Below are 72,089 nucleotides of genomic sequence, written 5' to 3'. Positions count from 1 at the left end.
TTATATTTAAAATATGGACTTAATTGGATCTAAATTGGATTCAAATTAATTAAGTAATTAATTTAAGTAATGTAGGAAAAAAAACTTGTGGAACATTTTCCACCTTGTGGGCCCATCCTACTTGGCTGAAAACTTCTTATCTTCTTAATATCCAAACTATTGAGAATTCCATCTTGAGTTGGAAGTCAACAGCTTAATATGAACTCTATGGTGAGATGCCCCCTAACTGGGCCCACCTACATGGGAGAGAGTCCATATGGAATGGACTCTACCCTTATGTAAACCACATTCTAAAGGAGGTACGTGGGACATCCCAAACTACCTATTCAAATGAGAAATAAATAAATAATAAAATATATCTATATTAGAATCTTAACAGGTTGAAAATTCTGAATTTGGTTGGGTTTGATAAGCCAACTAGGATTTTCAGAAAAGAGGGAATGAGGGTTTACCTAATTGGTTTGGAAAACCCATTGGGCCTATATAAACCCCTATTTATGCCCCCTTCTTTCTCTTTAATTGCTCTTTCTCTCTGTATATTCTTTTTTATCTTTTTCTCTTTGTGTTATCTTCTTCTTCATAACCCACACCCCCTTTGGAGGAGCCTTAGAGGTCTGAATCAAGGCTGATTAGGCTTCTATAGGAGGTACAAACATCGAGAGTAGGTGTGCAACGAAGAATAAAGGCCCTTCACAGTAGCGAAATCACGTTTTGATGTTCGGTTTCTTGTTTTTCGGCTTTTCAAGGTAGGTACACTTAGCTTGACTTGTATATATGATATTAGGTTGCATGTGTATGTCATGAACAATTCATATATACTCGGCAACATATGAATATCACCCAATCACAATGGTGGGGCTGATATCATAATGTTATTGAAAGAATAAATCTTCAAAAAATCATTTTGAGAAAAATTGGTTTGTGGAGAAATTCATGTCTCTTTCTTGGAATCGGTTTTAGGGTAGATATTAAAGGTATAATGATGCATGTATAATATGTATTTTTATATTAGATCCATGCTTAGATTGAGGTGAATGTTTGATCCAACCTTTAACACATTGTTTTGTGAAAAATGATTTTTAAAATTTTAAATGCTTGCTTTTAGAAAATCATTTTTATGAGATTCTTAAATTTTGGGTGTGAATCATGTGTAAATCACTATTATGAGATTATTTTACGTAATTTCAGCATGCTTAAATGATACATGAATGTATGTAATGAATTTATGATGAATCAAAAAATTATTTAATGCATATATTTATGATTTCTCTTTTTTAATAAGCCTACGTATGGTGCAATCACACACTTGTTTTTGTGCATGTGCATGATGGAAAATTTCAGAGGCTATATTAATGTGTTATCAACCCTTGCTTTATGAATGAACTAATATTCATGTTGTAATTGGAGGTTTCGAAGAACTCTTATTAGTTTTTGACATAAACGATTTTTGGGAAAACCCTATAATTCATTATTATTATTTATGAAAATCATGTTGATGTTTTTATCTTAATTATGATTGTTATATTTGAATGTGATAAGCATGTATGATATTAGAATCATGCTTAATTCAATAATTATGGTACACATTTGATTGATATGCAAAAGAAAAATAAAAGCCTATACATAGAAAATCGATTTGCGAGTTTCAGACTCTTTTTGGAAATAATAAAATTTTATGGGTTTTATGCTATTGTGTTTTATGTTATTGTTCATATACAGTTTGATTGGGATCATATTCTTGTTTAATCTGATAATGGTTTGCATGGCTAAATTAAATATGCATAAATAAGTTCATGTATGTTAATGTTGATTAGGGTTTATGGGAGTCTTTTTTGGAAAAATGATTTATATGGATTTATTTATGTTTGTACCAAATTAAATTATGACCAGCATGTGTTAATATATGTTTAGAATAAGTCTGATATCATATGTACATGACTGATATAACATTTAAAAATAAATTCCAATTGGTGTAATACAAACTTGGTATTTCTAATCCTGGTTTTGGAAAAATGGCATTTATATGATTCAGGATTTATTTTATGAATTAAATTTAGTTATGAATAAAACAAATTGATTATATTTTTTGTTTAAATATATATTAAATGTGTATGAATGAATGAACATCTAAAAATATTTATGAGAAATCATTTTTGGTTTATGAAGGTATTCTTTTGAAAAATCGGACATTCTTTGTCAAATACGGGTAAATTTGGGTGTTGCATTGATATTATGGGCTAAATTTCTTTTTAAACAACATGTGGAAATCCTTAGACTTGAACTTAATATTGTAATTGAGATATTCATAAATCTGGAATTCGATGGATGAATTCCTAAGCTTGCTTGGTGAACCCTTGTGAAGCTATGTGCGGTTTTGGAGAACTTTATCCTGAATGACTCGAAAGAATTAATTATTTCAATCAAACCATAAATCTTAAAAATATAAAAATTTGGAGGTCTGAAATCGATTTCCATGATGCATGGTTGCCTTGTTATTTATATGTGAATTTCAGAAAAATTCAAGTTTTGGGAGAAATTGATTTTGGTGAATATGCATGTGATAATAAATATGTTAATATGTATGCATGCTTATTATCATTTATTATTCAACATGTATTCATGATGGATAGCATGTTTATGATGTGCATATAATGCTATGACATGCAATATGTGTTTATGAGATGCATATAGAGTTACGAATGCACATAATGTTGTGTTGTGCAACATATGGCTATAATATAATCATGTTATAATGTTTACATGAGGCATATAATTTCAATGCCAATACAATAGAGCATGTATGTGTTTATGAATTAAACTGTGAAAACCACAAGTGTGCATATGTTTGCTCGTAATTGCATGTTGAGCAGGGGTTCCAAATGAGAACTAGGACATACTTAATGCAATGAGTTATTCTTGTAAAATAACCGCATTGACTCATAGCATAATAAAGATAACCTTAATTCAGGATTCTATCTATGCCTCATAAGACTATATTGTACCAGAAGACCCAGATCTACCTTGGAGAGGGTAAGTGGTATAAAATCCGTAGATCATTGAATTATTAAAAATGCGTCGAGTGATAATGACTCGGTTGGTCTCCACGTCCTTGGAGTTAGGAGGTCATAACTACTAATATTAGTCCTAGGCGGTATGTCTAGTCCATTTGTAAAAGTGTAGGATCAATCATATTTGGTTTGTGCTATTAGAGGAGCTTCTCTTAGTCATGGACTGCTCCTAGTGGGTTCGACTTAGTTAGTCAATCAAAAAAAAATACATGGTATAATAAACACTCGAGTGGTCTCGTCTGTTTCGTAAGATACCTTTCGAGTACCCGATATGGTTGGTAAAGAAGAAAAATAATGCATTAAATGATTAGGTACACTTTTTTATTATGCAGTTGCATTCATATTATATCTGCATTGGAAGCATGCATTTAATATTATTAATATTTCAGTGATGATATACCTTGATAAACTGTTATCTTAATTTATCTGTTATGATTATCATAATCTTGTTCTGAATTTATGTTGTTTACATGCATGCTTAATATTGCGCATGCATGCTTGGATAATGTATTATCTATTGAGACTTGTTGAAGTATGACCCCCTACTTTTATACAAATACAAATAATGAGTGAACAATTATAGAGTGGTTGTTGGACGTTACAGAGTTGCTGTGTGAACCAATTGTTTGAATCATGGAGATTGTCTTTGATTATTTAGATCTTTAAATTTAAGATTGGATGTATGAATGATCTATTTTTATGATAAATCATTTAATTTAATTTATGGTTTAGTATGATGTGTTTGAATACCTGCAACCCGTCCAAAGTTGTTAACTAAAAGAAAAACAATATTTTTGTTGTTTTATAAAGAGATTTTTTTATGTAACGTATTCAATCAGTTTGATAATGGTGGTTTCGTGCTGGATCTAAGAGGCTAAGACACGCTTGCATTTGAGCTCAAGTGGGTTGTATATTGCTTGGTACAGTTAAAACATAACAATTAGTAAAGTCGTACCATTATATATTAGAGAATTAATGATTTTAAAAAATTTATTTTTGGGGTTAAAATTTTGGAGCATTACAGGCAGTCCCTAGGGTCAGGGTGTAAGCACTTTGAGTTTATGCTGACATGGACAGAGACCATAAGTATTGCAGGCTGAGTGTAATATCGTTCTTTTTCACACTTAGCCAAATTATGTTTTTTAAAAAATTTGGCTGTTTGAGAAAAAAATCGGTTGGACCACGTTATATAGACCAATGTTTTTGAGTTTGAGCCTGGCTCAGGTCTCATTTACAAGGTCGAGACGAGTCAATTGAAGCGTAAGAAAGAGTTTTATTTTGAACCTTTAAATTCAAGCAAAATTCAGGTTAATTTTGGGCAAAATTTGAAATTTGATATTCATGTAATATGTTGTTGGATGCATCTCAGAATTCTGAGCACAACAACATTTTATTTTCCTTGATTCAGGCAACGATTGGTCTGAAAATTGCATTTTTTTTATTTAACAGTTTATTAAAATGGATCCGAAGTTGGATCGGGTTGGATCCAATGTATATGATCCAAATTATTATGGATTTGGATCTTATTTAAGACCTACTTTAATCTGGATTTAATCCAGATCTTGATCTATTTTTGTTTTGGGTATGGGTTTGGATTTTTAGATTTAGATCCAGATCCAAATCCAATGCTCAACGTTTTTACAAGCTTTAAATTCAGCTAGGGGCTTTAAATTGGAGTTAATTATGTATAAAAAGTCTCCCTAGTCAATTTGACTATTTTTTAAAGCTTTTAAATAATTAATAATTAATAAATATAAAAAATTTAATTATTTAATTTTTATTAATTCTGAGTTTGTAATTATGGCTGATTAGGGCTTCCTAAGATGGGTCCTCATACTTACCTAAAAAGAGCTAAGAGGGTTTAAGAAGGACTTTCAAAAAATTTAGAAAGTTTTAGAAAAATCAAAAAAAAAAATTTAGTTTGAAAATTTTAAAAAAGAAGGAAGTTGAGAGAGGGTCCCAAGGGGGGAACCCTCCCTCTCCATCCCATCTAAAGAGGGCTGGAGAAGGGTGGGCGTCACCCTCCTCTCCCTTACTTTATAAAAAAAAAGGGGGAAAAAGAAAGAGAGAGAGAGAGAGAAAGAGAGGAAGGAAGAAGAAAGAAGGAAAAGAAGGAAAAGAGAAAAAGAAGAAGAAGGGTTCACCTTCTTCTCCGATCATCCAACGCCTTTTCACCTCAACTTTTGCTTTGCAAAAAAAAAAAGAGACGAGGGTACGGGTTCCTCTCTTGATTTTGAATAAGAAAAAGAGTTCAGATTTGCTTTTCTTGGAATATTTTAGTGAAATCCAGTGAGTAAAGTGTGAATGTTGATATTCACCCTAAGATCCATAGTCGATGCTAAGTTTTTTTTTCCCTTTCTTCAAAATTCTATAAGATAAATATATATATATAAACTGCATATGTCTGTGTTCATATATGCATTTTCACATATATGTACACATATACATGTCCAAACACCTTAGTGTGCTATTGATACATAGAACTGGACAGATTTGTCATTTGTTTAACGTGAGCAGATCTGGTCCAGATCTTGGGTGTGTGGTGGAATTTGCATGACTTAGGTATTGGTAGCTGGTCACCTGTATTTTTTTTCTACAAATAAATCTTTCTTCATGTGTTTGCTTATATTTGAGTTAATTTTTTCAAACATTGTATTGTTGCTTTTGCAATCAAAATTGTTGCTCAGAAATATATGTGCTTGTTCTTTCTTCTCATGGTGTCTTATAAGATGAAAAAATACGCAGATCTAAAATTACAGGAACAACCTAGTAAGGAAGTTGAGCAATCCTTGTTCATATTTGACTTTTTTGATTAGAATTGGTTTGCCACACTGATCATGTATAATATTTGCATTTTATTAATCATTATTTATGCATGATTCATGTTAAAATAGCTCTAAAAACCTATTTTTATTATTAGTTTTCAGAAGCTGCATTGAATTAAATTTTATCAGAAAATCAGGTTTTTCAAAGCTTTCCCTGCAGTTTTAGTGTTTTTATTAGATTTAGTTTTTTCTTAATTGTAGTTCAATTAGTTTAGGCTTGTATTAGCTAAATTTTAATTAGTTTAGTAAGTTTTGATTTTTAGAAAAACATATTTTTCATAAGAGACCTTGTTTTGGAAATTAGCAAAAATCTTCGGACACAGTTTGAAAAAACCTGATTTAACCTAATTAGATCTTTATAAATACATCTTTTCCAACCATGGAGGCTGTTTTTCCAGCAGCCTCTTGCATCCCCTCCTTCTTGCCTCTCTCTTCTCTCTCTCCCTTGCTTCTCCTCTCTCTTTTACCGATTTCTTTCTCTTCTTGTTCTCCTCTTCTTCTTCTTTTTCCTCTTTTTCTTCAAGCTTCGAACCCTTTTGTCATGGGCAACTTCTTCTTCATCGGAGCAGTGTAGATGCAGTTGGATTGACTGTCTTCTCTTCTTCTCAACCCCTCCATCGAAAGCAAATCACAATTTGTTTCTTTCTCTATCTTTTTCATCGTAGATTTAGGTTTTTCATTACATTAAGCATCACATCATATTTAAATTTCTGTGTTTTCATCACATATAGCATAACGTAAGTTATATTTGTTTTGTTTTCATATCATAAAGTAGTTCGTATGCACCCTTAAAATTTAGTTTCATTCAGTTTTTTATTGTATTTGATCTTCCTTGATTACGCAAGTAGTATAGAATAAAAAGTAGAATCATGTTTTGTTCATCATATAAGCCACACAGTCAAAGATTTGGCTGAGATCCATTGACCCGATCTGCGTGAATATGCAGATTCATTTTAGTTTGAAAGATAAAAAACTCCATTATGATTCAGCATGTTTTTGCTTGCTAGACAAATCTGATCGGAAGTCATCCCCGAAATCAGGTTTGTTATTTTGTTGGGTGTTGCACAATTGTTGGCACTGAATAGGAAACATTGATCTAGAAAAATCCAGGGATTTCCAGTTTATAGCAGGTTGGTTCAATTGAATCTGATCACAAGCATATTAGACATTGATCTGGTTTGTCAAAATCGTCTGCTTGCATGCTGGTCGTTGCAATTAGATCAACGTCTGATCCCCTGATGAACCACCTGCTACATAAAACCACATGATCAATGCAAATTGTAGCATCAATATCTAGATAAAGATCAACAATATATTTATTTATTTATTTTTCTTGATTGAAACTCAGTTCAATGGGGTTGCCGTGTTGCATAGTTAAGTGTGGTTTAGAATAATTCTATTAAGTCGTTAAAAGTAGTCGTTCTTATTTTTATTAGATTTTTATTTTACTAGATTAGTTTCATTAGATGTCTTAATTTTATTAGGTACGGCCATAGCTAGCTTTCTTTGAAGTAGCACAGTGCTGCATTAATTGATTGCCTTTGATGTTAATTATTTCACATCTTACTTATTTCAATAGTTAGTTTACCTTATTCATAGCATATACGTTGTTTTGTTTTATCAGTTTGTCTTCTGTTTCTATGTTTTGTTCACGGTTTGTGTACTTAACGTCACTGCAGTAGTCTTTCTTTAGCATATAAGTAGTAGTTAATCAGCCCATTATACTTTATTTTTTTAGGTTAATAGTATAGAAATTTCTTCATTAGTTAGTTTTTTTACTAGTTTATTTCGCAGCATTGATTCATAAGCATTCTTAAATTTTCTTGCTTATTCTTTTCAACAATTAGGTTGATAGCATTTATTATTTTTTTTAGGTTAAATTAGCTTAATTAGATCTTAGTGTAGTTAGCATAAAAATAGACTTAATCGAGTTAGCTTAACTCTCATGTTTTTCTACGTATTATCGTTTTCTTTCTTATTCTTGATTTGCTTAACATTTCTTATTTGTTTAATTTGTTTCTTTATTAGTTTAATTGTTAGTTCATGAATTGTTAGTCATCAATGTGTTTTCTTTTGTGCTAGTAGTTAGTTATCCATTGCATAATTAGTTTTTTTGTTCATAATTTGTTAGTTAGTTATACTAATTCATCTTTTAGTGGTTTGTTATTAGTTAGTTTAAATCTTAGTTTGTTGATTTTTCAGTGTAGATTGTGTTTAGTGTCGTGGTTCTGTTGTGTTCTTGGTTTTTATTTTTCAGAGAAGCGTTGGAACATGCGGTAGAGCCCTTTTTGTGCCCTCAAGGTACCCTCTGAGGTCCCCTCAAGCCCTCAAAAGTACCCTCAGAAAAGCAGAAGTTCAAGAAAATATGCATTACCTCAAGAAGGGACAAGAAGACTTGAAGCACTGAAGCCTTTTCTTTTAGTTTTAACTTAAAATTTTTAATTCTTTTATTTTATTATTTGGGTCTGTAATAAAACCATTTATTTAGTTTGTTTAAGCCCTCTGCATAGGGTCATACTCCCTTAGTTAGTTATTTATTGAATCAATTCATTTTTTTTGACAATAAAGAGTAGTTTAGCTTGTGTGTTTGAATACAAGTATTCGTTGTTCCCTGAGATCGACCTGGACTCCACCACTACTGCGAGCCAGTTTTTATATTTTTGGTGTCTTGCTTTCACTTAGATTTTATCAAAAATATTGTTTTAAAAAGTGTTTTCATAAAACTCACACCCATTCTGCAAATTGAGTTTGGTCGTTTTGTAGTGAATGATTCTAGGAGTTATGAATATAATGGTTGGTCTTTAGGTGAGTTTGCACGATGGCCATGAATAAATGGTATTGAAATCTTTCAACCTTTACAAAGAAGATCATGGTTATTATGCCCCATCCTCATAACTGCTCTAATTTGAATCTAAGGTTTAGTGTTCTCCAACTGACAAATGGACTATTTGTTAGAGGCTGAGTGTTTAAGGGTTTTCTTAAGAGAGACATTGTTGCATCATTTGATGCAGTCACTTTGTCCTAGACCTTGTATATTCCTGTAGTAGGTTATGACTATGTGTACATAAATCAACAATGATTGAAAGATGTATATGATTTTCAGAAGAAAAAGTTGTGCAGGGTTACTCTGACTCCCAGCTGAGTAGGCTCCACTGGGATTGTGCCTATGGCCCCTAGTCGAGTGGGGCTCGGCTGGGGCTGCACGCAATTGTATAAGATATATATATATATATACACACTAATAATAAATATTTTACATATATAGGTATATGTATACATGTATGTTTAAAAAAAACTGGTAAGAGACTGACACTTCAATTTTTCATTCCATTTTAAGAGAAGATCGAAGTTAGAGAACACTTCAAAGTTCAAACATATGATTCTTTTGTGTTTCATTAATTCTTTTGTTGAGTTGGCACCTGTCACAAAACTGCTTCTCAGCCTGAATGGCAGTAGACTGTGGCAAAAGTGTTGCTTACGGTGAAAGTATGCAATATGCATGCTTCATACTTGACTATACTGCTCATAAGAAAGAAGTTTGTTTGATATACTGATGCAAAATTTAATAAGAGCATGCAATGCCATGTTTATGCAAAATTTAATGAGAACATGTATTGTCATGGTTTCGCAGAATTTAATGAGAATATGCAATTCTATGCTTATGCAGAATTTAATTAGCACATGCATTTGCTAGGTTTATGCAGAAATTCATGAGAACATGTATTGTCATGTTTATGCCGAGTGTAATTAAAACATGCATTGGCTAAGTTTGTGCAGAATGTAATGAAAACATCCATTGATTTTGTGAGGTTATGCTATTGACATGAATATGCACACTTAATGGGAATATGCATTTACAGGAGCACATACATTCAAAGAAAATATGCATTGGCATGGATACATGTATGTAAATGAAAGAATGCACTTGACATAGTTGCATATGAATTAAGTAAATACATGCTTATGAATATTTTTGCTCCATATGTATGACAAAGGTTCGCATATATTAGTGAGCATTGGGAACATGTGGTTTGCGTCATACATGGCATATTGCTATGGTTTTTGCATATGGTGCATCGATGATCTCAGTGAATCATCGCAGGCCTGAAGAGCCTTGAGCATTGAATGTTCTTTCTTTATTTACTGTTAAATGCATCAAAAAAAAATCATATTTATTTTTATTGCATTATATTACACTATTCTATGTGTTTCCACGGGTGGGAGTCCGATGATGGCTCTCGCAGGGGTAGATGTGAGTTGCTGCCATTATTTGTATGCTGAATTGCAAATTAAAGAAATGAGATAATAATAATCTAATAAAAATAAAAGAACAATATAATGTATTTTCTAAGATGTTACATCGAGAGTACGAGACTCTTAGAGATTCAGTTTTGGGAGACCACGAGGATACAAAAACTCTGTGTGCACTATTTGATTATCCTTGAACCCGATATTGAGATTCTTACTCCTAACCACGGTTTTAGGGAGTTTCCGCCACTTTGCCTAGGGGTGGTGTGTAAACACAACTATTGTTTTGGTATGCTAAGAAAAGTGGCACTTGTGGATGGGTGGTCCCTGGTGTCTCTGACATTAGATGAATGGTCTAATATTCCGAAGGTTGTTTCGATCGAGGGTTAAGTTTGGAACCCAATAATAAAATATAAATTATGTGCTAAGCTACTCTGAGAATCTAACTTGACCTCGAAGATTTTACCTGTTTGGAGTATCTGCGGGCAACGATAATTAAAAAGAGAAACTTAAATTATGTGCAATTAATAAGGACATGCATATGAAAAAACAAATTCTAATAAGAGGTAATAATTTACTCATGCATTGCACTGAAGCCATGCATATTCCTGCTATATATTAGATCATGCATATTTACCTGTTTCCTTAACTGTTAAATATTGGTGAATGCATAATGTTGTTACCTAATGCATGTTAAATGATTATATTGCTTAAATTGTGATTCATGTTATATCTTAAATGTTTTCTTATGCTTAATAATTGTTCCCTATTACATGAATGCTTAGTTGAATTATGTATTGGTCATAATTGCATTCTTCTAAGGTATTGCATGAATTCTTATATATATTCTTTATGCTCATTTATTTCATTAGAGGGATTCATACGCAGAATTTCTCAGATTTCTGATACCCTATTTCGGTGGTTTTTCGCAGCTATAGAGGATCAGTAAAGTGACTCACTTCTAGGAGAGCTACGAGTGATACACGTTTGCTAGACCGCTTCACAGATAGACATCGTGACTCTGCTTTTCTTTACTTTTCCTTTACATTCAATTGTTTATGCACTCTGAATTTTCTTATGCAATTGTCTCGAGACCTATCATTAATTATTTAATAAAAGTTTGATTTGGTTTGGATGATAGATCTATTGTGGTTGGTTGGGTTATCCAATGGTGAGTGAAACTGTAAAGACCTCAAGTCTCTGAGAATATTTCTACAATGGTTCTTTTAAAAATAAAAAATCCGCATTTTCAAGAGGTATGAGTTGGGGTCGTTACACTGAGTCAGTGTAGCTAGGTCTCTACGCCTAGAGTGGTTTCTAGGAGTAAAAATAAAAAAAACAATGAGTGGATTGCAGGGAACAAAAGTATAAACCATGATGGTTGGATGTTCATTATCAAGCTCTCTTTGATTAATGTCGAAGGATGTAAATGGTTCAGGGGGATATAACTAGTACCATACTAATTGGATGTTGGCTGAATGGATTCAAATTTGAATGTGCATTTGAATGATGAAGAGTTCACATCAAATATGCTATTTATTCATTCAGACATCTGTCAAATCTGAGTTTTCATTGAATTTAGTAGAAAAAAAATCAAAACCATATCTGCATCGGATTATAATCGCATAGAGTTTTGACTTTCCAAATTCAACTAAGATTTGGTCGGTTGTCAGAAAAAAAATGAGATCCGATGGCATTGCCTACCTATGTCACAATGACAATACATAAGGTCCATGTTTAGAGGTACACAGAATCGAAAGAGCCAACAAGACCAGGACACTTATAGACATTATTTTAAGAACTTTCATAAATTTAAAATAATTTTAATTATAGTTTATATATTAAAATATCATAAAATATTTTTTATCGTCTAAAAAATAAAAATCAATTTTTCAAAAAAGAACCTAAAATTTTGGCATTAATAAAAAAACACATAAATTTTGAAAAAAATTAAAAATGCACCTAAAATATCATGGTTAATTAAAAAAATTCTGGAAGTTTACTACGGTCAAGTTTCCTGTTAAATGCAATGTAAAATTACTAATTTACCCCCAATATCATATTTTTAAAAATGCACCTAAAAAAAGTGGAAAGGAGTTTTTGAAGGGTTAACTAGTAAATTAACTCTCTTAACTCATTTTGAATTAGTTATAACCTTAGTTAATTAGATGACAGATTGTTTTTTATTAACAATGGAAAATTTTAAGTGCCTTTTTAAAATTTCAAAACTTAGGTGTATTTTTTATTAATGCCCAAACTTTAGGTGTGCTTTTGACAATTTTCCAAAATAAAAATCACCTTATCATTTACAAATTCATGAATTCGTGTCACCAGTTGTATTGTACCCATATCTTTGTGACATGAGACATGGGGGTTAACTTCGAAAATTTCAATATAGGAGATCAATGCAAAATAAAAATAAAATAAATATTTTATTATAACTAATTTAAGCTAAACAAACTCAAAACACATAAAAATTCAAAAACAAAGTGAAAATAAATTTACAGCAAAACAAATCTCCAGAAAAAAGTACTTGCAATTTCACTAATTCAAGAAACAAACATAATTAAACCTATAACTAAATTCCACATACAATTTTTCAGATTTAACAAGATAAAAAAAATCAACAAAAAATTAGTAACAACTCCCTCATTTAACTCCAGCAAATTGGCATAAAAAAGTGCATTACTCCTAATTTGATCAAAGACAAACAAAATCCAAACAAAAGTCAAACCAAGATTAAAAATTTCTGACTATACGAATTGCTAGGAGAATTGCATGCACTATCCCCAATTCAAGTAATAAACACGGTTAAAACTGAGATTTGGTCTGATCCTTTATATTTCTCCCCAAAACACTAAACCTAAAACTGCAAAATTGCCCTGAAAATTAAATTACACAATAAAAAAAAATTATTTTTCATTGATCTCCTAAATTTTTATTTTGCATTGTCTCCTTCTTTTGAAACTTCTTTTTTCAAAAGGCTTGATATAGTTTTGATTTCTAGTTTTTTTTTTAATTTGACTAATGTATTGTTAGGGTTTAGGTTTTTGATGTACATTTTTCTTTTTGGAATTACTATGAATGTTTAGTTAGGGTTTCTTTTGTTTTATTTTTCAATTAGCATTAGGCATGAGTAATGAACACTTGATTTTAGATAGAATATTAGGATTTTTTTTCAATTAGCTTAAATCCATGATTTTTTTGGGACTTTGGGTATTGATTAGGGTTTTTCCAAATGACTTGAATATGTATGTAATTAGTGTTTTAGGGTATTTTTGTATTATTTTCTTTTTAATTATCATTAAGCATGATTCCATTAATGAACGCTTCATTTTGGTTATCAAATACCTAAATCTTTGACTTTTTTAAGAATTTAATTTTTTTTATTTTGGTTTGTCAAATGACACAAATATTTAATTTGGTATTTTGCTTTTTCTTAATTAGCATATTTATGAATGATGTTTGATAGGATTTAGGGTTATGATTTGCTGTTTTTATATTGAGATAAACAAATAGTTTATGGTTCTAGGGTTTTTGTGTGTTTTTTAATTACCATTAGGCATGAATGGATGAATATTTTCTGATTTGATTTTGGTTAGAATAATAGACTTTTTTATTAATTAACATAAATCATAATTTTTGATGTTTGTTGGAATTGAGGTTTTGATTTGTTTTTTTAGAATAACATAATATTTGGTTATGATTTTAATTTATGAAGCTTGTATGATTAGAGTTTTGATTTGTTTTTTTTTTAAATATTGTGAATTAGTATAATTTATTAGTAATTATTATTATTTGTTTTTTACTTTGCATTTGTGCCCACCCTAGGTTAGAATCCTGGCTCTATCACTCTGTCGCAGGAAATTATTGGTCTTGTCATTGCCAATAGGGGTGCACAGGGTTTGACCCATTTAAGCTCAACTCGAGCTCGTTGGTGAAAGTAAATGTGTCAAGCTTGTACACAAGTCCAGGCTCAATCTACATAACCGAGCCAAGCTTGATCAAGCCACTAAACTAGATAAAGCTTTATAAACTTGATTAAGCTCCTAAAAATAGTATATATAAAATATGTTTGGAAAACTATAAACAACAGTTAGCGTTTCTCTAACAGGCAAGCTTTGGACTTTTCATCTAAAGGTCATGGTATCAAATTTGCTGTCAGTATAACCTTTCACGTTTTACAATAACCTAACCCGTGTTTTTAGAATATGTATTATTTTTCTGTCATAATAGTAAAACATGGTCTGCCTGGTCTAAGGGTGAGGCATTTGTCCACAATTTTAAGAGGTTGGGATTAGAATCCCACCTCTTAAAAGTGAAAGATACGTTTTTTATTTTTTTTTTAACTCGGATAAAGCTCAGCTCAGCTCGAGCTCGAAACCGAGCCGAGTTTGAACAATGCTCACATGCATTTTGAAACAAGCCAAGTTCGACATGAGGCTCAGCTTGAGCTCGAGCTCGAAACCCGGCCGACTTTGAACAATGCTCACATGCATTTTGAAACAAGCCGAGTTCTACAGGCTCAGCTTGAACTCTGCTAGTGTGCATGCCGACTTGCCAACTTTACATACATCATCAATAGTGAAATCAGATGATGGCCCCACCAACCTTTCCGAACGAGATCTTGATGATGGCGTTGGGGGGATGTGATTGTCACGATGCATGATCATATGGAGCATCCAATGATGCAAGGTGACATGAAACATTCAAGTCAGTAAAAGCTTGGCCACAAAAACCCTACTGCAGGTTTTCCCAGTTTCCATTCACCATGCACCTATTCAATTTGGCTTCATCTCCTGTCCAGCTCATCGGGGACTGGCGGGCCCCACTCACATTATTGCCCATTTTGCACAGTATTTTTTTTTTTTAGCCTTTACCATTATCCTACAGAAAGCAGTAAAACGATCTACCTTTTCTTTTTTACCATATACCTTTTTCTTTTATATATATATATATATATATATATATATATATATATATATATATATATATGTGAAGATAAAAAAAATGGTTTAGGTTGCACCAAAATATAATAATAACAAAGGTTTCTCACGTGTTGGGTGGATAATCCGTCTGCTCCAATCCATTTGAAAATGCATGACCAGGTGAGTTGTCACTCATAATACCGTAGAAATTTGTTTGTGTACCAATCTCATGATCCACTTTAGCCATTTCAGGTAAAGAGTGAAGTTCAGAATTGGGGCCACAGGTTAAAAGGAAAAGTTAATATGTACAGTAAAAAAGATCTGGTACAAAACTTGCAAGTTTTTTTTTTTTTTTTACCTCAACGAATGATTCGTGTCACAATCTAAGGACACGACACCGTTCGAGCCAAGTGTTTGGTCTCATGAGCTTGGTTACATGCTTGGACTCGACTGGGATCTGAAATCTATGCCAAGCCGAGATCAGTTATGGACTTCTTTGAACAAGACCGAGTCTGAACCATGCATGGGCCTGACTAGGCTGCATTGCAAGAGAGGTGACCGGGTCGTGTCCGACTCGTTGGCTATGGGACTACAGGTGAAGTATTATTATGAGTCTTTCGAGAAGAAATGGCTTGTACTTGGCGGACAGTGTCCCATGTCAGCCGGGTTGAAGTCATGTACTTTCTTGCCTTGCCATACCTGTGAGGGTTAGAAAGTAATTCAAGTGGACCTTTGGGGCTTTTCCCAACTCAGCTTATGTACACATAGTATATGATTATATGATTATGTTCATAGTGGATCCCTCCGTGGAGCCCAATATATACCCGTATTAGGGTCCATCTGACATGTCGAATGCTCAAGTCAAGACCATTTGGTGTAATATTAGCTTCCAAAACACCCGCCCAGGTTGCTCGAGTGGCGGCGAGTCTAGAGACAAGGTGCTTGCTCCTACATCCTAGGTTCAACTTTCATCAAGTATGCAGGTGCTTTTAACCGGTGAGTTTCGTAAGAGCTTCGGTATCGATGACGACCGCACCCCGGGTGTATCTCATAGGAGGGCAGGCCCATTAAGTGGCTCTGTCTTTGTGAAGGTCTTTCGTTATAAAAATGAAAAAGAAAAAGAAAATTATGATATTTCTCACCACCACCACCACCACCTTCATTGCTCACAAGCCTCCTATTTGCCCTTGCCATCATCATTATCTTCCCGTGGAGGATACCTATTTAATCCCATGAACCATGCAACCCATCTAGGCTCACTTTCAAGTGCAATCACATTGAATGATGTGAATGTGTTGTTGTTGTTGTAATAATTGTAATTTTTAAATATCAAATAAATTTATTATATAAAAATTAAATTAGATATGAAGTCCAAAAACTTGATCCAATTAATATCTGGATCTAGATCTTCTATCATATCTGGATACTGATCTGAATTCATATTCGTTCTTTTAATGAATCTAAATATTTATCTAGATTCATATTTCAGAGACATGCTTGTAAATATATAAATTATTCAGAGGTAAAAAAGTAATTTTATAATCTAAAGATATATTTTGAGAAATAATTAAATTATACAAGGATAAAACAATAAAATTATCAAGGCCATTGAAATATTAATTAAAATGATTATTTATAAAACTAACCAAGGATAAAAGGTAAAACTAAATAGGATTTATGAAATTAACAAAATAAATAAATAAAATAATAATGAAAAATAAAAAATTTCCACCTTTTTGTAAAACAAGCAAATTTTGATGGTTTTTGTAAATGGTTTTACAAAAACAAGTTCCATAAGAAGGGGGTAAAAAACCTAGTTTTGAGAAAGATTCTTCATAAACTGACACCAGGGGGGGCGACCCCCAAGCCTATAAATACCCCTTGGGGTCTCTTTCTCTTAAGAATCTCTCCTTCCTCTCTCTTTTCAAAACTTCTCCTTCCTCCTCAACCTCTCTCTCTTTCTTGTTTAAGTATCCCAGGCCCTATTGTTTTTTTAATTTGTTCTATTAGAAACCCTTATAAATCTTGTCTCTACCTATTGACGGTCCTTGTTTGGGTGAGTCCTACCCAAACAAATTTGGTCTTCAGAGCTTGTCAATGGAGGTTCAGCCCAATTCGGTGGTAGTTTTGAGACCCTACAGTGAAAGCATTGCCAAAATCGACACATCCAAAGGCGAACTTAAGAACATATTGTAGAAGCGCTACCTGATTTTCACTTATAAAAATAAATAAAGTATATACTCGTAGAGCTTATTTGGACACTTGTATAGATTTATAGGACCTCATAACTCTCTCCTGAACTTTTAGGATTTTTTTACGGATTAAAATACAATGATTATCCCAAAATTCTAGTCCATTTATGATCCTGCATAGGGAAGGTTTTGTCAAAAATTTTAAAATGATCTTTGATTTTTTTTAACTAATATAGAGCAAGTACTGTCGAAATTTCAGAAAATTCAAAGGCAACACTCTAAAATAAAGCAGGTACTGCTAAAAAAATTTAAAATAATTTTTGGATATTATGATATGAAATAGGATAAGAAATGCTCAAATTTTTAAATACTTTGTTGTTATGACCTTCTGAAATAGGGGCATATGTTATCTAATATTTCAAAAAATCTCAAAATAGAAAAAAACCCCAAAATGATTTGTATGAATTTATTTGAATTATTTTAAATTTTAATTTGATATATCATGAAATATGTGAAATAAATAAGTAGGCCTTGCGGTTTGACATTCTTATTTATAGGGACTACAGGTTTAGAGTCCTAATTTAATTAAATAATTTTATAAAATTTATATATAGTATGTATGCTACGATTAACATACATATATAAAATCGAGGTTGAGCCATAAGTGTTAACCTAGACTCTAGGATTATGCAGAGATCCATTCATGATTGAATGATTGAAAATAGATAAATGATGCATTAAATTGTGTTGATACGAATGATGCATCTTTCGAGATAATCATTTTATTTTAAATTATTTGAAATGCATAATGTGTTGCATAATGTTTGAGAAAACAAAATTATGCTTTAAATATGAATCCATGCTATTTTAAAATTATAAGCATGCTGATTTTGAAAATGTATATTGATGCATGAAAAATTTTACGGGTATTGATCCAAAAGTGCAATTATTATAATTTTTTTAGCATGCTATATTTATTTTAAAAATGACATGCATTGAGAATATGATCTCAAAAGGATAAGGAAAGTTTTACTAATGATTTAGAGTTTGTCATAAAAATATAAAATGGTAAACAAGCAAATCAGTCAAATGTGAACCGACATCATGCACCAATCCCGTAGAGTTTTCAGTAATATTTGCGAAGGGATAAATAACAATACTAGGTTGCCTGGATCAATGTGAGGGTAAAAATTCAAGATGAGGATCCTTGTAAAGGTGAAAACTTAAGATCAAAAAAATTGAGGTTGAAAAAGACCTGCCTCTCACCCACAACTAATTAGGGGGACAAATACAACTGTAATGGTTGGTAGTCCAACCATGTATGTGTTTAGCAATTGACTGCGATCGTAGCCAACTGCAAAAATTGTTGACAAAGGTTCCTTGACTCTGGTGTTAGCATCTCTACTAGCCATGGGTAAAATATAAAATAAAATTTATGAAAATACACTCCCTACTAATACTTATCATGTACCGAGATAGTGGTGTCTTAGGTGTTAAATCAAGATTGTTACTTAATTCTGTAAAATATTTGTTAGGATGACATTTAATGCAAAAGTAATCTAACTTGAAAGATAATAATATGATTAATGCATATAGGATAAGCATGTAGAAATATAATTATTTGTTTAATTAGTTACTTAATTTGATTGTGTAAACAATTCTTTATGTTGATTTAGATAGAATTATTTTTGTTATATATGTAAATGAGATTGTGAGAAGCAAACAATTCCTTAGGGTCATTCAATTAATTGTATACAATCATATTTAGTTCATGTAAAGTGAAATGCAAATATGCTTTAATGAAGACATAGTTTATTTGCAATCATGGAATGACACATAATTGAGATGTGTCTTATTGATATGCTTTGTGTGATGTCGTTTATGAGAAGTGTGATATAATTTTGTATGTAATTTCATACATACTAAAAACCTGATAAAGGTCTATTAGTATTTACTTTGACATTAAATTGTCTTATTTGTTTTTATTAAAAAAATTTTAGGTTCACATAAATGAACAGATGAATGATGAAGTGAACCGAAACTTAAAAAAAAAAATGGTACAGATTAAGATAATTTGAACTGTCTTTGAGTTTTATTGTTTTAGTTTGTAATAATTTTGATATTCATTCAATAAAATAAAATATTTTTGAAATGATTGACTTTTTAACTTGACGAGCTTGAAGATTAAAACAGGTTTCTGTTTTAAAAAAAAAATTATTATGTTTTAAAAAAATATATTTTAAGCACAAATTTTAAATATCTGAATTTTTGAAAAGTACAACCGTAACTAACTACCCTCCATTTCTAGTTAAAGCCTGTCAACTGTAGGGCCCAACAAAAGATGGAAGGCAAATGTGCGGTGACACACTAAAGTGTGCAACGTGATTACACCTGATATGGCTGTCTCCCTTGTCAAATAAACGAGACATGTTATGATACATTGACATGACTTAGACATGAACAAACATTGTTTTAATATTTTTAGCAAATTTTAATAAAATTATATTTATATATTTTTCCATGAAAAACTTTGGTTAGGTAGACCCTTACCAGTTATACAACCATACCATAGGGATTTGAACTTGCAACGTCCCAACATGAGTCACGTGCACCGACTGCTCTTGCTAGACAAACAAAGCCCCTGAGTTGGTAAATTATATTTATATATATTTAAATATTAAAAAATAGTTTCTTTATTGGTTAAAAATTAAAAATATATTTTGGCATTGCTTGTTTGTTAAGAACTTGCTGCTTCGATAAGTAAACCTGAAAATTTTATAGTAAAATTTAGATGCAACATAAACGGTTGATTTTTTTATTCCTTTTAGAGAGAGAGTGAGAGGTGTTCGTCCCAAGTGTTACCATACTTATGGAAAACCGTTAAAACTCAGTGGGGGAAGAGTTGACGGAGTCCAAAGTAGCATTCCCACTGCCATGCAGCTAACAAAGTGGCTCAATGTTTCGCAAGCAAAGAATAAGGGTCGACCCGTGCAGAGTACTGGTCCACCCGATCCAATTGACAAACTCAGGCAAACGACATCCCACATCACCCTCCTCCTCCCCCACTCCATGTACGGGTGTCAACGGGCCTGGTTTACCCACACCTGACCCTAACGGAATTCTATAGGGTCTGGGTATGGTGATAAATAAGAAGACTCGATTAAGACTCGGGTTCAGACTTGAAGGTCCGATTAATACATGGACCCGGTATAGTTTGTAAAATTTTATACCAGACTCGGACCTGACCAGAGAGATTTGATTAAGACCCACAAAATTTTAATGTAAAAATGATAGGAAATATGGTTTTACCGGGTCTGGTTCATGTGATATGGTTTTATTTATAGTAGACCCATTAGACCTAGGTCCGGATCCAATAACATACCCGAAAATCTGGTTCAAGTCTGGTTTTACCTGGGTCTGAACCAAACTCGACCCGTTGACACCCTTAAGTCCTTAACTCCATGTCTAAGATCCGGATCAGAATGATCCGATCCGTTTGACTGCCGAAAAACTTGGACCACAAAAATAATGCACATGCGTGGGTCCGAAATCCAATAAACCAACACCAAAACAATAAAATACACAAAACATCCATCATCTATGCCAGTTTGTAGAAACTAAATTACGGAACTAACCCTAGGTTCCGGGTAAAGGGGTCCAGGACCCGAATATTCTGGTCCGTCCCTCTCACGAACACGCACTCCTGCAAGAACATGACAGTGCTTCAGTGTACCTGACCTCTGCCATGTCCCCTTTACATCCCATCCTTGCCTCTCTCTCTCTCTCTCTCTCTCTAGAAACACACAGTCACCTCCCCTTTTAACCACTACCCCTTCCTCACAAACACCCTCTTTCTCTATGTTGAATGGGTGGCGTTGGTGGTTCTGAAACAGTAGGCCTAAATCAACAGCACCACCCATCATGGACCTTCATGCCATGAAAGAAAGGGAAGATGATCAAGGCCACCATGGTGGCCAGGGGGACTCCTCTTGCCCCGCCGATGGCCTCAAGGACTCGCTGCACGGGTTGAAGCTTGGAAAGAGGACCTACTTCCAGGACGCCGGCGCCGGCTCCCCTGCCAATCCGAGGGGCTTCCCCACCGCCTTGGCGGCGTCGGCAGTGCCGTCTCCGCCGTCAAAGAGGGCCAGAGGTGTGGTGCAGAGCGGGCAGCCACCCAGGTGCCAGGTCGAGGACTGCAGGGTGGACCTGACTGGCGCCAAGGCCTACTACTGCAGGCACAAGGTGTGCGGCATGCATTCCAAGTCCCCCAAGGTCATCGTCGCCGGAATCGAACAGAGGTTCTGCCAGCAGTGTAGCAGGTAAAGCCTCTCTCTCTCTAGAATTGTGATGCCATTTTTGGTTGGTTTGGGTATGTGGGGATTGGTTCTTATTCATCTTTGGGGTTGGGGCTAAAATGGGTTTCTGGAATTCTTTTGATTTTTTTTTTAATTGGGAGGTTTGGGGAGTGGAATGAATTTGGTAGCGAATGTGGTGGATGAGTGAACATGGTGCTCAATGTGGAATTGGTTGAGCGTTGGCTTTTATTTTTTTTAATGTTTTTGGTGGGGGTAGTCTTTATTTTTTATTGAAATGAACATGGGTATCTTAAGGCCTTCTTCTTTTCCTTTTTGGCAATGAAGATGGTGACATGCTGTAATGGTTGTAAGCTTGTTTCAGTTCCCATTATGCTGGGGATGATGGGTTTTATGATTTTTTTTCCCTTTTTTGAGATGAGAAGATCATGTTAGTGGACCACTGTTCTGAGAGTTACTTTTTTTTGTGTACTTTAGTTTGGAAAGTGAGCAGGATGTTTTTGAATGTTCTCTTTATTGGCCTTCTTTTTTATCCTTTACACAGTATAGGTGAGTATAAAGCATTTTGAGAGGAGTGCGATGGAGATGCCTTCTTGGTGAAATGATTATGAGATCTCCAAGATTTTTCTACAATTGGAAGTGAATGTGTCAAACATGATGTCCATGGTGAACAGAGAAATGGATATTTTGTAAATGTAGTAATGATGAATCCCAGTTGCAGAGTATGCTTTTCATGTGCACAGGGGACCCCATGAAGGAACACAGTGTTCAAAGAAAAGCAAGCAAAACTGTGTGTTTTGGGCACAGCTTGAGCTGGTTAAGTTTCATCCACATAAGTTGTGAACGAACGAATCAACACATAAGTGTGTGCGAATGGTTTCCTGCTTTGTGGAGTGAAAAGAATGGAGGAGGAATTTTTGTTTTTAGTCCTGGATAGCAACGTTTTCATTGTGGTTGCATTATCATATTTGACTTGAACTTGCAGAGTCTCTTTTCAAAAGTCTAGTTGGAAATATGCAGGCTTAGATCCCAATTTGGACTTATGTTAGGAATGGATCTATTTTTGGTGATGGTCTATAATGGAAGAATATCTAACTTGATATTTTGTTTGCTTGAGAACATTTGGTAAGTTTCTTATGATCAACTGTTCTTTAGGAGTATTTCTCCTCTATTTTCTAACCCAATCTTTCACAGGGTGAAAATGTGGCTTCACAGCACTGAAATTTATTAGTATGACAGCATTATTTTGGGTTGAGTGCTGGCAAATTAATGTACTTGTTTTCCATAAAATGAGATGCTTGCTTCATTTTCAAAGCTTCTTGTCCAATAGAAAAGTGATGCACATGATCGTGTTAAATGAGAACAACCCCTACATTCGAACCTCCATCTTTAACATTAGCAAGAACCTGTTTCAGTTGCATAATGTAGGGGATTATAACAACTGTATCAAGTACAGTATCAGGAAGCACCACTTGTGAAACCTCAACATATATCATCATTGATACAGAAATGGGTCGACTCATTTGTTCCTTTACAAAAAAAATATTTCTATCTTTTTGCATGGTTTAATCATTGGTCCTGGAAATTTTTACAATAAAATAGGTAGGGAGTTAGTATAGTCCCCTATCCCCAATTCTGTCATTGGATGGAATATAGAAGTAATCTAATGTCTGGATGGACTATTTCACTTGTTCTTGAACTGATCATCCACTGTTAAGAAATATAATGGAACAAACTTCTTGACTATCAAGAAGGGCATGAAGGAGCCCATTTAGTGAAGGTACATTTTAAAGTGTTGCTAATTTTTGAATCCTTAAAAGACACAGGCCTTCTGTTCCTTTTTATGTGAACAGGATAGCCAACCTCATTCAAATTCAGCATACCTTTGTACAGATTTTTAAACATCATTAGATTCTAGATTGAAGAACTGGAAAATAACAAAAGAAACACTTTTTCCTTATCAAGATGCGTGTGTCCCCGCTACTTTTGTTCTGGAAGTTTCTTCTTTCCGTTGCTCTTTAGATGGAAGGGAACACACTTCTGATCAGTTGGTTGTGTGCTAATAAAAACAATAGCCTTTTGGTTTCTTAGTGTTGGGTGGGGTGAGCTTGGGGTTCCTAATAGAATGGTATATTATATCTTACTTTGTTTCATGATGGCACATTTGTGTTTGATCTATATATATATCTATATATATATATATATAGAGAGAGAGAGAGAGAGAGAGAGTAATGGGTAGGTGCCTGACGCTTTTTTGTGTCTACCGTGTGCCTACCACCCTTTGGAAAGATTATTTCTATTTTTTCTAAAATCTGACCGTACATATGTGATCTACATGCTTGATTTTATGGGAATCTACTTTTGGATCGTCCGATTCCAACAACAACTTAGGTTTTTATAAGATTAAAAAAAAATGGTCTATAATTTAAAAAAATATTCAGTGCTTAAAAAATAATCTTTTTTCTCAAAAAAACATTATCCAAGTGTGATTTCTTAGCAAATCGATCATGCGGAACACATCTGCAGGGTCAGATTTTTGAAAACTCCTGTCTACTGGTGGTAGGCACATGGTAGGCACAAAAAGAGTCAGGCACCTACCCATTACTATATATATATTGTTAAACTATGTCACAGGGATTCGGCTAGCAGGGTGCCGCACCCGCGTCGACGCGGGTGCGGGTGCGGTCAACCCGACCCTGGGTGCATTGACCGCACCCAGAGTCATTTTTGTCCAATTTTTTTTTGGATTTAAAAAAAAAATTTTTTTTTGCCCTATGAAATAGGCTGCAGAATTTAAAAAAATTTCTTTGGGGACCCGCGCCGGGGGGAGCCCCCGGACCCCCCTTCCTGCAAGGGCAAAAACAATGAATCAAGCTCCACAACTCATCACTTTCATCTTTGGGGACAACCATATAAGATAAAAAAATGGTAAAAAGTAAGTTGGGCATAAATGTCATGGACCTTAACAACTACCATACATTCATATATATATATATATATATATATATATATATATATATATATATATATATATATATATATATATATATATATATATTACATTTTTGCCCCTGCCGCACCCCCGCACCCAGGTTTTTTGAAAGTGCCGAATCCCCGCACCCACACCCGCACCCGCACCCGCACCCGCACCCATGTGACATAGTTGTTAAATATAGTTGTGTATGTTTAATTATTTATGCATATTTATATATGTATATATACTACATATATATGTATATACTATTTATGTATATACATATGTATATTTAGTATATATAAAATATAATATGTATCTTTTTGAACTAGGCATTGTTTTTGTTTTTCGTTTTCTTATTTTTTATTTATTATTTGTAATATGGTTGTTGAACTAGCCGTTAGGAGTGTCTAATGACTAGTATGGCCCCTCTTGTATCTATTTAAATGGGCTTCAAACCCATTGTCATGTATGCTTTTTGTGAGCATTATTATAATGAAATTTATATTTTTATGTTGGTGTTCTCTCACTCATATTCTATTTGCCTTAGTGCATGTGTATTTCCCTTAGTGGCATGTGTTATTGGCTTATTTCCCTCTTGTGTTGCTTCATTGACATCCGATTACATTGTGTTAGAGCCGCGTGCTCTTGGATCTTGAAGATTGTTGTGCTTGTCGGTTCATGAAGCTTGAGGATCATGTGGTTGTGTTCTTGTGCTCCTTGATCCTATTTTGTATCTTGCTCTAAGCTTTCAATCTCATATTGGTGGTTGTGGATTCAAGCTCCTTCTCCTTTATTGCTCGTGATCATGGCCGAGAAAGAGATCACCACCGTGATTTCCTTCAAACTCAATGAATCCAACTATCTAATGTGGGCAACTGCTATGGAAAACCAGATCACAAGAACAAAATTATGGGGATACATTAGTGGGACCACCATGGAACCACAACTAAAGCTTACTCGAAAAGAAGGAGATCAAGTGAAGGCTCTGACCACATTTTATATCTATATATCTATATATCTATATATCTATATATATCTGTGCCATTAGTGGTCACTCTTTTTCATAATGAATTTCTTGCTACTTCCAGGGCAACCTTCTCCTCTCAAAGTGCTTTATCTTTGATGTAAAATTATCTACGGCTATGTGCCTTAGTTACCTGGTCGAATGATGACTATATTGAGATGGAAAAAAGTACATTCCAAGCAGGATTCTGTTATATAGATATATATTTCTGTTTATTCCAAAATACCTGATAGGGGAATTTTGGTCTTTTCATATGTACTATAAGTTGTTCTTTATAAACAACTTATTTTTTAGGCTTTTTACTTTTTTATTTTTCTCTTTTTGGGACCCTTGGGGACCCCACATTTGTAGTCTTTGGGGGTCCCCAATGGTCATAAATATGACCGTTGGGGCTCCCCAACGACTACATTGTGGGAGCCCCAAGGCCTCCCTCTCTCTCATTCTTTGTGTATATAAAGAGGGGTGTTCCCCCTCTATTTTGTAGTTGTACTCTCACTCTCTCTCAATAATATTTCCTCTATTTTTGCCTTTTGGCATTTCCCCTTTGTGAGTTTATGTGTTTGCACTTAAAGTGCTTGTGTAATCTTCTTGGTTCTTGTCCATTGTTGGACCTACAAGTGTTTTTCACTTGTTATTTGTATTTCTTCCTATTTCATTATAGATTCTTGTCCAGTGTAAATGGATGTAATATTTTAAACTTTTCTTTGTTCACCAAGTGACTTCTTATCATCAGTCCCTCGCTTTTCTTGTATTCTGTTGTCACTTCAATAAGATTTTCCTTTATCTTGCTTGTGGAAAGCCAAACATATGTCATACAGTCTGATTTGCAAAACACGTTAAAAAATTGAAAACTATTCATTGACTCATTTCTAACCTTGTTTGGAGGGGCCAGTCTCTCTCTCTCTCTCTCTCTATATATATATATATATATATATATATATATACACACACACATACATCTTGGAAGGGCTTTAACTTTAAAGGTGAGAGAACCCCGTCTCGTTTGTGTGTGTATTGAATTTATGCAGAATTACCTAAGCATCCCTCTAATGTAGTAAACTACAAGTATGTAAGATCCTTCTAATTTGAAAAGACAAAAATGTGTGTGTATGTGGTATTCGTATTTGTTCTTGGTTCCACACATTTTTGTCTTTTCACATGATGTCGTCTTATGTTCTTGTAGGTGGGAACCTTTGAATTAGACCTAATGAAACAACAGTTTAGTTCAATTCATTATTGTTGCATCACAAATTTCCACTACTACAACTATTGTTTGTTCAATTTCTTTTATAGAATGCTAGTCACTGTTGTACTGTCCAAACAAATGTATTGATTTGATATTGGTCTTGGAATCCTAAAATTATGCCACTAAGTTCTGAAATATTATGATGTATGTGATGAATGCATGTACATATAAAAATTGTTAATATTATGAAAATGAAATAATTAAGTGGAATTTCATAACCATGATAAATTGTTTTGGTGGACTAAAATTGCTCTACGTAGGGCTGTTCCGTAAGTCCACCTGCGCCATGATACGCAGGATATGTTATCCATTTGGACACGGAAATAGGATTTAACTAAATGTTTTGATCGGAATTACCCCAAATTCTTGAGTTTGGTATGCCCTATAAATAAAAAAAGGTTTTCCCCTGATTTTGGTTGTCATACACATAATCAGCATAATAACGACTGTAACTCGTAGGTCCACTACTTAGATTCAGATAACTGGAAAATAAATTTCTAGTTCACCCAGAAAATAACTGTGTCAATCTCAAAAATCTTATTTTCAATATCAGAATATATAGAATAACAATCACCATTACTGTCTTTAACCCAAAAAGTGTCACCAGAGATGAGACTCCAAACGTCCTTGACATTGACCATGTCCAGTAAATATTAAATAAACATTGTTACTCATTGGGGATGTCCTAGTCCTAGAACTCCTTGGGAGAGCTTGGTCATCTTCTTTAACCGCTTCTTCTTCCTCTGTGGTTTCTTTCTTTTGCAGGGCATGTTTGCCAAGGCTATGATAAAAGTAATGGACACCTCTCTTTTGAAGACCCATTTGGGGTCATAGCTGCTAGGACATGCTTCTCTTATCTTAAAATTTTTCTCACATTTTGTTAGACAATCTTAGAGTGGCTAATATCTTGTCAATGAGTCTAGCCATGAAATGCCATTTCACCTTGCAACTTTATATATTCATGTGTGTGCATGTGAGCTCAATAGTGTCTCTTAAGTTAAAGCTTAGGGCATTTTTTAATGAATCTCATAAGAGTTTTAACAGATGAGTGGGGCATATATAGGTACCAAGTACTAACTACCTCTTTGAGTTGAGAATTAAGTTAATTGTAAGACAACATTAAGCGTGTCTCAGGCTTTGGATTTTAAATTTGTTTAAATCTGTTTAGACTGCTCAACAACATTAAACTCATCTTAGTTAAAATTGGTTAATGCGAATACCAAAGCTGCAGCTTTGAATATTTACAGCCCAAAACCTATTATCAGTAAGATTTGTTCCTTGTTAGCATTGTAGGAGGATCAATGTCAATCAATTCAAAGATTAGTACATGTAACAGTGTGATTTTCTGTCCAAGATGGCTCTAAATCAAAACATCAAGAATGAAAAGAGGCAATTTGTACTTAGCATGCAACATTAAATGAATTAGATTGGTGAACATGTATAAGTACCTAAAGCTGGGAAAGCATTTATTCCCATTGGTAGCAGCAAGTCTACGTGTTTGTGAATGTGTATAAGGCTATAAGCACCTAAGGCTGGGGACGTAGTGAATAGGATCCTCAAACTCTAAATTTTCTCCATTAGATATCCCATCACTAACATGAAACATTGGACTCTTCATTAACTTTGTTCATTTACCCAAATCCTCTACACCTGATACCCATATGCCTATTCAATCAGTAGGAAACATTGGACTCTTAGTTTCATTCACCTTGTTCATTTAATCTACTGTTTACCTGATTATCTTGCCCAATAGTGTGTATATGTGTCTGTGCATGCAGGGCATGCACTTTCTTCACCACATAGGTCATGTAAACATTAATTCATTAGAAGGCAGAATTGCTTTCTAACTCTGGTCTGATTGAGGTGCAAAGATGTATATGAATGTTCTGTCACAATTGTCCATTTATGGTTGAGAAGTTCATCCAAAACCTTAATTTGGTCACTAGAAAGATGAAAACAAAGGGAAGCCTGTTCATCCTGCAAGTGTTACTGTTTCATAATTTTATGGTGGCATTTTGAAGGCCCAGCTCGTTAGATGTTAAGACTCCACAAAAATGACAGCCACTAATTTATCTGCTTCAGGATTCAGAATTCAAGATTCATGGTTCCTGGCGTGGCCATCTAAACATTCTTCATTAGATTGTTGTTCTTTGAATGCTTGTTAACTTTTTCAGATGCAAGATGCATGTATGGACTTTTGCATCCTGAAAAATGAAAGGCATGATTTTCTTGGCTTTCTTTGCATTGTATCTAGTTCTGGCCTATGTATTTGATTTATTTATGCTTATGCAAATGGGCAATAGTAGCTAGACATAACATCATCTCAAAGGCACAGTATGTTTTAGTTGCAAATTGTTTATTAGGGGTTTGTGAGGTGGCATTTGAGGCCTAATAAGTAAGGCAATGGTGATACCAATGAAAGATGTACGCATTCCTTGTTTCAATAGGTTTGAGATGACCTGTGATTTGCTGCAAAAAATGGAAAGTGTAAAGGACTAACAGCAGCATGCAAAATGCAAATCTGTAAGAAGTTATTTCCTGCATGTTTGAAGAACTTAGTTTCGGTATGAGTAAATTGCGCCCCCCCCCCGCAAAAAAAAAATCTTGACCTGAGTTCTATTTTTTAGCCTGTTGATATGCACCATATTAGTAACTTTTGGTGTTATTGTCAATGTTGAGTGTCATTCAATTCCATTTGTGGCAATAAAATTAACTGTGTCCGTATTTTTTCTGCATAGATTTCATCAGCTCTCTGAATTTGACCAAGGAAAGCGCAGTTGCCGCAGGCGCCTTGCTGGTCATAATGCACGTCGTAGGAAGCCACCACACAGTTCAATATCATCCCACTATGGACGGTTTCCTTCCCTTCTTTATGGTAAGCATCCCATTGCATCCTCTCATGTCTTATCCTAGTTCTTTAGCAAAACTTGTATCTGTGGAATTGGAGTGATTTTATTTTTGCCATCACAGAGGACAGCAGAATTGGAGGGCTCTTAACAGACTTCACCTTCCCAAGACATGCTGGGAAAGATGTTTGGTCAACCATTAGAGCCAGTGAACGTGTACCAAGCCAAGGCCAAGCTACCGAAAAATATGTTCCACATGTCTGGCAGGGTGATCCTGCTGCTGCTGATATTTTATCTCCAGGAGTTCATCCATTTTTACAAGTTTCGTCTGGTGGGTCCAGCTTTTCCAGCCAGGAGATTTCACCAGGCAACTGTTTCTCCGGAGTCTCTGACCCCGGTTGTGCTCTCTCTCTTCTGTCACCCCAACTATTGGGATCAAAAGGCCGAGCTTCAGGCCTTATTTCTGTAAACCACTTGTTGAATGGTGAAGAGGCTTCCATGACTCAACCTCCTGGCGCCCAACCCTGCTCTGGTGTCAATGCTGACAAGCTGCTTACTGTTTCTTCACAGTGGTCTGCACCATTTCCTCCATTTTCATCATACTCTCCAACTGCTATACTTGAACCACTATCACCTGCTAGAACCAGAGCTAGTGGATGGAGTTTCAGAAACAACGAGGCCTCACATTCTCAGGACATCCAATCCAAAATGGAGTTGAAGCAAGTATCTGAGTTGCATGGCTGCCAGTTTCTTGGTGAGCTCGAGTTGGTGCCACAGGGAGGCAGGCAGTTAGACGCTGGCAACTTGAGGTCATTTGGACCTTCAGACCACAATCCACACTGGGGACTGTAGGTTGGTTCTATCAACAGAGAGGTTGAATTCATCTTTTTTCAGGTTTTTAATCCTTATTTTGCAGAACCCTGTGATTAGCCAGTAAGACCTCGGTATTATTTCACCTTGCAATTTATCATCCATTACTAATATATTATTCACTCTGTTTTAATTGACTAAATGCTTGGTCAGTCTTTCGCTACTGCTTTGTATGGGCTATTAGATAATTTGAACTGTTTGTCTTAAAACCTCTACTAAAAATGGGGTTTCATGATCTCTCTGTCATACGCCAGGCTGGGTATCTGGAGATAAGTAGTGAGCTACTCACCGCTTGCTGTGTGAATATCCTACTCTCCATGTTTCTTGAATAACTGGCACCACTAGCAGCCTATGTCACATGGATACGGCTGTGGATATGGGGATACAGCCATTTTTAGGAAGTTCCCAAGATGACTTGTATACAAAGGGATACAGAACGGTAGCCAAAATGGAGTATCCGTGTGATATAGCTAACAACATTGGAGCTCATGGAAGTCATGGTGGTCCTACTTAGTTCATTTGTTTTTTTTTTATAGTTAAGTTGGGGTTAGGCCAGACCCCTACCAGTGTATTAATAATCATGTAAATATCATCTGTATACAAAAACACCCTCATGATAATGGGTGCCAATCTGGGGGCCGGTCCTTCCAACATTGATTCAGGCCCCCCTTGGCTAGTCTAGCTAGAACTTTACACAAAAAATTTGATTTACAGTGTGGTATTCCACATGTATTTTTTTCAAGCCTGTACAAGCTCTCTATTAATGCTGTGGGAACAGTATGATTGTGCTTCCTTCCTTCCAAAATCTGCCTGATGGTTTGCTCCACATCGGCTCTGCCTATTTTCAGAATTACCTTACTAGAGATCCCTGTTTTCTGGAGGACGATCATCCATGTACTCCATTCCCTGTCCACCACTTTTCCTGCATTGGTGAAACATCCTGCTTGTTGGATGCCTCCATCGCAGGTTCGCACCATGTAACCTACTTAGTTCATTTGTTGGAATCAGGTATTCAGCTTCTTTTTTTTCATCTTGGTTGTCAACCTAGGGGACTTCCCCCTGCTTGGTTCCAACTCGAGACTCCATGGCTAAGATGGAATCGGTCTCAGCTTTCACATTCATCACTTTGGCAATTCAGTTGGAATCCATATACTTGTTGACAGAAAGCCACTGCCTGGGTTGAGGTTGAGCACCTTTATTTCTGGGAAGGAGACTCATTATTTGCAGTTACTATACAGTTACTATAGGTGCTATGGACGATATGACTGTTATTGTATGGTCCAGACCCATGACCTCATTCATGCTCATGGTTTATGCGTCTGTACTGTGACATTGTGGATGCTATTTCTTGAGGAATCTGGTGTAAACCTGATTACCTTGACTTGATAACTTCTATAGCATGAAAACCTGATGATGCTGTCCACTGAATATAGGTGCAGTGGATGATATGACTTCTTAGTTTTGTTATAGATGGTCTGGAGCACCGCTCCATCCATTGTCAAGGGATTATTCCTCTGTTGTAACTTAATACACTAATTCTAGAGAGAGAGAGTCACATTCAGCCTTATTGATTGGGGGGTGGTGGTGGTGGTAAAGATCTAGAACAAAAACCTACTAGAATGTTTATTATTAGCCCAATCCATTATGTCGAGAACCACATGCAGTGAATTACATTGACACATTTGCTTGGCCCTAAATGAAAATTGTATTCTAGCAATTGTAAGAGAATGATTCTCATGGGTTCCATTCCTCACTTCACATGCAAGCAAACGTGAAATGGAATCCCTCGTATGATTCAAAATCACAATAGGGTCTACTTTACTCGTGATTCAAAACCAGGTTGTCCACCATGTGATTTGGAATAACATGATTTTGAATCACTTGACATGGAGTCACATGAGATTCAAGCAAAATGTGCACTAAGTGCAGTGTGAATAGTCCTAAAAGGTTGATAAAAATCACATTCTTTTGTTTTGGTTGATAAAGCCCTCTCATGATTCTCAGGGGGTTTGTCAAAGAGCAATTCTACGAGTTAAGCTCCAATGATTCTTGTTATGCCATCATAACAATATTGGAAATATACCAACGGGGGGCTCCACATGGTTGGTAGGAGCTGTCAGTGCACGTCCCCATGTGGTGGGGCGTTGCAGGTTCAAAACCCTGTGGTACGTTGAATAATAACTGGTGGGGTGTTTGCCTAACCCCAGTTTGCCTTAAAAAAAAAAATATTGGCAATATATTCCTTTCTGGAAATCTTACAGGTCTCAGGTTTGGGAAAACATTATGTTTGGAATGCAATAAATAGAGGAAGGGGCAGAATGAGGATTTTTTTTGGATAGGCAAGCTGGGGTTAGGCAGACCCCCACCAGTTATACAACCATACCATTGGGATTTGAACTTTCCCCGTCCAAACACAAGGTGACGTGCACTCACTGCTCCTACCAGACAACTGGAGCCCCCATTGGTAACTTGGTAGAATTTTGGTTCGACTCATGGGTGGATCAGTATTCCTTAACTTGTTTGTTCAATCATAGTTTGAACCAATATTTTCAGAATTTGTTTCTAAACCGAATCATTTTTTAAAATGATCCACAAAATTAGACAATTGTGAATCAAATGAGTCACTCTGAGTCAGCTTTTTAAAATGTTTGATTTAAAAAAGGTTCAAAAATTCATAAAAGACCAAAAAAAATTCAGAAAATTTATCTAAAACAAGAAACAGAAACAAAATTGTTGAGATTAAGAAGTTTTAAGTTTATTTGATATTGTTGAGAATAGGTGGTTTTTAGTTAAGTCTTTTTATATTAGAGGCTATTTGAAATTATGTTTTCATAATGGGCTTAAATGTAATTATTCATTTTAGCCTCTCTATTTAACATAGAGAGAAGCCCTAATAAAAAGTTAACGTGTTTTCTTCTCTGTGCAGCCGTCTCTCCCTCTCACCCTCTCTTCTATCTTTCCCTCTATCTCTCTCTCTCTCTACCTAGGGTTTGGTGCTTCTATCAACATGGTATCAGAGCCAGCGATCGTGGGAGCTTGATTGATCGTGATCAATCTATCGTGGGAGCGTGATTGAAAGGCATCTGTAAATAAGGTCAGCTGGTTAAGTTTATGTGTAAGATCTGATGACAGATCTGGAGATCTGTCATCAGATCTAAGGAAGCAAGATGCGGTCCACCCCCCCCCCCCCCCCCCCTTGCAGTTCTGGTAGCTCCTCTCTTCTTGTTGAGTTTCTCTATTGCCGAGTTTTATTTCTGCCGAGATTTCCTGTCCTGCTTTTTTTTGTTGTGATGCCGTGATTCCTTGCTGAGTATATCTCTGCCGTGATGCCTTGATTACCTGCACTGTATCGTGATTTGGTTGGCTGGAAATCACGTGTCGTGATTTGGTTGACTGAATATTAGCAACCCAGGTTTCCTGCTGTGTCGTGATTGGTTGTTGGTCCTTGTTCGCTGTTGATGGTGTGTCGTTGTTTGGGTTTCGTGTTCTGCCGAGATTTTTTTTTTGCTGTGATGCCGTGATCCCTGCACTGTATCGTGATTTGGTTGGCTGGAAATCACGTGTCGTGATTTGGTTGGCTGAATATTAGCAGCCCAGGTTCCCTGCTGTGTCGTGATCTGGTTGTCTGGAAAGTGTGTGCTGTATCTGAGATTCTATTTGGTGAGCAGGTGTCGTGATTTGGTTGGCTGAATATTAGCAGCCCAGGTTCCCTACTGTATCGTGATCTGGTTGGCTGAAAAGTGTGGGCTGTGAAAGCAGCATGTTACCTTTTTTTTAAGCAGCAGGCGTGATTCCCTGCAGTGTGGGAAAATAGTTTGTTTGTGGGATTTTTTTTTTGTCGAAGGATTCTGTGTCGAGTACTGCTACTGGTTGTCTTAGTGGCTGATGTGTGATAGTCTGAACAATAGACACATCTTTATCGTGTTGGAGGTGTGATCTTGATTTGCAACTTATAGCCATCAGCAATTGAGGTGGAAGGTGCTGGTCAAGTTTCTTTAATTTTTTTTTGTTTGGATCTGAATAGACGCAGGTCGTGTTTCTCAGATTTTATTGGTGAAGACAAAACTTGATATAGTCAGGTTCGTAGTTGATTGTGGGTGTGTGCGTGTGGTTGCTCCTTCTTTTGTGAATCTAGCCAATTAGTTTATATTATGGCTCAAATGGTTAAATCAGATGCATATTCCTCCAATGAGTATGTAACTCTTAGCAGGGCTGAATATGACGAGCTTCTTGCTTTACGATCATCCACTTCGAAGTCTTTTGTTGCGGAGGTTGTGTGCTCGGCAGGTGATGGCCTATCTGGTCAAGGTGATAGGTGGATCATTGATTCTGGAGCCTCTGGTCACTTGTGCGAAAATTCGAGTAATATTTTGAGTTTAAAACCTGTGACTGGTCAAAAAGGGGTACGTCTTGCTGATGGTAGTTCTTCCCCAATTGTAGGGCAGGGAAGCATGTCTATTACCCCCACTCTTCAATTGTCGCATGTTCTTCATGCTCCTTCGTTTCCACAGAATTTACTATCCGTCAGTCGTATGACAAAAGACTTGATATGTAGAGTGATTTTTGATCCTATGGGGTGCACCTTTCAGGACTTGCTGACGGGGAGAAAGATTGGTGGCGGCTATGAGGAAGGTGGTTTGTATTATCTACACCAACCAGAAGTTTCAGCCTATTCTGCTGGTACATCATCCTCAAGTCCTCTATTGTGGCATCATCGTTTGGGTCACCTTCCAGTGACCAAACTTCGTCGTATCATTCCTCATATACCTCCCTCAGTTTCTTTTCAGTGTGAAACATATCAATTGGGAAAACATTGTCGAAGGTCTTTCCCCTCTAGTCAGAGTCCGTCAAGTCAAAGATTGTTTGATCTTCTTCATGTCGATGTGTGGGGTCCAAGTAGGATTCCGAATAGGTCTCAATGTCGTTATTATCTAGTTATTGTTGATGAATTCTCAAGGTTATCGTAGGTGTTCCTGTTAAAAGATCGGTCTCAAGGTCCTGTCATTCTTAAATCTTTAATTGCCGAGATAAAAACTCAATTTGATGTATGTGTTAAAATTGTTCGCACTGATAATGCTCGAGTTCAAATCCAAAGACTTACTTCAATTCTATTCTGGTAATGAGATTCAACCTCAATTTACATGTCCCCATACCTCCCAGCAAAATGGGGGTGGCTGCGAGGAAACATAAACAAATCCTTAATGTTGCTCGGTGCCTTATGATTCAATCCAATATGCCTGCTTCATACTGGGGCGATGCGATTCTGGCAGCCGATTTTCTGATAAATCGCATGCCGTCAAGCTCTGTAGAAGACCAGATCCCTATTCAAATTCTCCATCCAGAGGCTCCTCTCTTCCCTATCCCTCCTAAAGTTTTTGGATGTGTGTGTTTTGTGCATAAGCTGGGTCCGGATCGAGATAAACTTGTTGCGCAGTCTGTTAAATGTGTTTTCCTTGGGTATGCTAAGAACCAAAAAGGATATCGTTGCTACGACCCTATATCTCATAAAGAGTATGTTAGTGCGGACGTTACCTTATTTGAGTTTATTCTGTATTTTTCAAGTACTACTCCCAGACTACAGGAGAGCCTTGGTGATGTCCTTCCTCTACCGATTCCTCCCTTTCCGTTAGAGTCGCTTCCTCCTCAGTCCTTGGTTCAAGTGTCGGGTGTGTCTCGCTTCCGAAACCCTCCCATAGTCTACACGCACAGAGTGCCTCTTATCTCCATGCCGCCATCACCTCCTTCTCCTCAGGTAAGTATTTCTGAGCAAACTGTTGCTCCTACATCTGATGCTGATCTTCCCATTGCTCTGCGCAAGGGAAAGAGACAATGCACTCTTTACCCCATCACGCAATTTGTATCAGAAGCTAATCTTGGGGCATCTATGAAGAATTTTATTTTTGCTCTGTCTGCCTCGTCTGTTCCGCTTCATCACAGTCAAGCTCTAGTTGACTCCAACTGGATGCAGGCTATGCGTGATGAGATGGATGCCCTATGGTCTCGAGGCACTTGGGACTTGGTTGATCCTCCCACAGATGCAGATATTGTAGGCTGCAAATAGGTATATAACATTAAATATAACTCGAATGGGTCGATTGAACGGTACAAAGCCCGGTTGGTTGCAAAAGGTTACACTCAGACTTATGGGGTTGACTTTTTCGAAACTTTCTCCCCAGTTGCTCGTCTTGGCACTATTCGTCTCGTTCTTTCTGTTGTTGTGCACCATGGATGACCCTTGTTTCAGTTGGATGTCAAGAATGCCTTTTTGTATGGGGATTTGCATGAAACTGTCTACATGCAACAACCCCTAGGCTTCAAGGTTCAGGGGGAGTGTCAGAAGGTGTGCAAGTTGAAGAAGGCTATTTATGGCCTGAAGCAGAGTCCACGGGCATGGTTTCACAAATTATTTGAGGTAATGTCGAACTTTGGATTTGTCAGGTCAGCTTCAGATCATTCCTTGTTTATCAAAAAAACCAGTACTGAAATTGTTGTTATGGTGGTATATGTCGATGACATCATATTAACAGGGAGCAGTGCCCAAGATATTTCTGCAACAAAAGATCACCTTCAGAAGTACTTTGTTACTAAAGATCTTGGTCACCTTCGATATTTTCTAGGTATCGAGGTTGCAAGAAACAGAGAGGGCTTAGTGTTGTCTCAAAGAAAGTATGTGTTGGACTTATTAAAAGAGACTGAAATGCTAGGAGCTAAGCCAGCTAATATTCCAATGGATCCCAAAACTCACATGTTCGATGAGAAGTCTGACTATGTGGATAGTGCCAGCTTTAGATCCTTGGTGGGTAAGTTGCTATATGTGACTGTTACTAGACCTGACATTTCATTAGCCGTGAGTAAAATCAGTCAGTTCATGGACAAACCTACAAAAGTTCACTGGGATGCAGCTATGATGGTTCTTCGGTATTTAAAGTCATCTCCTGGTAAAGGTCTGTTGTTTAAACGGAATCCATCTTTGGATGTGGTTGCTTACACTGACGCAGATTACGCAGGATCTGTCGAAGATAGGAAGTCAACATCTGGATTTTGTGTGTTTGTGGAAGAAAATCTTGTTACCTGGAGGAGTAAGAAACAAACCGTTGTAGCCAGGTCGAGTGCCGAATCTGAATACCGAGCAATGGCCCAGACTGCAGTTGAGATTATGTGGGTAAAATCAGTCTTGACCGAGCTTCATGAGAAAGTATCCCTACCTATGTTGATGATGTGTGACAATAGGGCTGCTACATATATTGCCAACAACCCAGTGTTTCATGAAAGGACTAAACATATTGAAGTTGACTGTCACTATGTTCGGGACCTGGTTCAAGCTGGGTTTATCTGCACCGATCATGTATCTTCCGAAGATCAAGTAGCGGATGTTTTTACCAAAGCCCTGACGAAACCAAATTTCTCAAAATGTTGTGACAAGCTGAGCATGATTGATATCTATGCTCCAGCTTGAGGGGGAGTGTTGAGATTAAGAAGTTTTAAGTTTTAAGTTTATTTGATATTGTTGAGAATATGTGGTTTTTAGTTAAGTCTTTTTATATTAGAGGCTATTTGAAATTATGTTTTCATAATGAGCTTAGATGTAATTATTCTCTTTAGCCTCTCTCTATTTAACATAGAGAGAAGCCCTAATAAAAAGTTAACGTGTTTTCTTCTCTGTGCACCAGTCTCTCCCTCTCACTCTCTCCTATCTTTCCCTCTATCTCTCTCTCTCTACCTAGGGTTTGGTGCTTCTATCAACAAAAATAAATGACAACCAATCAAATTCCAAAATATGCATTTAATAGCAAATAAATATCATAATTGCCATAACAATTAAAAATAAAAGGAAACATGACTTAATAGCCTACCCGAATTGAATCATCCGATTTAAGCCAGAAAAAAACATATCAAAAAAGGTATTTACTGTAGGTCCCGAAGGAGATGGAGGAGATCTTGGTGGGTCGATCTTGGGATCCTACAAAAAAGGATGAATGAAATAGTCCAGTAAAGTTAAATCTTCCTTGAAATAGTCTTGGCACTTGGTGAGAGAAAAGGTGATCCTTTTAGCTGCAGTTGATTCATTTGGTACAAGCAACATATTCTTAGAGCAGCCCTGCTTTAACAATTTGCAGTGGAGAGATCTTCTCACCCACATGTGGCTAGCATGTAAATATATGCATGTTTTTACCACATCTGAAACTCCACCTCACATGTTCTTTCAATTGTTCTGTCAACAAACAGGCATGGAAACGTCCGACCTTTTCTTTTGGGAAGTGTATTCATTCTAAGGGGATTGAGGAAGTGTTATCCAGATGTTGAAAGCAATATTTTCAGATGAGTGTATCAATCACGCTCTTCCCATTTTTCATTAAACTTTTTTAGGAGAAAAAAAGAATTCCTAGGAATGAGGATCAATCATGAAATTTATGTAGTATCCCTATCAGGCCGAAGGGTTCTAAAATAGAGAGGAAGTTGTACCCATTGTATTGATTTATTAACTCAATGCCAATATTTTTTTCACATACATTTCCATAGCTTTTAAATTACAAATAAAATTAATGATATATAGCTGTTATGTGATATGGATGGCAAATGATTAAGTTGCTGTGGGTCAAATAAAGATGCCCTAAATCTATCTAGCAAGTGGTTTGACCTACACACTATTTTTGCTCAAAAGAAATTTTATTCGATTCCATGCTACTCAAGTAAAAACCCTTGGCCTGTTTAAGGAACAATACAGACCAACACTAAACAACATTAGAAATCCTAACCCAGCAATATTCCTCAAATAACAAGAAGAGCTAGAGGGAACTAACATGCCATCAAGTGAAACAGAGAAAAAGCAGGCACCTATGAACTATCATGCATGCCACTGTTTGGCACAAAATAATTAAACAAAGGCATGCAAAAGTGCAAAAGATGCACTTCATATGTTATATGATCAAAAGGAAAAAAAAAACAGTTCCCATATATGATCAACCAAATCCTATTCAACAAAAGAAATTTGCCCAAAAATCATTGGCATCCATGCTACTTCATACAGCACAAAACCATTACACCATGATTTGCTTGTGCTTGAGCACTAGTTTGCTCTGTACCTATACTTATATCTCCTTTGAGCTAAAAGAATAATACACAGTTTGGAGTTGCAACAGAAAATTACGGAAAGGGAGTAGCCAGTGTTGCCATATTCAAGATCAGTGGTCATCTTCATTTCCTGGGCAATTGGACAGAAGTGCTTCCATGGATTCATACTGAAATGCAAACAAGAAGATTAAAATAAAGTCAACTGCATATGCAATTCAAAGGAAATTCAACTACATTGGTTTACCTGACATCCACAGTAAAGGCAGTAATGATGGTTGCCCCTCAGCTTTGTCAATAACTCCTGTAAGTCCTGCATGCAAAATAAATAATGGCCAAGATCTTAAATTGCAGCAAAGCCATCATCAACAGGCCCTGTCCCATACATGTGGGTGGCATTAAAATTTAGATGAGTCACAATGAAATTGGAGCATAAATAGTACAGAAAACTGCAAAAGAAGAAAGAAATACAACTAAGATGAAAAAAGCAAAAGCTCAACCCTGTCGATGAAACTTCAAAATGGATTCAGGACACCCAAGACCTTCAAGAATTCATTACTGGCAGAGTTCACTGAAAAACAAATTAAAGGTCTGCAGGTTGGAAGAGTACAAAGCAAATGCTATATATACAATCACCACCTCAAACCCCAGAAAAAGATAATCACTTCTTAAGCAAGAGTTGACTGATAAAGAATGTGTTTTGTGTATCCTTTGATCAATTATCCACTGGAGATTTAAAATATCCAGAAAAAGTCTAGCCACCATAACAAAACATAACAAAATTTAAGGAAGCCATCTTCTGTACAAATCACAAATAAACTAATCATTATCTTAGTATTCCAATAAGAATCTGAAACTAAAATAGGAGAAGAGCAACTTGATGGGAAACACAAGTCCAGCAAATCACTATGATACTGAATTTGAGGCCGTAGATAGTTACATAGATCAACAGGATAACTTTTGAAGCAATTACTTCCATTTAGTATATTACTAAACCAAAAAGTGAAACAGTTGTTCATGATGGTTTTCACTTTCCAACGTGAATGTCTTCCATCCTACTGACCTCAACGTAGCATTTTCTGGGTTTGGGCTTAAAATCATGGGTATCAATCTAAACTTTCAATTATGCATGTTCTGCATCAGTGTTTGCACAGAATATATATAAATAAAATATAATATATAATAATTTAAATCCATGTGCAAGTGTATCAAAATTATCAAATATACATTCATTTACACATAATAAGATAAATACGCAGGTTATGGTAAACCTCTCTAACCATCCTTGCAGGTTACAGTAAAAGAGGGTAACCTGTGTTGGTTATGGTAAATGAGAGTAACTTGTGCTGGTTACAGTAAAAGAGGGTAACCTGTGCTGGTTACGGTAAAAGAAAGTAATATATGCTGGTTACGGTAAAAGAGGGTAACCTATGCTGGTTACGGTAAATGAGGGTAACTTGTGATGGTTGCATTAAGTCAATCACGTATCACCCTAACTCTCAAGTATCTACCCATGTCGTGCCTGATACCCATAAAGTAGGAAGGCAAGGAGCATGGAGGTGGTTACAAGTGCAGATGGCATCCATCCAGCAAAAGCAGTATCCATGATGGAATAACTTCCATCATGGGATGCTAAACTTAAGGGAGTAACTCTATAAAAGAGAGAAGCTACGTAAGTTGAAAAGAAAGAACAAGAGGAGATAAAGAAAAAGAAAAAGCAAATTGCCAAGGTGACATTGTATTCAAGGAAGCCCAAGAAGACACGAGGATCCGATCGACATCACAAGCCCTCATCTTCTTCTCCCTTTATCTCTCTCTTTTCTTTTTCTTCTCACTTGTAATCTAAGTTCTGGGAATCAGAAGCTATTGTAAAAGTGAAGAGATCCCAAAATAAAGTTTCAAGTTTTCATGTCTCAATTTGAGTGTTAAAAAAATCAATGCTCCAATCAGTTTTGCATCATATAAGGAATCTAACTCAAATCTAGAAGTATCCACAGTAATGCACAAGCAGGCTTGGAGCTTCCTAACACTCAACAAAGACATCCCATCTAGAGATGGTGGAGATGATGGCCTTTGTCTAGACAAAGCATGAGGGCAAGGGTTTATCAGTATGCAGTAGAAAATTATTAGAGTAAGAAGAGGAGGGATATCACCAACATGGGCTCCACTTGTTTGGTAGGAGCTGTCATTGCAGGTCCCCTTGTGTTGGGAGTACGTTGCAAGTTCAAAACCCAATGGTACATTGTATAACTGGTGGGGCTCTGCCTAACCCCAACTTGCCTATCTTAAAAAAACAAGAAGTGGGGGGATATCAAGAAATGAATGAATTTTGGCTATGTGCATGATACTGAGTATGTAGTATAGAACAAGGTTGCTAGACTAGGAAGCGGAAAATGATACGAGAAGCGAAAGCAAGAAGCGATGCATTTTAAAATGCATAGGAAGCAAAAAGCGAGGAAAAAAAAAGAAATATAAGAATTGAATCAGAAACAAAATGAAACACAAATAAAACTAAAATAAAAGTGACTAATATTAAATTTCATGATTTGTTAGTGTAAGAATTAAATTTTTAACAAAATCTAAAAATGATGACTACCAATTTAGAGAAAGCACATGGAAGTGAGTGAAAAGAGTGAGAAAACACATAAAAAACATGAAAAGTTGAGTAAGAGAACATATAAGAAGAATGGATGAAGTGTGTGAAAAGCATAGGAGAAGCGTGGGAGAATCGAGGTTCTCATCAAGTTTCAGAAGCAAGGAGTATCACGCTTCCGAAGCCAGTTTCCGGGAAGCGATCTTCCCACCTATCTAAGAAGATTCCGGTAACTCTGGTATAGAAAGCTAGATGTAGAGTAAGAAGGGGGCAATGGATGAATTTTGCTGATCCCCAGAAAGTGAGCAAACATTACCTCTACCATTCCACGGCTCATAATAGGCAATTATGACCTCCAACACAAAAAAAGCATAAATTCAGACATGGCAAAGAATTTTCACAAATTAAGAGTTCACACGCACAAGCGAAAAAAATTAAGAATCGCAAGAAAACAACTTATGCTTATGCTTGTGTTCTTGCATCGATTGGGATGAAAACCTCGACACAGATTGCATAAGAATCCAAATGTGCAGGATTCAAAATAACACGGAGGCTGCTCCACATGTCCAGTGCAAATCCAGATTAGAGTCCCAGAAAAAGGTTAGTCAAATAGACTGAGTTCTAAATCAAGCCATACAGTCTTTGGTGGCTGGCAAGTTTTCTATTGCGACTAGGCTCGGCTTACATTTCCAACTCAACCCTCATTGATCTACAACAACCTTATCATATAAGATTGCATCAGCTGCATCTAGGTATCTCCCTCAAACATTCAAAAACTTACAAATCAAAATTTGGCAGAAAAAGTTTCAGGACACACTAATGAATTTTAAAAATATAAAGTTTCATTAAAAAAAGCTGCTCCATGTGGTAGTTAAGAATTTTAACAGAAACAAAAGCAAAAGTCACAGCAACAACTCCAACAGCTCACAGTTCTATGTGGTCTTGTAAATGGGAATGAACAGTTGAACAGTTGATCTGGAGACTGACAAAATTTCCCCTTTCCAAATAAACTTCTAAATAAGAATGGGAAAAAGTAAAAAGGTAACAAACTTCCACCAAGGGGAATAGGTAAAACTAGTTGGAGCCAACTCTGAATTAGAATCATACAAGTAGAAACCACACCACCAAACCTCAATAACCAACATGTTTAGAATGGCAGAAGGTGATGTATGCAACATCAACTACAACAAGGTCCACAATCATCAAGGAATATAGTCCAGCTCTCACTGAATCATGGCAACAATAAACCATGCTCAGTATCAGAATGGCAAAGTGTGGGATACACAACATCCAATTTATAACTGCCCCAGGTTATGGTTCAACCCCATTTCTAAAGACATAATAATATGATTCATATAGTACAAGCTATGAAATCAGCCATAGTTCAAGTTCCTTCGACAACTCAAACTTAGGAACTCCAAAATATCCAAATTAACTAGTCGATCCTTCCTTTTTTTTTCATTAAAAATAAATTAGTTGATCCTACTAACGAAGCTTCGTAAAGCTGCTAGAAATGCAATTGAATTTGTTCTTCAAATAACACATACACAAGGACATGAAACTCAAAAGAAACAAGTCCCATATTAACAAAACAAACACATGAATTCAGCAACTGTAAAAACCATTTGGTCTCCATTCCAATGGCACCAATTAATTTCCAACATTTGATTATTCGTTTTACCAATACTAAAAGCAGAAATAAGGCGTTAAAATTCAATTAAAGCAAATTCACAAACCAACATCATCTAAAACCAAGACAAATGAATGGCTTAACGTTAACATTGTCGTGAAGTTCTTCTACGCACCTCCTCTGTGATAACCTCCTCCTCTTCTTCCTCCTCTTTGCCTTCCTTGCCACCTTCCTCCGTCACGGGAGCGGCCACAACATCGGCGTTCTCCAATTGTGCGAGTGCAGCTTCTGCCTTCTTGTAATCCGCCGCGACCTTCCGGTCCCTCCAAGCGCTCTTCTGCCGGCTGCCGAATTCGGCGGCCAAACCATCCTCCTCCCTCCTCAGTTTCTCCTTCCGGACACGCCCCCACCTTGTACGAGCCTCCACAGCGCTCTCGCCCCCGATCCCGGTGCGCGACCGGCGGATCTCGAGCCCGAGTGGCTCAAGCTGGCCCTGGCCCTCCTTGCCGAGTGCGGAGCCGGGCTTGTATCCCATCTGCTGGAGCATCCGAAAGCCGAGGTTCGACGGCGGCAAGGCCGATTGGGTGAGAGCTAGGGTTTTCTCGTCATCTTCCCTCTGCTGCTGCTCCCTGCTGATCTTCCGCCTCTGTTGCCAATTTAGGGTTTGATGGGTCGGCTTCTGAGTTTGTTCCTCCGTTCGTCTCTGCAATCTTCCAGAGAAAATAAGGGCGTTAGAGGAATTGGTGGGGCTTTTCCAAAGAAGGAGAGGGTGTTTCCCTTTTCACCTTTTTTTTTTCATTACCTTCTTGCTTGGGAAAGGGTTTGGGGTCTCTGTGGGAAGGAATTGCGATATGTCGCCCATGTAATCGTCTTCCTCTTCCGCCATGAGAGAGAGAGAGAGAGAGAGAGAGAGAGAGAGAGAAAAGAAAAAGAAGAAGAAGAAGAAGAAGAAGAAGAAGAGCGAGAGAGCAGTGACCCGGGTTACAATGAGACGGCTTCAACGGCTCATCTAACCGGTCTGGTTTCGGATAGACGTCTCGGTCTCATTCAAGACCTTGACCAATTTTTAGTCATCGGCTCAAGAACTTGCTCAACTCTGAGTATCGGACCGCTCAGTTGTAATGGAAGCAGAATTGTGGACGACTTGAGCGAACCGTATCTGAAAAACTCCGAGTCCCGAATCAAGAAAGGCTCAAAGAAAAAGGCCCACGTGGCAACCTCTGGTGAGTTTGACTTCTGATGACGTGGCATTCCCCGCCAGAACGCATATACAAAACACGGCAACGCCATCCCAACAGACACTGCTCTCTCTCGCTCTCTCAGACTCATTGCCGAACTGGTTTTCTTGAATCCGAAGGTGAATTAGTAAAGTCTCTCTCTCTGCATTTCTTTGTTTCCTTTTTCTTTCTGCTTTTTGATGAATCTTGGATTCCCCATTCAGGCAAAGTAGGTTTTTCTTGGTATCATGAATTTCGGAAGTGTGGTTCTTGATATATGTATTTGGTATTCTATTCATGTTTGAAAAGATGGGTATGCTACAGTAAGATGCTTCTTGACTGATTAAAGCATTTTTGTTTTGCTTTTTTCCTTTGCTTCTGAATGATAGGTAGAAATTCTTCTGCTGATTCGAAAGAATATATCGACAATGAAGAAAAAGAATTCCCTTATTATCACGATTGGCGTTTTCTTTTTGGTGGTATTGGTTGGAAGAACCGATGGAATGACAAATTATTTGGATGGTAATTACCGTTCTTGTCCTTCTTTCAGTATATAATCGTGCAGTTTCTTAGGACAAGTTGTGTAGATGGTAACTTGATTTTTGTGTTGAGGTCATATTACTCTAGTGATATAGAGTTGAGGTCATATTACTCTAGTGATATATAGTTGAATTTTCTTGTCGTTAAATTGCAGAAATCTCATGGTTATGCTGCTTTTGCTAACTTTCTCTTCCGCATCATTGTACAAACTGTAGTCTTGGCACTTCTGGACCTATATGGCTCCATGAATTTCCCGGTGCAACTGATTGGTTGGAGTTCAAGTCGCAGTGATCCTTGTGGGGAGTCATGGAAAGGAATTTCCTGTTCTGGGTCGGCAGTTGTATCAATGTAATGCATATCTAGAACACTGTTGTATTTTGATTAGCCAAGCATTGATTTTGTAGTCCATCTTCATGTTTAGAAACATAACGATGAAATGTTAGTCATGTTTTTTTTCCCTTTAGCAGTAGGTTGAATGGACTTGGGATTGCTGGAACACTCGGACACCGCCTCTCAGACCTTCATAACTTGAATATTTTGTAGGTTATTGTGTTTTCATCCACAATATACAGAGATATACATATCTTTATAGAAGTATTATATTATCGCAATTGTATCTTTCACATCTAGGGATGTCAGCAACAACAGCATTGGTGACACAATACCATCTGAATTACCTGCTAGTATTACATACCTGTAAGATATTATCCTTTTGGGTGCAGTTCATTCTTAAAGTGGTTTTTCATTTGTTTGGTTTTGTCTCTGTTATCACAAATCTTGCACCATGACCATGCAGGGATCTATCAGCAAATAAATTTTCTGGAGATATTCCATTTATTTTTTCTGCTATGTCATCACTCAGTTACTTGTGAGTTTTCATTCTTGGGCGATTAGTTGTTTCAGAATATTTTAATGAATGCTGTGAATTTATTTTTGTGCTTTCTGAGTGCAGGAATCTCAGCCACAATTCCCTCTCTTGCTTGATTGGCAACATCTTCACTGACTTGAAGAAAATCACCATTTTGTAAGATTTTGCTGAATTTACTTTCCATTAGGATAAGATTGAGATATTAATTAGAAAACATTCTATATTGAATCCTGGATGTGCTTAAGAAAGATTGGTTATATTTACCATTAGCATATGCTGGGCAAGTAACTTGTTTGGAAGGGTTTGGATAGTTTGATAGAAAGTGGGGTTTAATTTTCGGTTAGGAAGTGGATGGGACAGAGATGGATTTACAGCTGGACATGAAGTTGGTGTATCCAAGAGGAAGTTGATAGAAAGATTCCAAGATGAAATATTAGAGTTCTTGGTAAAAATAGACTTTTCAAAGAATAAGCAGGTATCCTTTTGGCAAGTATGAGCGGATTTGGCAGTAAGGAAATAAATTTGCAGTTGAGAGCGTTGGAGACGAATGGGTCATTAGTGTGGTTAGTCCATGTGGCAGTCTGGTGGACGAAGCTGATGACATGGAGGTGGTTATCAGAAGATGTGGTGATAGCAGGTGATACTGATCACCAGATAGCAAGTCTTTAAGAACATCACAAAAGTCCCCCATATATTGAAAATATCTTGATAATTACGAGAAAAAAGCTTCAGCCAACATTGACATTAATGGAAAAGTATTGTGATATTTTTTATAATATCAGTTATAACATAAATATCGCAGTAATTATATATACAAAATTCAAAATTCATATACATTTGTGTCCTTCAGTTTATGCATCTTGTTTATGCCTCAACTTGTGCTTCTGTGGGCATGGTCATCGTTGGCCTATTAAATACCTGAAGCTCATTTCGTTAACATGCTATCTGTTTATTGCATTTTTGCACTCTGATATTTGCACACTTAATATGTTAATTTTGACAAAGATATTGATCTATAGTTTATTTATTCTTATTGGACAATTACAGGGATCTTTCTTTCAATAATCTTGCTGGAGATCTTCCTATTTCATTCAGCTCTATGTCCAGCCTTTCTGGGCTGTGAGTATGAGAGTTAAAACTTAAAACTTTTTTTTTTAAATTAAGTTCAAGAAGAATACTTGGGCATTGATTTAAAATTTTTGAACTTATCAACTTCTGGCAGATATTTACAAGGTAACAATTTGACTGGATCTGTTAACTTTCTGGCCAATCTCCCTCTCTCTAATCTGTAGGTGTTGAACTTTTTTTTGTGCTGGTTACAAATTTTTATTGAATATTTGTTTATTTACTCTTTTAGTTCATTAATTTTCTGCTTCTGCCAGAAATATTGAAAATAACCAATTCAGTGGCTATGTTCCCAAGGAGTTTGACTCAATTCCAAATCACAGGTACCACCTTCTTTGTATATGTCGGTTGGAGATAATAAGTGATATCTTTAGAAAAATATCCTTTTTGATTTTATGACCATAATTTTGATGGTTAACTTTCTTGTCACTTTTGATATTACCATGTAAAAAATCATGAACACAGAACTGCAGGGAATAAATTCCAGAGTGGCAATGATGATCAACTGGGGCATCAGACACACTCTCCCCTTCCAAGATATATGTCTCCTCCTACAGCACATAATATCAGTTATAGCCAACCAAATGAGTTCAGTGCATTTAAGAATTTTCCGGCATATGGAGTTAGTAACTATCATAATAAAAGGACAATGCCAGGAAAATTAGCTGCTGCTGTTAGTGCAGGAATGTTTCTAGCAACCAGTATAATGTTGGTTGTTATATTCCGACTTCGCAGTTCTCCAAAAGAAAAGTGTGAGAAAAGGACTAGAATTGATGGCTTCAATGATACTCTTCCAATTACCTCAGATGATGGTAACAGTACATTTTTTTCCAGCACTTAATAAAAATGACTATTTCTACTGATGTAGTTTAAAAAAATTCTGCTCTTCTTATGGATCTCAATTGTCAAAAGCTGGAAATGCATTTCATACAAAAATTGTAAAGCAATTAGGTCTAGTTAACAGAATTAATTTAAGATAAATCAAACAGAAAGAAATTCTTCTCTAAATTATTTTTTTGTAAATAGCCTTGTCTTTGTTGCTTTCAGCTGCCCATTTGAAGACATGGGACAAGATGCTTTCCTTGAATGCTCCAACTATCTGGGTCCACAAGCTAGGTTTAGGCACTCTTATTTTGACTGAAATTTAGGCCAACCAACCTTAGTAGTTAAAATCCCACCTAGGCTGCCTAGTTGACCTATTGTGCCTACCCAGCCTATTGCCTAGCTGCTTGGGGCCACCAAAGTTTGTATTTTATATTTATTTTTTTATAATATTGAAAACATTATAATCATCTTTTGGTTGTGTACTTTGAAACATTTTTCAGTTTTTTATTATTTGTGATTTTTTAAATTTTTTTGTATTTAGTTTGCATGTAATCATGTTGGCTTGTAGTAATAGCTGGAACCTGTGAAAGCAAATTTATTTCCATGTACCAATATTCTTTGTCTAAGCATCTCTCTCTCAAAAAAAGAAAATTCTTTCTCTAAGCAGCAATTTGATTTCTGTGGATAACGTTCTTTGTCTAATATTATATTATTCTAACTTGGTTAATTATGTTTCTTTTGCAATATTAGAAGTGAACACACAGTGTATTAGGCCTCGCCTACCTGTTCTCAGTTCAAAGGCTCCACCTATACATCATAAATCAATTAGAGTAAGGCTTGGTGGAAGAAGAAATGCCAGGATAGGAGCGACAGCCCATACAATTGCAATGTCATACTCTCTTATTGACCTTCAAAAGGCAACAGAAAACTTCAGCGAGAACAACCTTTTAGGGGAACGGTCCACCGGATGTGTTTACATGGCAGAGTTTCCTAAGAATGAGGTATTCAATCTAATCCAGTTTACTCTTTTACCCCTAGTTGCTTAAAATATTTTGCAGTCTCCAGTTAATGCTGTGGTGAGTTATTACTAGTTATAGCAGTCATGGTTTTGTACTTTAGTACAGAAATGGGGAAATTTAGTGGGATTAAATTTATGGTGTTATATTCAGTTTCGTGTTTTGTAGACATGTTCTGTACTTGTTAAGAATATGAGGCCATATCATGATTGTTGTCACTCATGCTCTTGTTTTGAAGGTTACATATGATGCCTTTTTCTGTTATTTTTAATTTGCTTCACAGGTTTTGGCAGTCCAGAAGGTGGAAATGCCACCATCCCTCCATGAAAAAGAGCAATTTTTGGAAATTGTTTCCAACTTGTCACATTTGAGGCATCCAAACATTGTTAACCTTGTAGGTTACTGTGCAGAGCATGGACACCAACTTCTTGTTTATGAGTACATCGGGAATAGGACTCTCCATGATGCATTACACTGTGTTGGTAATCATAAGAAAGTTCTGTCATGGGATGCCAGATTACATATTGTGCTTGGTATAGCAAGGGCTTTGGAGTAAGTATACTTAAAAAGGCATCCTTTAATTATGCTTTATTTAAATCTTTGTGGAATGACTTGCACTGCTGCCGCCGCTTAGTAATATCCATTCTCTTTGTCTAAAATGCTGATAGCTTTTATTACTTTTCATTAATGGTCCTAGTTTCCCTACTACTGATTTAATATTACTGATGAATTGGTTGGTGGACTCCATTTCCACAATATATTGTGCTTTAAAGTTATCTAAATATAGCTGTGTAAGAAAATGAAACCCACAACCAAAGCAACTCTCAAGTTCAACAAATACTCACAAAGAGAGCTCAAGCATAAGAACATACACAATACCCAAAAAAGGGTATGCAAAAGGAATAAAAAATGAATCTCATTAACTTGGGAGAAAATCCCATACAACCGAATGAAATACAAGGGGAATAATACCCCATATTTACAGAGAAGGGAGTGGAGCCATCAAGGGAGTCGTTGGACTCCCAACAGCTCTATTTAGAGCCGTTGGGAGTCCAACAACTCGCTTGTAACTTGCTTTTTTGACTTTAGTCAAAAAGCACATTTTTGACTAGTAAAAAAGGAAATGGCTATAACAGTCCAAAAAGTAAAAAACTAAACCTAATTTCTAGTTAAGTTCTAACTAAGACTAACTAAGGAAAAAGAAAAGAAAATATTACATGCATATGAGATTACATATGAGATATGCATATAAGATTACATATTTTAACACTCTCCCTCAAACATACAGTTGGATGACCAAAAGTTTGTCTAAGAGAAAGTGAAATCTAGGAGCCGCGAGTGATTTGGTAAAGAAATCCGCCAACTGATATTCTGAAGAGACGTAGGGAAGATTGATGATGCCGCGTAGCAATTCCTCTTGTACATAGTGACAATCCATTTCTATATGCTTGGTGCATTTGTGAAATGTCCGGTTGCTGACAATATATATGGAGCTTTTGTTGTTGCAGTAGAGATTTGATGCTCCTAAACTTTCGACTCCCATGTCGGAGTGTAGTCATCGAAGCCAGACTATTTCCATAGTAGTTGTAGCCATTGCCCTTTATTCAGCCTCTGTTGACGAGAAAGAGACTTTTTGTTGCTTCTTGCATCGCCATGAGACCAAAGATTCCCCTAAGAAGACACAAAAACCAGTAGTTGAGTGGAGGTCATTTGGATCACCACCCCAATTTGCATCAGTATAAGCAAGTAGTTCTAGGTTAGAAGAAGCAGACAAAAATAACCCTCGAGAAATGAAATTTTTGATATATCTAATAATTTGCAAAACTGCTCTCATATGAACAGAAGTTGGAGCATGCTGAAATTGACTGGCTGTATGGACAACATGTGCAATGTCAGGTCTTGTAATGGAAAGATACGATAGTGCCCCGACGAGTTGTCTATAAGGAGTTGGATTCTCAAGTGATTCTCCATCATCAATCTTTATCTTGACATTTATAACTTTGGGAGTGTCAACGTGTCTTTCATCTGAAATGCCTGACCTGTCAACAATATCTAAGGCAAACTTAGATTGAGTTAGTAAATATCCTCTAGAAGAGTATGCAACTTCTATACCAAGAAAGTATTTCAAAAAACCTAAATCACTCATTTCAAAATGTGTTTTGAGAAACTTTTTAATATTGTAAACTCCCTGTTTATCACTTCCGGTAATGATCATGTCGTCAACATAGAGAAGAAGGATAATAATACCTATATTATAATTCTTAACAAACAAAGTTGTATCAGTAAGACAAGATTGAAAACCAAAATCAAGCATAACCTTACTAAACTTATCATACCAAGCTTTTGGAGTTTGTTTGAGACCATACAAAGCCTTATTTAAGCGAAGAGTTTTTCCTTCAGGGACATTAATTCTTGGTGGTGGATCCATGTATACTTCTTCATCTAAACTTCCATTTAGAAATGCATTTTTAACATCCATTTAAAAAATATGTCATTTCTTTATAGAGGCAAGAGCTATCAAGATTCTAACAGTGGTCATTCTAGCTACTGGGGCAAAGGTTCTTCATAGTATATTCCATATTTTTGGGAATAGCCTTTGGCAACTAACCGAGCTTTGAACCTCTCAAGAGTGCCATCACTCTTGGTCTTAACTTTGTACACCCAGCGACAACCAATAGGTTTTTTGTTGGGTGGGATATCTTGAATGGTCCAAGTGTTTGCTTTTTTTAAAGCTTCTAATCTATGTCACACGGACTCGGCTAGGGGGTCGACGCACCCGCGTTGACACGCCCCGACAAGGGTGCATACATGGGTACGGCTTCGGACACGAGGCAAACACGGTCAACGAAGAGTCAGACTCGGTCAACGCACCGGGGCCGAGTCCGTCCATGTTTTGGACTCGATCAACGTTGACCGAGTCTATATTCATCCATTTTTAGGATAAAAAACTAAAAAAAAATAACTTTTTATATATAACCAGATTGTGCTGTGTGCACAGTCACAGTGACTGTGCTGTGTGCATAGTCACAGTCTGTGTTGTGTGCACAGTCACAGAACAGACTGTGCACTTTTTTTTAATATATATATATATATAGCCGAGTCCCTGTGTCCAAAATTTTTGAAATTGCGCCGCACCCACACCCGCACCCATGTGACATAGCTTCTAATTCAACTTCCATATCTTTAACCCATTCAGGTTGATCCTTAGCTATAGCATAACTGGAAGGTTCTTCATAAGAGTGAATTACGGTGATGAAGGCTTGATATTTTGGTGAAAAAGACTCATATGACACAAATTTTTTAGGGACTTTCAAGATCCTAGTGGATTTTCTAGTTGAAGACATGGGGTCTTGTTCCTTTGTGTACTTTTTAAAAGCACATGGTCTTTCTAAGTTTCCTCATCTTGAGTATTGAATACAATCTTGGTTGTTATCAACTGGTTCAGTGTTAGTGATATCATTTTGATCATCTTGATCAATATCACTTTCATTACTCCTCGAAACTAAGTCCAATAGAAAGGAGTACTCGTCTGTTTTTGTAGAATCTTTATTTTCAAAGGAACTTTCATTTTCCAAAAAAGATACATTTCTTGAGACATATAGTTTGTTATTTCTGAAATCGAAACACCTGTAGACTTTTTTATGACTTGCATAACCTAAAAAGGCATAGGAAATAACACGTGAAGAGAATTTATCATTCTTATCTGTAAATACAAAACATTTGCATCTGAACACCCTCAACCTAGAGTAATCTGCAGTTTGATTATAAATCTTTTCAATTGGGAAAATATTGTTTATCGAGGAAGAAGGCATCCTATTGATGAGATAGACAGCAGTTAAGGCTGCTTCAGCCCAGAAAATTTTTGGTACTTGATGTGTAATGAGAAGGGTTTTTGCTGTTTCTATAATATGCCTATGCTTTCTTTCAGCTAAACCATTTTGTTGAGGAGTGTAAGAACATGATTTTTTATATAAAATCCTATATAGATTCAAATAATTTTTAAATTCTTTTGATAAAAAATCTCTCCCTGAATCAGTACGAAATATCGAGATATCCTCTTTAAACTGATTTTTGACCATATTGTGAAATATTTGAAAGAGAAAACTTCAAATTTATGTTTAAGAAAATAAATCCAAGTGTACCGTGTAAAGTCATCTACGAAGATCACATAATACATAAACCCACCTTTAGATATAACAGGTGCGGGACCCCAAACATTAGAATGAATCAACTCAAGTGGTCATGTAGTAACAAAAGTTCTTTCTTGAAAATGTAGTCTTTTCATTTTTCCAAGAATACATTTTTCACATGTAAAAGCTTCAAAAATTTTCCATGTTTGGAAAAAATTGAATCTTGGATATACAAGGATGTCCAAATCTTTTGTGCCAAAGATCCAAATCTAACTTTTGAACATTACAATATAGTGTATTCTTGGGAATTTCCAAAAAATCCATGTAGTACAAGCCTCCTTCTCTATGGCCTTCCCCAATCAGCTTCCCTGACTGGTGATCCTGTACTCAACAATCACGATAGGAGAAAAAAACATTATACCCATGGTCAGTTAATTGAGATACGGGCAAAAGGTTTAAATTAAGTTTTAGAATTTATCTAATTTTTGGAGTGCAAAATTCTTTTGAGTTTTGAGAGGTATTTTCAAAACATCCTATTCCCTTAATCTCAAGAGATATTCCGTCAGCAGTAAAAACGTTTGAACCACTTGAGTTATGACATTGGGATAACAATTTTATGTTGGGTGTCATATGAAAAGAATCTCCAGAATCAAGAAGCCAAAGAGATTTACCAGGATCGGAGATGCCTACAGAAGAGACAACGGCTCCAGCAGATGACGAAGCTCCTTTGAGAAGAGGTTGAAGTGCCTCCACCAGTTGAGTTAGAGACATATTCCCAATGGATGTCTCGTTTGTTTCTTGTGGAGATTCGACTGTGGCAGCCTTCTTTTTATAAGGTCTTTTTAACTTTGGACAATATGTTTTGACATGTCCCGGTTCACGGCAATAATAAAAAATGATCTTTCTCCTTTCAAACTCACTTTCATGCTTTTCATCATTAGTCCTCCCAATATACAGAGGTTTATATGAACGAACATGATTTCCCTGTCTAGATACTACTAAGACAATCGTCATCACTTTTAGAAATTCTTTTCTTGAGTCTGTTTTCCTTCATGCTCAACTCTTCAATTGTATCTTCAATGGAAGAAACTTTTTCCCAATAAAGAAGAGCGGATTTGGTTGTCTCAAATTCTGATCTCAGAACATTGATAAATTGAAAGAAATGCTCCGCATTTACTTGATTTTGGCGAAGCTCTATGTCATGTGGGCAATGCCACTTTGGTTCAAGGAGAGGCAGTTCCTCCCATAACTCGGACAAACTATTGTAATATTCCCTAATGCTTTTGTCCCCTTGAATCATATTACAAACCTTTTCTTGAAGGTTGCATATGTGGGCAATATCCTTGAGAGAGTACATTCTCTTAAGGTAATCTCACGCATCATTGGTGTGTTCAAATTTGGCTAGGCTAGAACACTTTTTTATATCAACACTTGATATAAGCCAAGACATGATTTTTGCATGTCCCATTCTCCATTCTTTCTACTTTTTCTCATATGTGGAAATAGCTTTGACTTTTCTACCTCTGAGAGAGGTATTTCTTTTTCTCCTTTGGTGAGAATTAGTTTAGGTTCCTCCTCGATTCCATCCACTAATCCCCATAATCCTTTTCCCCAAATAAGGTGCTTCATGATAGAAGCCCATATTACATAATTTGAATCATTGAGTTTTATGGGCTTAATGGTGACATTATCATTGTCATCCATTTTACAAGATTGTGAATGAGAAGAGAAAAAAGAAGAAGAGGAAAAAGTTTAAAAAAGTGAGAAAAGAGAAAGATTACCACAAAATAGCAAAAATAAGCAATCCTCCAAGCTTCCAAGTCTTCGCACGCCCACTACTTTAAAGAGACTTCACTCTCTTGAAGAAAACTTGAGTGGCATGCTTCCCAATGCACACAAAAAATCTTTGATTGCTTCCATCAATGGCTCTGATACCATGTAAGAAAATGAAACCCACAACCAAAGCAACTCTCAACAAATACTTACAAAGAGAGCTCAAGCATAAGAATATACACAATACCCGAAAAAGGGTATGCAAAAGGAATAAAAAATGAATCTCATTAACTTGGGAGAAAATCCCATACAACCGAATGAAATACAAGGGGAATAGTACCCCATATTTATAGAGAAGGGAGAGGAACCATCAAGGGAGTCGTTGGACTCCCAACAACGCTATTTAGAGCCGTTGGGAGTCCAACGACTCTCTTGTAACTTGCTTTTTGACTTTAGTCAAAAAGCACCTTTTTGACTAGTCAAAAAGAAAATGGCTATAACAGTCCAAAAAGTAAAAAACTAAACCTAATTTCTAGTTAAGTTCTAACTAAGACTAACTAAAGTTAACTAAGGAAAAAGAAAAGAAAAGATTACATGCATATGAGATTACATATGAGATATGCATATGAGATTACATGTTTTAACAAGCTGCAGTCTAACCTGCAACATATTATAATCTATAATGGTAGTTAGGGGTGGACATCGGGTCAGGTACCTGTCAGATTGTCGGGTACCCAACCCAATCCGGGTTGGGCTTGGGCCACATCTTAAGAACCCAACCCGATAAAAGTCAGGCCAAGCCTGACCCGATAATTTATTGGGTTGGGCTTGGGCATTAGGGGCGGCCCGACTTGGGCCCTAATTATCCACCCCTTTAAAGTGTAAAACGAAAAAGGAATTTGAAAACAGGTACGGGTCATGGTTTTGGACATTTGAGTCAGGCTCAATCAAACCCAAGACCCAATCCATGTACCCATGACATGGGATTGGGAAGATTTTGCTTTTATAAACAAAGAAAAGCCTTCACTCATTCTCACTAAGCGTGTGGGTTGCACAGAAAATGGAAGTTCTTTATGTAAACGTATTACATTAATTACTGCTCTCTCTCTCTCTCTTTCTCTGTTAAATCATAGCATTAATGCATACAAAAAGCATCTTTCTACCTTTTTTTTATTAAAGTATTGCATTTAAGTAGCTGATTTAGACCCATATCTATGAGACCAGAGAATGGAAACTGTTTTGCTGGTTATAAATAGCTATAGCCTCTACAATCTCTACCAAATAGCTGTAGCCTCTATAATCTCTACCATAATTATCAAGTTTTGGAGATCTATAGGTCGACCCTATAATGAAATATAAGAAATACAAAGAAATGCCTCTTAGGGGCTTGCAAAATTGAAAATACGCAAGTAGGAACACCACCGTGGACCACTTATGGGTCAAGATACAAACACAAGGACAATGCCACTAATGGGCAATACAAGAGCATAAACAATATGTATTTATATTCCAAAGAAAGCTTGAAACAAGCATACAACAAGAAGGGGATTACTCCCCTTTATATAGAGAAGAAAGACCATATAGAGTCCTTGGGAACCATCCCCAACAACTATAAATATAGTTGTTTATAGTTGTTGGGGAGGTCCCAACAACTATAAATAATTAAATATAGCTGTTGGGGAGGTCCCAATAGCTCTAATGGCTAAGGACCATTATGTTCGTAATGACCCCAACTCATCCCCGCGAAAAGTGGATTTTTTTTCTTCTAAACAAATGCGGAAACCAAAACCAAAGGATCTGGGGCCTCACAGACTTAACAACATTTCAAGCCACAAGGAATTTTTATATTAAACCAACCAATCAAAACAACTAACTCTATTAATCAATAATCAAAGTCTGAGAATATAAGTAAATTAAAGTTTAAAATCCTAGAGCCACACTGTCTAAGAATATAGGAAGTCACGCGATTTTGTAGACTTCCTGATGCAGTCATCCTCATCACTGAGCTCCAGGTCCTGTGAAAAACATATGGAGTATTGGGTAAGAATCAAAGATTCTTGTACGAATTCCTCTAAAAATTCAAATAGGTAAGAAAATGTATAAATCAAATTCATGCAAGTTTTCAGAGGAACATGACTACAATAATCTCATAATTCAATTACCATTCAAGCATTTAAAAGCAATTATCATGCAATAACAATATCTCACATGAAACAGAACAAGTAAGAATGCATGAACTAATGCAGAACAATAAATATGCATGATTCCAATGCACATGCATAAATAAATGATTAAGTTATTATTAGAGTTCTCTTTTGCATGCATGTCCCTATTAAATGCACACAAGTTTAGTTCTACTTTTCATTAAAACCACAACAATTCTCGAAAGTTCAAGACGGGTTCCTAGTTGTAGCTTAACACTAAATTTGTATTTTATTACAGCGTTCCACACTTATTCCTCAACCAATATTAGGAATCAATACCATCCATCGGAACATTAGAAATCAACATTTAATGTCAGGACACCAGGGAAATCAACATCCACTGGTGCCACTTTTTTGGTATACCAATAACAACAGTTGTGTCTACAAGACCACCCCTAAGCAAAGCAGCTGAAAACTCCTTAAAACCGTGGCCAGGAGGCGAACCACCATATCGGGTTCAGGGGCACAATCACACACAAAGTTTTAGTATCTTCACGGTTTTTCCAAAACCACAATCCAAGATTCCCATACTGTGGAAGGGACATCCAGGAAGAAAAATATTAATTACACTGTTTATCTCTTTAACAAAAGTCAAATTCTTTACAAGAGAATCATTTTGCAAATCAACATGCAAAACACAACACGAGAGCTGGTCAGCCACAATTTTAACAATGCAATTAATTTAGAAGCTAATAATTTCAAAAGTGATTTTTATAATTGATAACACTAATCTTGGAGCTACATATGCTCCTGGCCCACATGGCCTACCATTGGTTCACATCTGACCACCGATGCATCTTAAGCAAAATTCTCAGTGAACATGCATACACACAACTATTGAAACATGTCCACAATGCACATTCAAACATGTCTTAGTGGTTTCTATAACATGCCTATGTTTTCTTTCGGCTAGTCTATTTTGTTGAAGAGTTCTAGGACATGATTTTTAGTGACAAATCCCATTTTGTTTTAAGCAATTTTAAAATTCATTTGATAAGTATTTACCACCCGAGTTGGATCTAAGGATGAAAATGTTGCTTTGAAATTGATTTTTAACATTCATATGAAATTTTTCAAAGAAACAAAAAATGTCAAATTTGAAGTTAAGGAAGTAGATCCACACATATCTATTAAATTAATAATAAATGTAACATAATATAAATAATCTCCTTTTGATATGACCAGAGAAGGTCTCCAAACATTTGAATCCACTAATTCAAAAGGTCTTTTAGAGACAAAAGTTTTATTAGGAAATGTGATGCATTTCATTATTTCAAAGATACAATCTTTGCAAATTAAATCTCTTTCATTACAAATTTTTTTCCTAAAAGAGAAAAGATACATCTTTTAGCTTGTATGTCCAAGTCTTTTATGCCAAGTTTCAATATATCCTTATCTTGGACATAATTATAAAAAGATTTTGGAGAAAGATTTAGAGAGTTCATGAAGTAGAGATCTCCCCTCCTATGGCCATGCTTAATCTGCTTCTTGGACCGGAGATCCTGCACGGAGCAACCCTTAGATGAGAAGGAGATTTCACATCCATGATCAGAAATTTGGAAAACAGAAAAAAGGTCTAAATTCAATTTTGGAACAACCCTAACTTTTGGAACACATCAGTTTTGAGAAGAATCTAAAGTTTCAATACTTTTTTGCAAAGATGTTCCATCGGCAATGAAAACATAAAAAGTTTTTGAGTTAATGCATAAGTTGGATAGACCATTCTCATGAGGTGTCATATGAAAGAAAACCCCTGAATCAAGGATCTAAGAAGACATACTTGGAAGAAAGGATGAGGCTATCACGACACTCGAAGTAGATGGAGATTTAAGTAATTGTTGAACTGCCTCCGATAGTTGAGCAAGTGAAAAATAGTCTCCTCCTTTAATCGATTATTTCCGCTTTAGTGTGGATTCTTTAACAAAAGCCACCTTGTTCTTGGAGGTATCATTGAGCTTGGGACAATTGGGTCTTATTGTCTCTGTTTATGGCAATGATGACAAATAGCTTTCTTATAGCCACCACTATAGCTATTATTTCCACTATAGTTAGTTTGCCTCCCAAACTAAGAGACTTAGCTAACCGGGTGCCGCACTTGTGTTGACGCAACACGATGCAGGTGCGGCACCCAGTGTGGTTAACATAGCCCTGGGTGCGGTCAATATGTGTCCAAAATGGACTCGATCAACTTTGACCGAGTCCATTTTGGACCTAAAAAAATAAGGAGGGGTGGGGGTTTAGGGCATTTTATCTCCCTCCTCCCTCCTCTCCTCCTTCGATGGCTGTGACTGCTCATTGCAAGGTACCCCTCTATCTTTTTCTCTCTCTCTCCTCTTCTTCCTCCTCGTCCTCCTCTTTCTCTTCTCTTTCTTCTTCTTCATTTTCCTCCTCCTGTCTCTCTCTCATCTTCTTCCTCCTCATCCTCCTCCTTCTCTTCTCTTTCTTCTTCTTCTTCCTTCTCCTCCCCTCGTTGCCACAAGTGTTAAACCTTGCCCCACTAGGTTTTGCTCTGTCGAGGGTTGGGTTTGGCTCTACCAAACCTAGCTCGATTGGGTTCGGCTCTGCTGAACCCAGGGGTTTGATTGACTAAAAAATAACACCACAATTACTTCTTTTCTGCTTGACTTGTTTGATCGTTTCTTGTTTTCTTAATTTACTTAGTGTAATCATTGCTCTCAATATAGATAACACTCTTGTTATCACAACACATCTTTAAAGGACTAGAGATGATGACTCCCATATCTTTGAGAAGATCTCAACCAAATAATTTTCATAGTTGTTTCCATGACACGATATTCAACTTTCGTTGAGTCAATTCATCCCAAAGAAGAGAGAACGTTATAGTAATCTCTAATGCTCATTTCTCCTTGGGTCATGGTTTTAAACTTGTTTTATATATTACATATATGAGCTGTCTTTTAGTCAATACATATCCTTAAGATATTTTCTTGCATCACTAGCAAAAATCAAATTTTGCCAAACTTAAGCATTTTTTTATATCAACACTATTGATGAGCCATCCAATATTCTTTGAATGACCCATCCTCCATTCTTTTCATTTTTTCTCATATTCGACAACGACTTTAGACAGTTCTCCTTGAAGAGCTGCTTCCTTGCCATTCTCAACCTTGGTGAGCATGAGCTTAGGCTCTCTTTCAGTACCATCAACTAGACCCCATATATCCTTTTCTCATATTTTGTACTTTATTATGGATGCCCACTTCACATAGTTTGTATTATTAAGTCTCTCAGGAATGTTGATGACAACTTCTCTTTCATCCTCCATTTTTATAAGAAGAAATAGAGAGAGAGAGCTGGTAACAAAGAAGAGAAAAAGAAGATAGCTAGAAATTTGTTGAAGAGGTTTGATGGCGTGCTTCCCGAGGCAATGAACCAATGCTCCACCAATATCATGATCCTCCTCTTGATCTTCACAAATAAATCACAACCCAAGTGCACCAAAGCTCTTATACCATATAATGAAACAAGAACAAGATAGTGCCTCTTATAAGCTTACAAGAACATAATATTCAAAAGCACAAATACCACTTATGAGTCAATCACATAAACTCATACACATAGGCCATTTAGGGGCCAAGAACACAATAAAAAAATAAGGAATTTTATAACTAAACGCTTCAGAAAGCATTAGCTTACAAAAGGGGAAACACCCCTATATATACATAAAGAAACACCCCAAGAGTCATTGGGACTCTCCCTAACAACTAGAAATAGAGCCATTGAGGAGGTCACAAAGACTCTAAGTCTCTTTTACATAAATGCCCTCAACCCCAATCCTATTTACTAAGATGAAAATCAATAATAAAAATATAGAAGACTATTGTGCCCCTAATGGGGGCAACCTATTACAACATTGTGAAAAGACTAAAATACCTCTATTGGGTATTAACTATTACAATGATAAATATATATATATATATATATATATATATATTTATATACATACATGTATATATCTTAACACTGAGTGCCTCTTGGCATCTGAGTTATGGGGTGATTGTTGATTGTGTCATATTAAAAATGCTTTGCAGTTGCTAGCATCTAATAAAAGTAATTCACATTGATGGTGCTTCTTATCTGGTGTATTGGAATAGGCCTATCAGCTATGTGGGACTGGAGCTTCATTTTCATGATATCCTTAACTATTTGTCATCTTTGTATGTTTTCTTAATTCTTTTAAGGTCAAACTTTTCCTCAGAAACTACATTTTCACACCTGCAGAATAATATGGATGTCGGTTTGTAATTTCTTTCTCAATTTACGTAGGTACTTGCACATATCTTGTTCACCTTCTGTTATCCATGGAAATGTGAAGGCCAGTAACATTTTGTTGGATGATGAGCTTAATCCTCGACTATCTGATTGTGGGTTGGCGGTGCTATCTAATGCTAGGCGTCAGGTTTCTTTCTTCTCATATCTGATCCCCTGAATTAAGTTTTCAAATTTGACTTATAAGACAATTAGCTGCAAGCAAACTAATTTCTTCTCAAGTACTTTCTTTTTTTTCTATTGGGTAGTTTTACCAACAGACCTTTTCGATCTTTCTGCTGCAGAATCAGTAATGTTTTCCATGTTGTTCTCCTAAAATTGAAGTTCAATTATTAAATTTATTATTGTTTCCTTTTTCCTATTGATTTTTTTCCCTTTTATATTATGAAGATGTACATTTTATCTATGCTTGTGCTTGCATACTAATTTGTCAAGTGTGACAAGCCATGATTTTGTTCATATGGAGCAGTTCAGGAATTTAGTTATTCTTCAATATCCCCTCATCAGCTTGGCATGAACATATATACAAAACGGGGGGGGGGGGGGGGGGAGGAGAGAGAGCTCTGAAACCATGTTGAAGGTGAAGAGATCAAGCCAAAGGCATCAAATTCATGTATCATTCATGAACACTTTTGTATCAAACCACAAAAGAGTTAATGAGTCTAGAAAAGGCTGGTTTTCCCTTTTCTCCAATGGGGATCTTCGTCACTTTGAAAGGCAGCAAGTATATCTTGAATATGAAAATTTCTCTAGGAATATAAAACCTTAAACTTGTGGGAATCTATATCCTTGATGCCCTCCTTTAGTGCTTGCAAGAAGAAATGAAGAGAGAAAAAGAGGAGAAAGAAATAGCAAAGGAAGAGGAAAACTGAGTAAGAGGAAGTCTAGGGTGTAATGAAATGAATTCAACCCAATAAACATGCAAGAACACACTTCAATCAAGTAGAATACTTGATTGAATAATCAAACCACCCACACAAGGGTCAAATAACTTTGTTTTTGCATAGAGATCCTCATAAAAAATGAGTTCGGAATACAAGGCCTCAATAAGACTATTTATAATACATATGGAGGCACAAGGGTGCAGCTCCATATGGCTGTTGGGGCTGCACCCAATGGTCACATTTGTGACCGTTGGGGCCGCTCCAACAGCTATATGGAGCTGTTCCATCAGTCTTGAAAAAAGACAAAAAACAAAAAGTAAAAAAGACAAAAAATAAAATACAAAAAGAAAAACAAAAATATCAGCCCCTAATGGGCTGATGCCTATTACAGTGAAAAGACTGAAATACCCCTGATGGGTATTTCGATTTACTACGATATATATATATATATAACTTAACATAGGGTACCTTGGCTCACCCTTTTCCTTTTATTAATTTGGTTTAAAGAAAGGGAAAAATTTACAAAGTTAAACATCTACTTTTACATTTGTAGAGGCGTCAAACCACTAGGGTTGGTCAACAAGATAGGGATGAAAATGTCCCTCTTATAACACTCCCCTGTCTCTGCACTAGCACCGACCTCGCTCAACAAGGCCACCAAACTGTCTTGGCAATCCAGTTGTCCTCGGACAAATCTGATCTCGCTCGGTGAGACTCATAACGGTCTCAACAGTCTAATTCCTCCCTTCGAATGTTGGCATCGACCTCGTTCCACATGACCAATCATGGTCTCGACAACCTAGTTTTTTTCTTCAATAATACTGGCCCAACCTCGTTCGATGGGATTCAAATGGTCTCCAAAACCCAGTGGTTTTCAAACGGACAATGACCTCGTTCGGCGAGACCAATCACAGTCTTGGCAACCCAGTTGTGTTTTAAAATTTTGGCATGTCTATTTCTTTGTCATAAATCAAATCACATCAATTAACGATAAAGTGGGGCAACTGTAGACACCAAAATTTTATGATGCCCAATTATTGATGTCCTCTCAAGTGTTTACAGGTACTCAGTAAAAATCAGGTAACCCCTAAAGCTCGGAGGACAAAGGATATTTTGTCGTCCATCTAGAGGATGACTTTTCAAACTGCCATCAATTACGGGACAACAGAACGGACCACCGTTCGATATTGGAGACGGCAAAACGGAAGTGTCGTTCGCCATGGGATGACATAACTGCTTCGTCGTCCATTGTTCCGAATGTAAAGATAAGCTTTGAGGCTTATCCCTATCTCTTTCCAACGCCCTGCGCGTCTTCTAGGATGGGAGGACTCCTCTTGGAAGAGCTTTCATTTGAGAGGACTCTCTTGGATAGGATTTATCATTTGGGGTTAGATTCGGACCTGAAAATCTAGTAATCCATATCCTATTCTGAACTTTATAAATAGGGGCTCACCTCTATAATCTGATCATCTAAAAATTAGATACCGAAGTGCCGTCCCTGCAAGAACAAACCATAGTAAGATGAAAGAGACAATCTTTGACTCCTATGCACTGGTCATTCTGATGGACAACTTCTCTCAACCTCTATGGAGGCTCATCAGTATGACTCAGGTTGAAACCTATGCCGAACTCATCAAGAATGCTATCACCTTTAAAGTAGGCATCAAGAGAGGAGTATATGATAGGTTCCTGAAGAACAATAACGACAGCAACATATATAATAAGTCAAACCCATCTAAAGGCCACGTCAATATAGTGCGGGCCACGGGACAAAAGGTCAAGAAGAATGATAGTCAGAGGCAGAAGGCAAACAACCCGAAGGGCTCTCCAAAGAAGCTAAATGAGAATAGATATTTGGCAATCCCAAGTGGATTAGAGACCGAACATTCACCAAGTTTGAACAGCCTCAGTCACAGGTTTTGAATCTACTATTACAGGATGGCCTAGTCAAGCTACCTGAGGTGTCAGATCCGCCATAGATGAAGGGTAAAGACCCAACCAAATATTGCAAATATCATAAAGTTGTGACTCATGACATCGACGATTGCTTTATCCTAAAGCACGTCATCCAAGACTACATAGACAACATAGAGTTGCTAGTGGATGAAGAAGGGCCAGAGTCGAGCAACAATGACCGCACCACAGAAGAAGCAGTTCGATTTTGTGAAACAAGAGAGAATTGGTTCCCGGGGAAAAGTATGGATCAAGGACCATCTAACAACATAATGGTTTGTGCTCCACAAGCCATCATCTGTATTAATTGTTCCTTCTTAATGTCTCTAGTACCTCGGATTTTCATGGGAGAACCAAGAAGTTAGTCAGATAAATGTGATTAATCTGAGTCCACCAAACAATAATCATTATCAAGGTTCCTCTCCCAGCGTTCCAGCACCGAAAGTCCATTGTAGAAAATGACAACCTCCCTATACAACTTATATTGTCCAAACCCGAGGGGCAAACGGACATGCCGACTGTTTGGTTAAAAGAGAAAATGACTCCATCTAGCTAGTTCGGGCCAAGTGTCAGTTAGAAACCTCTTCCCATGTCATAAGAGAGCCTCTTCCACCCGCACCCAGAATGACAACCCAAAGTCTCGGTTACAAAGGTCCTCTAACAAAAATGTGGCCAAAAGAGCTCACATGTGTCCTGAATGACCATTTCACGAAAAGGGCCACCATCATAAGCTCAGTTAAAGGACCAGGTATGACAGATAGCACACGACTGACTTCCCCCCTACAAGGACTCAGCTTATGACAGAAAAAGCTACACGACAGCTTCACATCTATGATCCCCCACGTGCTTTAGAGCTCTACATCTCTTGCTTTATTAATGGCTTTTATGAAAGTGTTGTGTTCTTGAGTTTTTACATGTGGAATTTTAAAGATTCCTTTATCAATTTTTCCAGGATTAAGTGGAAATCTACTCTAATATACTTTTTTCTTCCATGATGAACTAAGTTAGCTACGAACATGTGCTTTCACATTTACATAGAAGTCAAACCACTAGCGCTGGTCAACAAGATAGGGCCGGAAATGTCCAGAGCAGATCCAGTGATCGGGCCTGAGTACTTTACAAAGTACTCGAGCCACACAGAACACAGAAAATTGCTGCATATGTAGCGATTTTCTCCATCACATGCAGTAAATTTGTGTAAATCACTGCATGTGTAGCAATTTTTTGTTTTTTATGTGGCCTGAGTACTTTACAAAGTACTCGGGCCAGATCACCTTAGCATGCCTTGGAAATGTCTCTTACATGTTTTCTATTCATGAAAGGTCACACCTTGGAAGTCCAATTCATTCTTCTCTTGACCACTTAATTCTTACTGTTCATAGAACTGTTTCAGTCACATTTTTAGTGCATATGTAATTATGATATACATAACTTTGTTTGCATTATCACTCTTCTTGAAAAACTGTTTGAAAATTGTAGATAATGCCTGGATTCAAAATTTTGTAGCTGACTGATAGTTTCTTCAAATGAAACCTTTTTCTGCAACAGATTGCATCTTCGTCATTCCGCTCGTCTGGCTATGCTGCACCTGAATTTACAATGGTTGGAATTTGTACTGAGAAGGGTGACGTTTACGGATTTGGCATCATAATGTTGGAGCTCTTGACAGGACGAAAGCCAAAAGACAGGTTCTATTATAGCAAAGCACTCAAATGCCTCCACACATCTTTGCTAGATACATAAATTCCACCAATTTACTTGAAATTAGTGAAACAGAAGGAAACATATTAATTTAGATAACGATTTATGTACTTATCCATTTATAGCTTTGTTTACCCAAAAATCTACTTTGACTTCTACATATTGAAAATGATATTTTAACCATCTTACAGTTCTAAGAACATGAAATCTAATCGCAATGGTTTATGAGGTTTATGTGGTCAGTGCCTTCTTTTAAAAGACTAAACCAATGTTTTAAGAAGCATAATGAAAGGTGTATGTGTATCAGAAGGGTCTAAGAGTTGGGTTTATCACATCATAATATCATACCATATCATATCATATTCATAATATATGATTTTTTTTTAAATTAAGAAAAATTTATAAAATGAACAATAAACATTAAGAAATTTGTAGATTTGTTTAATTAGTAACAAGGAGAGAAAAAACACTTCCCAGTGATAAAACTACAATATGAAGTAAGCCTAAAACAAAATATGACTCACTATGTAACAGTTAGTAAATAATCACAATATTATTAACAAGAAAAGCCTAATTGTAATGCTATCAAAAAGCATATCGTAGCATGTATCAGAAGGGTTTAAAGATTGAAACTTTTAAAAAGTATTAAATTTAAGTGAATAAGCCACATGCCATATCATATATCATTATAAAGAAAGCAAGACAGTAAAATTTGAATGTATCCTATTAATTACTTGCACTAATCACAATACATGAAAAATGATATAAGTGGTATTTTTCTCCTTCCTATCTTTCTCTTTTATGGTCTATTGTACACGTTCGTGATAATAAATTAATGGAATCTTTCTTTTTATCTTGGCTTATAAAATGTGTAAATAAAATGTTAAACTCTTACTCCAAAAAATCTTATTAAAAATGAAATAAAAATTATCAGAAAATTTTAGAAAAAAAGTTACCAAAAAATCTGTATCTTAAAATTGCAGCATGTATTTTACTAAGTTTGTAAAAAATTACGAGCAAAATATAAAAAATTTGGTACAGTTTACTCATGGTTTGAATAAGGTAACAGTAGTTTGTCATACAGAAGGGAGGTTAGTCTTTTATAGTTTTTTCAAAAACTTGCACAGGAAGTCTTTTTCTAAAGGCAGGTTGTTTTTTGGGAATATTTGCTAAAAATTTCATACCTAAATGGAAAATTTCCAAAAATAAAAAAGTGCAGTAGCAAATTCAACTGCTGAACTGCTAGAACTAATGCTGTGTTAGAGAATTACAATGAGAAGAAAATGCATCAAATGGGTTGTAACTTTGTATAAGGAAAGATTGAAAAGGAAATTTTGAATATTCCATGTAACATCTTGGAATCAGTCACATTAAATATATTTACTGTGGTCATTGAAATATCAGGGTTAAGTGACACTCGGACAAGTTCAAATGTGGGCAAGTTCATCATTTCAAAGTGTAGATGTCTATTGTTGCCTCTTTTTCCATTGATGTGGATTGGCAGTACACTGCAGTTTATTTTCTGTGTATCTCCTCTTTAAGTAGTATCTTAGTCATTAGTATAAAATTTCTTAAGCATGTTTAAGGTGTTAGTCAAATGAAAAGGTATTGCCTGCTAATGTAGCTCAATACTCTCTCTCTCTCTCATGCCAGAAACTCATCAACCATTTGATATTTCATGACACTATAGGTTGTGATTTCTTGTATTTTTTCTATCTTCATTAAAATTGAAGGCAACACTGACTTTAGTGGGCCTATTGGTAATAAGATTTGCATATTTGGGGCCTATTTATTTCTTGTAAATTCTTCCCCCTTGAAGAATTAGAAGTTGCAGAATTTACTTCAATATACTATGAGGCAAAGTCTTGCACCAGCACTTATGCATATGTCGGTCTATAGTTCTCAATCAACTCCTACTACCATGCAGAAATAGTTCTACTCATTCCGCCAATAACCTAGAGTTTCATTGAGGACAAAGCACATGAAAATGGATTAGTGCAATGTTCCTCAGGAATACCTGGCCTGAACTCTGTTAAATGTGCCACATTCAGCCAATTTACTGTTTTTATCATGCATATATATGTATACCAACATAACGCATGCATAAGAGGAGTGGAGGGGTTAATGACTGTTTCCTTCTCTACATCCTTTTTGTAATGCATGAAAAATAAATTTTATTCTATCCGTTCGTTCATTGTTGAAGCCTTGTCTACTATGTAACATAGGTTTGTGACAGCCCCAAGTACTCATGTCCACACGAGTAAGGTTTGGGTCGGGCCAAATCTGACCATGATTTTCATTCCAGACCAGATTATTGTTTTTTTTTTCCTTAAGGAGAGAGAGAGAAAATGTGCCGTGGTGTATGTTGTTTGCTGATTATATTGTTTTGATTGATGAGTCTAGAGCTGGGGTTAATGCTAAGTTAGAATTATGGAGACAGACATTGGAAGCAAGAGGTTTTAAGTTGAGTAAGAGTAAGACAGAATACATGGAATGTCGATTTAGTAAGCAACGAAATAGAGATGGGAGTGTAGTGAAGTTTGGTGAGCAAGAAATACCGGTGGATGATTCTTTCAAATATTTGGGATCTATCATTCAAAAGTATGGAGAAATTGATGGAGATGTAAATCATAGGATAAAGGTTGGGTGGATGAAATGGAAGAGTGCAACTGGAGTGTTGTGCGATCGTAGAATGCCATTGCGGTTGAAGGGAAAGTTTTATAGGACGACTATTAGGCCCACTTTACTATATGGTACGAAATGTTGGGCTGCCAAGAGACATCATATTCAAAAAATGAGTGTAGCTGAGATGCGTATGCTGAGATGGATGTGTGGAAATACAATAAAAGATAAGATTCAGAACGAGGAGATACGTAAGAAGGTAGGCGTTGCACCCATTGAAAATAAGATGAGAGAGAATCATTTACGGTGGTTTAGACATATTCGACGAAGGCCTAATGATGCTCCAGTTAGAAGGATGGAGAAATGGGAAAATATATTAGTTAAAAGAGGTCGGGGTAGGCCTAGGAAGACATGGATAGAGGTGATAGGAAAGGATATGAATGCTTTGAACCTCACCGAGGACATGGCATTGGATAGAAATGAATGGAGAAGGATTCATGTGGAAGACCCAGAATGATTTTCTTGTTGGTTCATATCGCCGACCCCAATTGTTTTGGGATGAAGGCGTAGTTGTTGTTGTTTGTTGTTGTTGTAAGGAGAGAGAGAGAGGTGGAAAATGGGGTCTCAACCCCCTCCCCCCTTATGTCAGAAAAAAATAAAAATAACATTTTTTTAATTATTTTAGTTGGATATGGAATTTCAACTTCATTTTGCTCTGTGATTCAAACGAGAATGCTTTTCACTCTTACCTTGCTTTCCTAGCTTCACAGTTGCAAGAGTATGGGCTTACCCAACCCCTTATTAATGTTTGTCTTAAAATGGGTGCTTACAGATTCTGACTTCATATCTCTTGAAGCTTGCATTTTGAAGACCTTGAACTTTATTGGTTTACATGCTTACATATATATTTTTTCATGTCATATCTATTGTTCATGTACAGCTTAGTAAAAGATATTTGGCTAGTTTACCTTAACTTCTAGAAACTTACTTTGGTTTGCAGATGGCAAAATTGGTCAGTAATGATCTGGTATGTAGGGCTGCACAATGAGCCAATCTTCTTGCAAAATCTTGGGCTCGGGTCATTAAAGATTCTTTACTTATATCAGCCAAGCCTAAGCCTAACTTGGTGCTCATTAAAGCTTGTTTATTTCTTACATAAAAAATAAAATGTATTTACATAAAAAAATAAAAAAAATTAAATAAAATGTATTTTCAGAAGGTCATAGGTTCGAATCCAACCATAAGTATAAAAGAACTTATATTATTGTTTGAACAGTTTGGCTTGGGTCATGTGGGGCCCTACTAGTATGATTGTCATATTGAGTTATAGGATTTAAACCCTAGTTAGGACTGTGGTGTTAAGATGATGAGTGTCCACAATGATAGAATAAAAAACCGTTTGACAGGAAATGTGTCATTTGATAGAATGACAAACGGAGAAAGCATCCATATCATGTGGAGATTGTAAGTATCTTGCTTTTCTATGAAGAACCTTCTTTGTCTCTATAAGTTCTATTATCAGATACACGATGAGTTCAACGTGCATGTAGTATAGATGCGTACAAATGCATTAGTACTTCTTTCATGAAGCTTGTATGTGAATCTTATGTTCAATTTGTTCACTGAGGCTTCATCATACAGGAATCAAAAGCTTTTTATTCTTCTACATAAAGTTTCCTTTTTATTTTACTAAACAATTATTAAAAGGATGTTTTATGAGCTTTATACACACACACACACACACACACTTTCTCTCTCTCTTAGATGCATGTGCACAAGCTCACAGTTAACATTATACATTGAATATTCTTTTCCTTTATTATTTGAACTTTATCTTAAAGTTATACTGATGTAGAGCCATAAAATTCTTCTCTAATTACTTCTTGTCTATGATGGTTGATAGTATCAGCAGGTTATTTATGATTTTGTTGATGGTTCTGCAATGTAGCATGGTACATTTAAATTGTTTCTATAAGGGAAAGCTTAATTATGATTAAAATTGCAGAGGAATATGTTTTGAAATATGTGCAAGCAACTTATGCAACCTATTATGCTAATAGTTTTGATTTTGGTTATACTGGTCAAATGAAAATCTCCATTTGTACTTTTGGTTTTTCATGTTGCAAATACTCATATTTTATACTGTTCCTAGTTTGCTGCCGAGATCTGAGCAATATCTTGTGAGATGGTTTGTGTCGCGACTGCGTGATTCTAATGAATTAATGGAAATTGTTGATCCTGCACTTCATGGCATCTGCTCATTGAGGTCCCTTTCACCATATGCTGATGTTGCTGCTGCTTGTGTTCAGGTGCTCAGTAACTTAACATTGTGTCTATTCAGAATAATGGGGCATGATGCCAAAATAATATTTAAGTGTTTCAAACAAACAGATGTATGATGAAAAATGAAATTTGAATTAACAAAAAAGCTTTATACTGTTGCCAGTTAATGCATACACCCGATTTTTTCTATCTTAGGCATATATTTATTGATGTTTGCATGTGTGCCCAAATATAAATATTTACATGATCTATTGTCATTATCATCCTCAATGATTCTAATGCATACACTTCTTATCTTTAATCATTTTCCAATTATCGACAGTCCGAGCCAGAATCTCGACCACCAATTTCTGAAGTGGTTGCTGCACTTCATCTATTTCAAAGAGCAAGCCCTAGTTCTGTAGATGCATCTGATAATGCATCGTTCTGGACCACTGGCACAGCATTTGAAAGTTCTCCACTGTGACAATGTTGTGTTCCTCTACCGAGACAGAGACAACAGAAACATGCTGTATGGTTGCGGGGTTTTCTTTAGTCTTTCTATGCCATATATGAACTTGTAGTTTTTCATCCATGAGGAAACAACTCGTTTTTCACTCTGAAGATGGTGCCAGAGTTCTTTGTAATCTTTTGTTTTTTATTGGCTCTGACCTGTTGATTTCTTTTTTTCTTTTTTTTTTCACTTTTAACTTCAGTATATAACGTTCTTCAGAAGATTTCAGGATGTAAATGATTTTGGATCTGTACATGCAGACCCATGGTGAACTTTGGGATGTAAATTCTTGGTACTGAATCTGTCAATGTGCAATTCAAAACCTATCAGGCTACA

General features: G+C 36.3%; 3 protein-coding genes across 4 annotated transcripts; 2 read left to right on the top strand and 1 right to left on the bottom strand.

Moving 5' to 3' along the window:
• Positions 1-21,182: 21,182 nt before the first annotated feature.
• Positions 21,183-30,679, top strand: LOC149828994 (squamosa promoter-binding-like protein 9). The gene is made up of 3 exons (XM_090017191.1): positions 21,183-21,580; positions 29,560-29,696; positions 29,792-30,679. Exons 1-3 carry the CDS (start codon positions 21,183-21,185, stop codon positions 30,517-30,519), a joined length of 1,263 nt encoding a protein of 420 aa, XP_089873317.1. The 3' UTR covers positions 30,520-30,679.
• Positions 30,680-39,460: 8,781 nt separating this feature from the next.
• Positions 39,461-44,707, bottom strand: LOC149828993 (D111/G-patch domain-containing protein). 2 transcript variants are annotated; one of them, XM_090017023.1, is made up of 4 exons: positions 44,632-44,707; positions 44,005-44,532; positions 39,854-39,919; positions 39,461-39,776 (listed from the first exon to the last, which is right to left on the bottom strand). In XM_090017023.1, the coding sequence occupies exons 1-4, from the start codon at positions 44,689-44,691 to the stop codon at positions 39,720-39,722; spliced, it is 711 nt and encodes a 236-aa protein (XP_089873149.1). In that variant the 5' UTR covers positions 44,692-44,707; the 3' UTR covers positions 39,461-39,719. The 2 variants fall into 2 exon arrangements, with proteins under 2 accessions (XP_089873149.1, XP_089873148.1); XM_090017022.1 differs by having other exon boundaries at positions 44,005-44,539; positions 44,615-44,706.
• Positions 44,708-45,355: 648 nt separating this feature from the next.
• Positions 45,356-71,726, top strand: LOC149828992 (protein STRUBBELIG-RECEPTOR FAMILY 8-like). The gene is made up of 18 exons (XM_090017190.1): positions 45,356-45,359; positions 45,436-45,568; positions 45,612-45,624; positions 45,741-45,934; positions 46,054-46,125; positions 46,217-46,282; positions 46,383-46,454; positions 46,539-46,610; positions 47,502-47,573; positions 47,677-47,742; positions 47,837-47,902; positions 48,045-48,391; positions 49,155-49,405; positions 49,704-49,972; positions 61,815-61,947; positions 66,203-66,342; positions 71,130-71,286; positions 71,583-71,726. The coding sequence occupies exons 1-18, from the start codon at positions 45,356-45,358 to the stop codon at positions 71,724-71,726; spliced, it is 2,271 nt and encodes a 756-aa protein (XP_089873316.1).
• The last annotated feature ends 363 nt before the right edge of the window (positions 71,727-72,089 follow it).

The sequence above is a fragment of the Nuphar pumila genome, chromosome 9 (assembly GCF_984573655.1).
Source record: "Nuphar pumila chromosome 9, dmNupPumi1.hap1.1, whole genome shotgun sequence".
NCBI classification, from domain to species: Eukaryota; Viridiplantae; Streptophyta; class Magnoliopsida; order Nymphaeales; family Nymphaeaceae; genus Nuphar; species Nuphar pumila.
This window is presented reverse-complemented; position numbering and strand designations above follow the sequence as displayed.

Coding starts and splice junctions, on each gene's coding strand:
- LOC149828994 (XM_090017191.1), top strand. CDS start 21,183: ATGGACCTTCATGCCATGAAAGAAAGGGAAGATGATCAAGGCCACCAT. Junction 21,581..29,559: donor TTCTGCCAGCAGTGTAGCAG/GTAAAGCCTCTC, acceptor TTTTCTGCATAG/ATTTCATCAGCTCTCTGAAT. Junction 29,697..29,791: donor GTTTCCTTCCCTTCTTTATG/GTAAGCATCCCA, acceptor TTGCCATCACAG/AGGACAGCAGAATTGGAGGG.
- LOC149828993 (XM_090017022.1), bottom strand. CDS start 44,691: ATGGGCGACATATCGCAATTCCTTCCCACAGAGACCCCAAACCCTTTC. Junction 39,920..44,004: donor AGGAGGTTATCACAGAGGAG/GTGCGTAGAAGA, acceptor TTTTGCATGCAG/GACTTACAGGAGTTATTGAC. Junction 39,777..39,853: donor GCCTTTACTGTGGATGTCAG/GTAAACCAATGT, acceptor TTTGCATTTCAG/TATGAATCCATGGAAGCACT.
- LOC149828992 (XM_090017190.1), top strand. Junction 47,574..47,676: donor ATGTCCAGCCTTTCTGGGCT/GTGAGTATGAGA, acceptor AACTTCTGGCAG/ATATTTACAAGGTAACAATT. Junction 49,973..61,814: donor GGTATAGCAAGGGCTTTGGA/GTAAGTATACTT, acceptor CAATTTACGTAG/GTACTTGCACATATCTTGTT.